The sequence below is a fragment of the Strigops habroptila genome, chromosome W, assembly GCF_004027225.2.
Source record: "Strigops habroptila isolate Jane chromosome W, bStrHab1.2.pri, whole genome shotgun sequence".
NCBI classification, from domain to species: Eukaryota; Metazoa; Chordata; class Aves; order Psittaciformes; family Psittacidae; genus Strigops; species Strigops habroptila.
This window is the reverse complement of record NC_044301.2, coordinates 30862137-30934225: the sequence shown is the minus strand read 5'-3', so window position 1 is coordinate 30934225 and position 72089 is coordinate 30862137.

Genomic DNA, 72089 nt, shown 5'->3' with positions numbered 1-72089 from the left:
TATATACTGTATTCAAAGGATGCACCGAGTGGCTCCCTTTCTGAGAACAGAACCAGTGGGAAGTCAATCGGGTACCCATATGGCAAAAGGAAAGGTGGAAAGAAATATTGGATGTAGCCAAAAGAAAACCCATACAGGTAGGATGGGTAGCTGCCCATCAAAGGGGAGACCATCCAGCTTGCATCTTAAATAATCAGGTAGACTCCCTTACTCGGCTGGCTGCCCTAGCCAAGGAAAAAGAAAAAGAACGGGAGGAAGAAAAATGGGGACATTTAATAGAATGGCTACACGTAAAACATGGTGTATTAGATGGGTCTAACAATGAGGAACTGGTCTGTGGTGGCCCATCCCGATCGTCTAAAATGAGTGTGCGCAGCAAAGAGCCAACAAGGCCACTCCTCCTGGCGCGGGCTGGCCCCCTGCATCAGGATGAGTCTGCACTTTTTAACAGATAAAAGCCCAGGGTTCGGGAGAGACAGAGAGGCAGATCCAACTACCACCAAGGTCAACGTTACCTCCGCGGGGACACCTGCTAAAGCGATGCACCTCAGAGCTGGCCTCTTGGTCATTGGACAAGTGTGTGGGTTGGTAAGAATCTGTGCCTAACCTAGTTTTTGGTAATCTTTAGTTATCTCTCTCTAGCCTGTTACATCTCTGGATTTTTATAACTATTTTAGATTTTGTAATAAACTTTTTAGCAGTTTTGTGTGTGTGTGTGCATGGCTTACATTCTTCTCCACCCAGAATCCTTTAATCCCTGGAACACGTGGCCACTCTAGAGTAAAAGAACTATTAAGGGAAGCTGTGAGTAGAGGATGGCCTGTCACCCAAAGGGCCTGTGAGATACTCATCTCTGCCTGTGGTTTGTTCTGAACTAGGTTAGAAAAACACCCTCTGCAAGATCCTCCTCTTCATCTATGGGAGGGGAAAAAAACTTTAGGGTGTATGGCAAGTGGACTACATCAGACCTTTCTGAAAATTGGAAGGGAAACAATATGTATTAGTGGGTGTAGAAATACTTTCCGGATTAGTTCAGGCTAATGTAGTAGCACGGGCCACTGAAGAAAGTGCTGTAAAGGGATTAAGATTATGGTTCAGTGTTTTGCTGAAACCAAAATTGATACAATCAGGTAACAGTAGCCATTTTTCTGCAGGAGTAGTACAAGAATGGGAAAAAGCCAAAGGGATACAATGGGTATTCTACACCTCCTACAATTCACAGGCAAATGGAGTGGTAGAAAGAACCATTAGGCCTATAAGAAAAATGGAGAAATACTGTTTACGAGGGCCTGTAGTGACAGGACAAGTGGCAATGGTTTCAAACTGAAAGATGGTAGATCTAGATTGGATATAAGGAAGATTTTTTTTTTTTTATGATGAGGGTGGTAAGACACTGGAACAGGTTGCCCAGTGAAGTTATGAATGCCTTATCATTGGAAGTGTTCAAGGCCAGATCAGATGGGGCTCTGAGCAACCTGATCTAGTAAAAGATGTCCCTGCTCACAACAAGGGGTTGGAACTAGATGATCTTTAAAGGTCCCTTCCAACTCAAACCATTCTATGATTCTATGACAACAAAATATCATCACCAAAGGAGAAGTTAAACCCATGTTTAACTGAAGTTAAATCTTGGGCATAGGAGGTGATCTGGAGATGTTCTGACACTGCATTGCCTCAAGGAAAGATTAGTGACACCACCAAATACTGTGACTGCGTGAGGCCTTGGGCAAGCCACTCTGTCTCTGGGGCACTCCAGAATGGGCTGAGCCAGATCAGTACACCCAGACCAGAATAGGCCTACACTTAGAAAAGAACCTGCCAGCATTTAATGAGATTTCTGTAGATTTTTATCATTAATTCTCCAAGGCTGAATGTCTTGCAAATCTTAGCATGGATTGGACTCAGAGAGGAATAGTTCTTAGTTAGGGACTTTATCACACACACGAAACTCAATTTTGAACCTAAGGCAACTTGAAAAACCTTGGCCCATTCTTCTCTTCATTAGAATGATCTCAAAACTGTCTCTATCATGCCTCTTTTCCTTTAAAACCTTAATTATTCAGGTGGCTAAATATAATAAACAATGAGTTATTAAACATTGTTAAAACTGTTACATTTACTAAAATGATATAATTGAATGACTGATATTTGAGATACAGTTCTCTATATGCCATTCATTATATTACATTCAGAAAACCCAAATAAATATTAGTCTTGGAAATATCTCAGTAAAAAATCAAATACTAGCTGGTAGTTTACCACCCTGCTGACTCAGAGTCATTGAAGACACTGAGATAATACAAAGAAGTGGGAGGCACTGAAGCGTTCATTTCTTGGCAAAACATCCAACCTAGCATCTTCCCCAAACCTACCAAGAAGGAAGAAACTCCCTCAAAAGGCAAATTTTTATTTAATCTGCCTGCTCTCTGTCATTTGGTTTAGTGCGAGGTGTCCCTGCCCATGGCAGGGGGGTTGGAACTAGATGATCTTAAGGTCCTTTCTAACCCTAACTATTCTATGATTCTATGATTTGAGAAAATGTACTGGATTAGTCAAATTACCAGCGTGACCTTTTATGACAGTGTGGTGGGTTGACCTGGCTGGCAGTCAAGTGCCCACCAGGCTGCTCTATCACTCCCCTTCCTCAACAGGACAGGGGCAGAAAATATGATGAAGAAGATCATGGATTGAGATAAGGACAGGGAGATCATTCACCAATTTCTGTCAGACACAACAGACTCGATTTGGGGAAATGAATTTAATTTATTGTCAATTAAACAGAGTAGGACAATAAGAAATAAAAGCAAGTGGAAAAACACCTTCCTCCCACCCCTCCCTTCTTCCCAGGCTCAACTTCACTCCTGACTTCTCTAACTCCTCCCCTCAAGCAGCACAGGGGGATGGGAAATGGGGGTTGTGGTCAGTTCATAACAATCTGTCTCTGCCACTTCCTCCTCCTCACGCTGTTACCCTGCTCCAGCATGGGGTCCCATCCACAGGAGAGAGTCATTCACAGACTTCTCCAACGTGGGTCATGCTCAGTATATAAACTGGAGGGAGTTAGCCAGAAGGGGCTGATTGCTGCTTGGGGACGAGCTCGGCATCGGTCAGCAGGTGGTGAGCAATTGTATTGTGCATCATTTATGTTTCCTGAATTTGACTTCTCCTTCTATCTTCCCCCCCCCCTTATTATTATTATTGTTGTTGTTGCTGCAGAGGGCTCTAGATAGATTGGAGCATTGGGAAATCATCAATGCCATGAAATCTAACAAGTCCAGAGGAGGGCCACAAGGATGATAAGGGGGCTGGAGAACCTCCTTATGAAGACAGGCTAAGAAAGTTGGGGCTGTTCAGCCCGGAGAAGAGAAGGCTGCATGGAGACTTCATAGCAGCCTTCCAGTATCTGAATGGGGCCTATGAGGATGCTGGAGAGGGACTCTTCATCAGGGACTGTAGCGATAGGACAAGGGGGAATGGATTCAAACTTAAACAGGGGAAGTTCAGGTTAGATATAAGGAAGAAGTTCTTTACTGTGCGGGTGGTGAGGCACTGGAACAGGTTGCCCAAAGAAGTGGTGAATGCTCCATCCCTGGCGGTGTTCAAGGCCAGGTTGGACAGAGGCTTGGGCGACATGGTTTAGTGTGAGTCATCCCTGCCCATGTCAGGGGGGTTGGAACTAGATGATCTTAAGGTCCTTTCCAACCCTAACCATTCTATGATTAGATGAAGAACAAATGCCAGATTCTGCACTTAAGATGGAGTAACGCCGGGCACAAGCATAAATTGGGAGAGGAGAGGCTGGAGAGCAGCCCTGCAGAAAGGGATCTGGGGGTGCTGGTAGACAGCAGGCTCAATATAAGTCAGCAGTGTGCCCTGGCCACCAAGAGGGCAAACTGCATCCTAGGGTGCATCAAACACAGCATAACCAGCCGGTCAAAAGAGGTCACTATAACTGAAGAACCCCTGGACATATTCATGCAAAATGTTCTTTTTCCCCCTTCTCAGAGATAGACAAACTTCAAACTCAGGTATAAAATTTAAAGCCTTAAATAGTATTTAAACTTGGCAAGCTAAGGTGAGTTCACTTTTCCTGTCACCCAAGGCGCTCAAAAAATACCTGAGCACAGTTCCTGAGCCTGAGTTCATATGAGGGGCAGTACCACTTAGAGACTTCATTAGATACCAGTCTGAATTCTTCTGTCCCATCTCCCATTTCAGATGCATGCACCCAAGCATATGCACAGTCATGGTGACACACATCTCAGTCCCCTGATGTGTACCACACTCCTCAGTGTACAAGACACCAAAATGACACCACTATGGGGAGACGGGAGCAGGACTGATCCTTTCTCTGTCCCACCAACTTTTGGGACATCTTACATTCCCTGATAAACTTCCTCAGCAGTGAAAAACTGCTGCCCATGTGAGGTGGTATGCGTCTGTAGGCTCTGGGAGTGGAAAGGAGGCAAGCTGTGCTTAGGTAAGTGAGTGGTGGAAGAATAAGGAGCAAAATCCTTCCAAGGAATGGGTTCTACTGCCCAGGAAGATCAAAATTATTGGGAAGCAGGAAATTAATAAGGGAAGAAAGTAAGAGAAAGTGAGGTCTTTCACAGACTCCCAAACCAATGATATCGTGTCTAAGATTTAATCATAATATATGGTGATAGACTGATTCTTCATGAGTTACGAATTATTAATGTATAATCATTCCCTAATGGTGTTTCATTTCTCATCTCCAGCCCTTTTCTTTCCCAGTTCTCACCAATGTCATGACTGCCCTCCCCAAGTTCCTGTTTGCCCCTTCTGTTCCTGGCATTTAGTTGTCTTACACACTTACAGCAGGGCTACTGCTTGGCAGATAAAAAAAAAAAAGGGGGGGCTGAGCTGCCATGCTTGTTCTTGGATGACCTAGGTTTGCACCTTTTGAGCACATTCTCATGTTTCCATCATTTACCAATTTACAGGATGCTGTAGACTACAAATCCCATGCAAATAGATTCTAGAATTCAGCTTCAAGCAAAAACTAAGAGCAGTGGACAATTAGGGCTATCAGAAAGAATGAAAATCACTACCGATCACATTTTTTTTATGGAGATATTGAGGATAGGGATATGGAAAAGGCATCAGAAGGGATGGAGGGAGCGTTATTATTTCTTATATTTAAGGGAGAACTATGAGTTTAGCTAAATCATCTGCAAGAGAAATGCTACACTGCTCACTCATTAGCATCAATGTGTTGCATGATCACACTCCACTGTATATGGGTGGTGAGCGATTGTGTTGTGCATCACATAGGTTGTGGGGGGGGGTGAGCTTTGATACTCCCTCTCTCTATTTCCTATTTCACATTTCCTATTTCCTATTTCCTATTGTTATTATTGTCATTTTTATTATTGTTGTTGTTATTATTATTATTATATGCATCTGTTGTGGTTTAAGCCCAGCCGGTAACTCAGAACCACACAGCTGCCTGCTCAGTCTCCCCCCCCTTCCCTCCCCCACTCCCAGATGGATGGGGAGGAGAATAGAAAGAATGTAAATCCCATGGGTTGAGATAAGAACAGTCCAGTAACTAAGGTATAATACAAAACTACTACTACCACCACCAATAATAATAATGATAAGGGAATAACAAGGGGAGAAAATATAAAACTAAACAGGGAAAAGGAAAAGAAAACAATAAAAAGAAGTGATGCACAATGCAATTGCTCACCACCCGCCGACCGATACCCAGCCCTACCTGAGCAGCGGTCTGGGCCTTCCTGGTAACTCCCCCCAGTTTACATACTGGGCATGACACACTGTGGTATGGAATACCCCTTTGGCTAGTTTGGGTCAGGTGTCCCATCTCTGCTTCCTCCCAGCTTCCTGTGCCCCTCCTCACTGGCAGAGCATGGACTGAAAAGTCCTTGATCGGAATAAGCATTACTTAGCAACAACTAAAAAGATCGGTGTGTTACCAGCATTGTTCTCAGGCTAAAGTCAAAAAGAGAGCACTGCGCCAGCTACAAAGGAGAAATATAGCTGCTACAGCTGAACCCAGGACAGTATCCAGCCCTTATTCCATACAATTCACATCATGCTCAGATCCCATATTTTTCAATATACCATGGCTTTTTGTCTCATATATATATACATATACACACAAAGAGAGAAATATCATTCCTTAGTCAATGGACCAATCCTATAAAGTTTGCTGAATTCATTCAGTCCATGATGTCAGGCTCCATGTCTTGGAACAGTCTTTCAGGGCAGGAGGGACAGCATGTAGCGTTGGGTCATTGGCTGCTGACACCACCGTTGAACTCGTCTGGTCACTGCTGAGCTTGTCTGGTTTCCTCAAAGTTCATTCTTTGTTGTGGTGATGATCGGAGGGAAGTTAGGGTTAGTCATTAGTGACCTGAGGACAGTTCTGCTGCTGCTGCTGGCTTTTCCATGACTTTATTCTCTGCTGATGATCATGACAGGACATCTCTTCTTTTCAAAGCCGAGGCTGGTGCATGGTAGGGGATGTGATATACCCACTCAATGCCATGCTCTTTGGCCCAAGTGTCTATAAGTTTATTCCGGAAATGAGCCCCACTGTCTGACTCAATTCTCTCTGGGGTGCCGTGTCGCCACAAGACTTGTTTGTTTGTTTTGTAGTTGCTTCCACCATGGTAAGCACATGGTGCTTGCCTTGGCGGATCGGTGGGAGTGTGATATAGTCAATATGCCAGGCCTCCCCATACTTGTACTTCAGTCATTGTCCTCCATACCAGAAAGGCTTTAACCGCCTGGCTTGCTTAATTGCAGCACATTTCACATTCATGAATAACCTGGGCAGTAGTGTCCATTGTCAAGTCCACCCCTCAGTCATGAGCCCATCCATATGTTGCATCTCTGCCTTGATGGCTGGAGGTGTCATGGGCCCACCGGGCTAAAAATAATTCACCCTTATGTTGCCAATCTAAGTCCATCTGAGCCACTTCAATCTTAGCAGCTTGATCCACTTGCTGGTTATTCTGGTGTTCCTCAGTGGCCCGACCCTTGGGTACATGAGCATCTACATGGCATACCTTCACCACCAGGTTCTGCACCCGGGCAGCGATATCTTGCCACAATGCAGCAGCCCAGATGGGTTTACTTCTGTGTTGCCAGTTGCTCTGCTTCCATTGCTGCAACCACCCCCACAGGGCATTTGCCACCATCCATGAGTCAGTATAAAGTACTGGCCATTTTTCTCGTTCAGCAATGTCCAAGGCCGGCTGGATGGCTTTCACCTCTGCAAACTGACTCCATTCACCCTCTCCTTCAGCAGTTTCTGCAACTTGTCTCAGGGGACTCCACACAGCTGCCTTCCATCTCCGATGCTTTCCCACAATACAGCAGGACCCATCAGTAAACAAGGCATATTGCTTTTCACTGTCTGACAGTTCATTCTATGGTGGGGCCTCTTCAGCACGTATCACCTCCTCTTCTGGTGACGTTCCAAAGTCTTTGCCCTCTGGCCAGTCCATGATGACTTCTAGAATTCCTGGATGAATGTGCTACCAAAGGAATTGAGAAAATGCATTGGCAATATCACTTGTGGCATCCCACTTGGCTGCCTTTGACTCCAGTTCATATTGAAGTTCTAGCATGTCTGGTATGGCAGAACTCAATGGTGGTGTGACTTCGTTCAGGCCACGATAGTCTACTGTTAGTCTCCACTCTCCATTAGAATTTCATACTGGCCATATGGGGCTATTAAAGGGTGAGCGGGTCCTGCTGATCACTCCTTAGCTCTCCAGTCTACGGATCAGCTTATGGATGGGAATCAGGGAGTCTCGGTTAGCGCGATCTTGCTGCCGGTGCACTGTTGTGGTCACAATTGGCAGTTGTTGTTCTTCGACCTTCAGCAACCCCACAACAGAAGGATCCTCTGAGAGACCAGGCAAGGTGGACAGCTGCTTCATTTCCTCTGTCTCCAAGGCAGCGATACCAAAAGCCCATCTATACCCTTTTGGGTCTTTGAAGTACCCTCTCCTGAGATAGTCTAGGCCAAGGATGCATGGAGCCCCTGGACCAGTCACAATGGGGTGCTTTTGCCACTTCCTCCCAGTCAGGCTGATTTCAGCTTCCAGCACAGTTAACTGTTGGAATCCTCCTGTCACTCCAGAAATATAAATGGGTTTCACCCCTTGATACCTTGATGGCATCAGGGTACACTGTGCACCGGTATCTACTAGAGCCTTATACTCCTGTGGGACTGATGTGCCAGGCCATCTGATCCACACAGTCCAGTAAACCCGATTATCCCTCTCCTCCACCTGGCTGGAGGCAGGGCCCCTCTAATAGTGATCATAAAATTCTCCACTTCTGTCTTGTAGAAAGGGATTAGTATTCCTTATCACAGGAGCGGGAGTAAAATCAGCTCTTCCACTCCATCTGGGAACCTGCTCACCAGAGACTGGAGCAGCAGCTTTCCTGGGAGGATCATCCTTGACCATTGTTCTCCTCTTCAGTTCACGCACCCGTTGCTCCAGAACTGAGGTAGGTTTTCCATCCCACTTTCTCATGTCTTCTCCGTGATCGCACAGGTAAAACCATAGGGTGGCACGTGGCGTGTACCTCCTGTATTTTCTTTCTCGAGCAGTAGGGCGCCTTCTGTTAATAGCTGAGACATGGGTTGATATGTGTGGGGAGCTGGATAGATCAGATAAATCGTCTCTCAATTGTTTGAACTCCTGGGACAGTTTTTCCACAGCTGAAATGATGGAAGGGGTGAGATTGTCTTCGAACTCTCGGAGTTGACAAGTCACTTCATTCACTGTTGGATGATACTCCAGGTCACTGATGCCAATGAGTGGGCATATGATGATGGCGCACTCCATGTAAGTTTCCACCACATGGGTCGTGTACATTCGACTTCATCTGGATCTACGGGTGCATTCCCAGCATCTGGCCTATGATAGATCATCTCTGGAATGGCTGATTCCCTCAGGGACTGGATGCCTCTCTCTATCGTGGTCCAGTTGGCTGAGCGACTCATAACATCGTCCTTGTAGGGAAACCTTTCCTTCACAGCTGCCAGGAGCCGCCTTCAAAGACTGAGGGCTCGCTTCTTTCTTGCAATCGCTTTGTCAATTCCTCCTTCCCTAGCAAGTGATCCCAGCTGCTTGGCTTCCCTACCTTCCAGTTCATGACCGTCGGCCCCAGTGTCCCAGCATCGGAGCAACCAGGTGATGATGTGCTCCCCTGGAAGACAGCTTGAATCTTTTCACATATTCTGCAGCTTTGTTGAGGTCTGGGATCGTGAAGTTACCTCTTCCTCTTCCTCTGATTCCTGTAGTAATAACTCTTGTTCAGATGGCGTCCCCTCTAGTACGCACATTGGGTCTTCATCTTTCTTCACTGCACAGGTTGCTCTTTGTGGCTGTCGTTTGCTTTTCCCCTTGCTTTTAGTGGCAACTGACACTGGCATGGATTGATCCTTTGGTTTAGGTGCCATGTCTGTGACCGTGGTTGGAGTGGCTGCATTGTCTGTTGTCGGGGTTGGTGTAGCTGCTGTGCTTGGAGGTTGAGTAGCTACGTTGCCTGTTGCTTTGCCATCAGATCCAGAGGCATCTTTTTCCAAAGATGCCCTGTAGGCATAGGTCAAGCCCCTGCACCTTGCCATGATTTGTCCCTCTCTCGTATTGCCAGAATGACAGCACACCTCGTTTAAGTGATATACTAGGTTTTCCGGATTTTGCACTTGTTCAGGGGTGAAGTTCCAAAGCACTGGAGGGGCCCACTGGCCTGGATACTTGCCCATACCGTCCCACACACCCTGCCACTCATGACTGTCCAGCCTCAGGGAAAATCTCTTGGTGGTCCTCTTATATCCTCATTTCACCCTAGACAAGACCCTGCTTAACTTTTGAGATCAGATGAAATAGGGTGTTCTTAAGGCCATGGGTAAAACACATGCTGTATATGTGCTGCCGCGCTGATCCCCAGCACAAGCAGCAGGCAGGTTTCAAGCGTATTCAAAGGCCATCCAAAACATTTAGAATTCTCAAATGCTGCTGTAAATAGCCTGATGGGGGAGCAGGGGGTGTGAGGGAATGTCTCCATCATAGCTTGACCCCCCGAGGAGGAAAAAAAGATGTGTAATTGCTAAAAAATCCCATTATATGCCTCCCAAAGTATAGAGGTGATGACCACGCTGAGAACGCATACCAGACCAGTTTCATGATCAATGAGTCTATTGTATTACGAGTCATTAACATGAAGTACAATAACCTTAGCCCAGGCTCCCCAGCTGATAAATGCTAAACCAGCAAATACTGGCTATAAGTAAGGTATGATGTGCTGAAACTCCGAGACCAAGTGCAACAACTCTGAGAGCAAATAAATCAACATTGTGACGAGTGACTATTAATCTGAAACAATGAATGCTCATCACAAATACGATTAGACACACTCTGGTCAGATCTGTCATTATCTCAACCCTTTGTGTCCCACGTTGGGTGCCACAAGGAGCTGTCATGGTTTAAGCCCAGCTGGTAACTCAGAACCACACAGCCTGTTCTCAGACTAATGTCAAAAACCCAGCACTTCACCAGCTACTAAGGAGGAGAAAAATGACTGCTACAGCTGAACCCAGGACAATTAATTATAATATTTGCATTCTAATTAAGCACACGCTTTCTTGCTGAGCAAGGGTCTCTGGTGCTCAGTGATAGTCTTCCTCACTGTGTTTACTGAATGACTTCAGTGCCTGTGCATGCTTGCAAGGTCCTAGTGCTGAATTTACAGTTGCTGTGTCCTTGCTTCTGTTTCCTTCCAGTCTTGCTCTACATTGGGCACTGCTCTGATATCTTGAAGGCTAGCATCCTTGGTCTTATTTACTGTCTCCTTAGTTGTTATCAGTCCCGTGATGTTCCCTCCCCCGTAAGCCAAACATTCCTTTCTCTCTACGTGTTAGCAAGTTAGAACAGTTTGCTGTATTCTACTATGTTAGTTTAAAGACGCACACACTGTTGTTAGTTTAAACCCACAATTTAAGCCTACAGTGTGATTTCAAAAGAGAGTGCTTTTCTTTCTCCCATAGATGCATAGAACTGCAAAGAACAATTCTTGACAATGAAGTGCAGTCTGACGCTCTGTATTGGGTTTTTACAGGAAGGTTTTGGCAGCGGGGGAGCTGCAGGGCTGAATTCTGACCTGCCATTGGACAAGGCTGAGCCAACCAGCAGCGGTGGGAGAGCCTCTGTGATAACATATTTAAGAAGGGGGAAAAACTGCTGTGCAAGAGCAGCCGAGAGAGGAATGAGAATATGTGAAACAACTCTGCAGACACCAAGGTCAGTGAAGAAGGAGGAGGAGGAGGTGCTCCAGGTGCCAGAGCAGAGATTCCCCTAGAGCCCATGGTGAAGACCATGGTGATACGGGTCGTCTCCCTGCAGCCCATGGAGGTTCATAGTAGAGCAGATATCTACCTGCAGCCCATGGAGGACTCCAGGCTGGAGCAGGTGTATGTGCCCAAAGGAAGCTGTGACCCCATGGAGAGAGGAGCAGGTTTGCTGGCAGGACTTGTGACCCTGTGGGGGACCCACACTGGAGCAGTCCATTCCTGAAGGACTGCACCCCATGAAAAGGACACATAGAAAGGACCCTCACTGCAACAGTTCATGAAGAACTGCATCCCATGGGAAGGGCTCATGTTGGAGAAGTTTGTGGAGGACTGTTTCCTGTGAGTGGGACCCCATGCTGGTGCAGGGGAAGAACATGAGGAGGAAGGAGCATCAGAGACAACGTGATGAACTGACCACAACTCCCATTCCCCATCCCCCTGCGCTGCTATGGGAGAGGAGTGGGGGTGTGTGTGTGTACGGAAATTGTGAGTGAAGTTGAGCCCAGGAAGAAGGGAGGGGTGGGGGGAAGGTGTTTTTTACATCTGTTTCAAATACAGTGAGTGATGTGATCCTTTTGGTGTTGTCTCATATTGCTAGGGATGCCTAATGCAGCAATAGATGTGCTTTATGCTGGATTTCACCTACTCACATTTTTTTTTTCTAATTCTGCTATTAAGATATCACCCATGGAACAACAAAAGAGATTTAGCCCTAATTTTTGCTTTCTCACTTTCTTTCTTTATAATCACTTGTACCATTATTCTTTCATTATCTATCGGAAAAAGATATTACAGTATTTATTGCAAATAAACACTCAATAGAAAAATACATCAGGTTACATTTGATACAGTATGTTGGTTTTTGCATCCACTTATCCTTACCTATAGTGTCCTTTTCAGTCACAGACTTTGTTTCCAGATGAAGATCAATGTCTTTTGGAATGGTTAGGGGCTTGTTTTCAACATGGCCATTATATTTTCTGTAAAAAACAAAACAAAAAGTAAAAAAATAAAATACACACAGGTACAGCAAATCTAACTTGTTTGCTATATAATAGCATTTCAAATTTAAGTAGTATGCAGACCATTTTTCCCCCACATACAAACGTTTTCATCCATCTAGGTAAAAGCATTAATTCAAGTTCAAATAAGCACATATCTTGAGAAATGACCAGGTATGTCAATAATTATTAGCTTTACCTTGCAAGCCTCTGAAATACTACTGTGGTTACACATATAGGTCTAAATGTCATCTATATGTTATGTCCCAAGTATGTGTTAGGACAGGATCTGGTGGGCACCATCTACTCCAACACACCAGTTTCTTCTGAAAGGAAGCTTCACTGTTCAGACAGGAAGGAAGCTATAGGGTGTGTTATGAAAATTCCCTTTCCTAACTATTATAGCAATCAGTCTTTATAGTATGAAAGTGTATTAACTTTCTTAATATATATATGTTAGTTTACATTGTACACTGTGATGTAATGAGGTATCAGAATTTTACTGGAGACTTTGGAATTGTTCATGCATAAGTAAAGCAAACTAAAGGACAGCCCCTTCCTGGAAACAAGGACTTTACTTCTTGGAAGCTTAGAGCTGTCCATGAAGGATAAAGGATACCCCTGGACAACCAAGATAGTGCCAGCATCCTAGCCCCTCTGACATGTCTTTGAAACCCTCTCAGCATCATCTGGCATCATAGATAGATAAGTAACTATAGCAAGACTGACTCCAGGGACGTCTGGATCAATAGATGAGCAACAAGAATGCTGCAGAAATATAGTCACTTTGCAAAGTTTTCCTATGATTAGTAATCGGTAGTGTGGGTGTTAGTGATTAGTCAAATTGTGTTGTACCTGAATGTTTGAAGGGTATAAGAACCCTGTGTAAAACTACATCCAGGGTGCCCCAATTTGGCTGGGACACTTCATGTATATGAATAAACATTTACCTTTATAATTCTATACTTTGCATCCTAGCGTCTCTCCTCAGTTGGCATGGGCCAGTTATGAATTTTTGTGACAGGTGTTCCCTCAGCCTTAACAGTTTATTGATATGACTACAGGTATGGTGCAGAACATATCCACCCTGCCATAGAAATACACTGAAGAAAATCAAAGCTAATTTGAGACTTTTCAGTTGAGGTCTAGGCCAGTAGACTAAAAGACAGCAGTGTTAAAGTCTTTGGATTGAAAGTAAGTAAATGACTGAGACATTCTTGGGAGTGTTAATTTATTGATCATTCACTGGAAATAACAAGCAGTAATCGATCTCAGAAGATAGCCAAAGTTTTTAGGAAAAAATAAATATCAAATTTTCAAAATAGCATTGGGTCCTTTTGTCACAATAGGGTGCCTAGCAAGTATGTCACCTGAGCTGGACTAACCTAGATCCTTGAAAGATCTATCCTACTAGATAGCAGACAAATTGAAGATAGTTTTCTAGTCTAAAAGGAAACATGTAAATATACCACACTTCTAAATTCATATCCTGCTTATGAAAATAAGCCTTCCAAAATGTATCACTGTATTAGTAATCCTAGAAACCTAATACAATTTAAAAAGTAACAACCTAGAATGCTCTCTTTGGGCAAAGCAACAAAGTATATTGTGATGCAGAGGCAGGGTTCAAAGCTGTGTTCCAGGCTTTAACCACTCCTGCACAGCATGACAGCAATATACAGAAGCTTCATAAAGAATCACACAAAGATCCATTTACTCCTATCATACTAGGTGGCTATTTGCTTATAGAAAGGAAAAGAGGCTTCCAGCATTAAGCAACTTGGGGATAACCTGAGCCAGGGATTGCAACCTCTGAAACCATCACTTTTAATAAGTGACATGAATTTGTTGAATACCTTTTTGAAGCAGTCTGAAATCTGTTGACCTTCAAAGTAACTTGTAGAAGCAAGTTCCACAATTTGTGTCCCAAATGAAAAAGTGCTTAAACCTACTCTAACTTAATTCAGTATTTCCTTACTTGGCAGTAAGTTTATTACTCCCTATCCACCTTCTTGCAAAGTGGATACATACCTCTAGCAAAACCATCCCTCGATCAGTTCCTAGACTAGTAAATCTTAGCCTACTCCTTATGTGGAAGCCTTACTTCTAGTCAGCATCGTTGGCCTTTACTAGTTCTACTAAACAGTCTTTGAAATATGGTACAAACAAAAGTCCGTCTTATAATATAGAATATGAAGTTAGATTATGTTTTCCAATTGGCATAATGCTTTTTCCAATGATCGTGTGAAGGTCAGCTTTCTTTTGACCCGTTCGGGGTTCATTTAGTCTGCATCAGAGGGGGCAATGGATTCCTGCGCATGTCGTTGGAGCTGAATTGGGGGGCAGGGGTCAGGGACTTTTTGTTACCCCTCTATATTCGTGGCCTGGCTGGCGATGTTCATACAGAGGTAGCCCGAAGGCTGACGATGGAAGATTTTGAAGGTTGCCACTAAACGTGCTTCTGAAGCGGAGCAGCCTGCTCCAGTTTCGGGCCCCCCTGCTTGGGGGATGATCCCATCATCCAGATCACTTATCAAGACATTGAACAGTGTTGGGCCCAGTATCGATCCCTGGGGGACCCCACTTGTGACAGGTCAACAGTTTGAAAAGCAGCTATTTACCACTACCCTCTGGGTGTGGCCTTTCAGCCAGTTCCCCACCCACCACACAGACCACTTGTCTAGACTGTAACGTGTATGGGAATCTGCATCAAAAGCCTTGGAGAAATCCAGATAGACAATGTCCACTGATCACCCTGCATCAACTGAGCAGGTTACTTTGTCATAGAAGGCAATCAAGTTTGTCTAGCACAATTTACCCTTGATGTATATGTGCTGCTTTTCCCAATCACATGCTTCCTTTGACTTGTGATAGTCCCCAGGAGGATTCACTCCATATCTTCCCAGGGACTGATGTAAGACTGATAGGCCTATAATTTCCTGGATCCACTTCTTAGCCCTTCTTGTACATGGGGGTCACATTAGCCTTCTTCCAGTCTTTTGGGATGTACTCCAGTGGCTGTCTAGGGTTTTTTTCCCAAGAACTCCCTTGAGCAGTTGGAGTATATGCATTTATTTCTTCAAAAGCAGCTGGAAAAAGCAAAGTCTGCTTACAGATAGTCATTGGTGACTAGCACTGGACTTCGTAGCTGGTGACTATGTTTGGTTGTCCGGTGAACATTTGTTCTGTGTCCCCTCCTCTTAAACTGGACCATCGTGTCCTGGTTTAAGCTGGGATAGAGTTAATTTTCTTCCTAGTAGCTGGTACAGTGCTGTTTTGGCTTTAGTCTGAGAATAATGTTGATAACACACTGATGTTTTAGTTGTTGCTAAGTAGCTCACTGGCAGAGCATGAGAGACTGAAAATTCCTTGATTAGGGTAAGCACTACTTACACAGCCCTACCATCTGCCATGGACTGATGTCCAATTTTTTTAATGGCGAAACTGGCCTTCAGAGGGATTTGGACTATTTTCTTCCCTTTCTCAAAAACTTCCTCTGCTGTATTGCCCCACATGATGGTATCACCAACGTATTGCAGGTGTTCTGGATGTTCCCTCTGTTCCAGTGCACTCTGGATCAGCCCATGGCAGATGGTAGGGCTGTGTTTCCACCCTGCCTTTGAAAATCCAGCCGAGCACAGGCAACCGGGGTGCCAGGAGGAGCTGCGCTTCAGTTCCAATCACTTCTGAAGCAGCTTGAACCCCTTCATAGGCTGCCAGTATCCCTTTTTCAGTTGGAATGTAGCTGGCCTCTGATCCTCTGTATCCCCGGCTCCAAAAGCCAAGGGTTCGACCTCGAGTCTCCCCTGGAGCTTTCTGCCAGAGGCTCCAGGTAGGACCATTCTCCCCAGCTGCGGTGTAAAGCACATTTTTCACATCTGGCCCGGCCCGGACTGGTCCAAGGGCTACTGCATGAACTCTCTTTTAGTTTGTTCAAAGGCTTGTTGTTGCTCAGGGCCCCATTTGAAATCATTCTTCTTCCGCGTCACGTGATAGAGAGGGCTTACAATCGAACTGTAATTTGGGATGTGCATTCTCCAGAACCCCACAACACCTAAGAAAGCTTGTGTTTCTTTCTTGTTAGTTGGTGGAGACATTGCTGTTATCTTGTTGATCACATCTGTGGGGATCTGGCGACATCCATCTTGCCACTTTATTCCCAAAACTTGAATCTCCTGTGCAGGTCCCTTGACCTTACTCCATTTTATGGCAAAACCAGCCATCAAAAGAATTTGGATTATTTTCCTCCCTTTCTCAGAAACTTCTTCTGCTGTATCACCCCACACGATGATGTCATCAATGTATTGCAGGTGTTCTGGAGCTTGCCCCTGTTCCAGGGCAGTCTGGATCAATCCATGGCAGATGGTAGGGCTGTGTTTCCACCCCTGGGGCAGTCGATCCCAAGTGTACTGGACACCCCTCCAAGTAAAAGCGAATTGTGGCCTGCACTCTGCTGCCAAAGGGATTGAGAAAAATGCATTGGCAATATCACTTGTGGCATCCCACTTGGCTGCCTTTGTCTCCAGCTCATATTGAAGTTCTAGCATGTCTGGCACAGCACCTCCTCCCAGTTTATGTACCAAGAATGACGTTCTGTGGCATGGAATATCCCTTTGTCTAGTTCAGGTCAGCTGTCCGGGTGTCCCAGTTTCAGCTGGGATAGAGTTTATTTTCTTCCTAGTATCATAGATTCATAGAATTTGAGAATGGTTAGGGTTGGAAAGGACCTTAAAAATCATGTAGTTCCAACCCCCCTGCCACAGGCAGGGACACATTCCACTACACAAGACTGCTCAAAGCCCCATCCAACCTGGCCTTGAACACTTACAGGGATGAGGCATCCAGAACTCCTCTGGGCAAACTGTTCCAGTGTCTCACCACACTCATAGTAAAGAATTTCTTCCTAATGTCTAATCTAAATCTCCCCTCTGTCAGTTTAAAAACATTCCTCCTTGTCCTATCGCTACATGCCCTTGAAAAATTCCCTCTCCAGATTTCTTGTATGCCCCCTTTAAGTACTGGAAGACTGCTATAAGGACTTCCTTGTCTTCTCCATGCTGAACAAGCCCAACTCCCTCAGCCTGTCTTTATAGGAGAGATGCTCCAGCCATCTGATCATCTTTGTGTCCCTCCTCTGGACTCGCTTGAGCAGGTCCATGTCCCTCTTGTATTGAGGGCCCCAGAACTGAATGCAGTACTCCAGGCAGGGTCTCACAAGAGTAGAGGGGAAAAATCACCTCCCTTCACCTGCTGGTCATGATCCTTTTGATGCAGACCTGCATACAGTTGGCTTTCTGGGCTGCAAGTGCACACTACCAACCAGCTCATGTTGAGGTTCTCATTAAGCAACACTGTCAAGTCCTTCTCCTCAGGGCTTCGATTTCTTACATAGTTTCCAGGAGGATCTGCTCCATGATCTTGCCAGGCACTGAGGTGGGACTTACTGGTCTGTAGTTCCCTGTGTCTTCCTGTCCTGGGTTCAGCTATAGCAGTCAATTTTCTCCTTCTTAGTAGCTGGTGCAGTGCTGTGGTCTTTAACTTTCAGCCTGGGAACAATGCTGATAACACTGATGTTTCTAGTTGTTGCTAAGTAATGTTTACTCCGACCAAGGACTTTCTCAGTCTCATGCTTTGCCTGGGAGGAGGGGAAGCCGGGAGGAAACAGAGACAGGACACCTGACCCAAACTAGCCAAAGGGGTATTCCATACCACAGCACGTCATGCCCAGTATTTAAACCGGGGGGAGTCACCCGGAAGGCCCAGATCACTGCTGGGGTCGGGCTGGGTATCGGTCGGTGGATGGTGAGCAATTGTATCCTCTCCCCTTGTTATTTCACTAATCATTATTAGCATTGGTGGTAGCAGTAGTGGTTTTGTATTATACCTTAGTTACTGGACTGTTCTTATCTCAACCCGTGGGAGTTAGATTCTTCTGATTCTCCTCCCTATCCCTCCGGGAGAGGGGGGAGGAAGAAGGGGGGGACCGCGCGAGCAGCTGCGTGGTTCTGAGTTACCGGCTGGGCTCAAACCATGACACTTCCTTTTTTCCTTTATGAAAAATGGGGCTTATATTCCCCCTTTTCCAGTCAGCAGGAATTTCAGTGGACTGCCATGACTTCTCAAACATGATAGTAGCTCATATGGTGCTGTGTTTCGACTTTAGTCTGGAATAATGTTGATAGCACACCAATGGTTTAGTCGTTGCTTATTAGTGCTTATCCTAATCAAGGACTTTTCAGTTTCTCATGCTCTGACTGTCAGAAGCAGCACAAGGAGTCAGGAGGGAGCAGAGACAGGACACCTGACCCAAAGCAGCAAAAGGGATATTCCATACCACAGCACGTCATGCTCAGTATATAAACTGGGGGGAGTTGGCCAGAAAGGGCCAATTGCTGCTCAGAGACAGGCTGGGCATTGGTCAGCAGGTGGTGAGCAGTTATATTGTGCATCACTTGTCTTTCTTGGGTTTTAATCCTCTCTCTCTTTTTATTTCCTATTATTATTATTAGAACTACTATTATTATAACTACAATTACATTTTATTTAAATTCATAAACTATTCTAGTATCAACCCATGGGCTTTTACCTTTTTTTTTTTTCCAAATTCTCTTCCCTATCCCACCAAGGGCAGTGGGGGAATGAGCGAGCAGCTCTGTGGTACTTAGTTGCCAGCTAGGTGTTCTTTTTGGTGCCCAACATGGGGCACGAAGGGTTGAGATAACAATGGATCCGACCAAAGCTTGTTAAAACAAATTTGTTGTAAGCATTCATTGTTTTGTTTTAATAGTCACTGGTCATGATGTTGATTTATTTGCTCATAGTCATTGTGCTTCTTCTCAGCCTGCCTGCCTTCCTTCCTTCCTTCCTTCCTTCCTTCCTTCCTTCCTTCCTTCCTTCCTTCCTTCCTTCCTTCCTTCCTTCCTTCCTTCCTTCCTTCCTTCCCTCCATCCCCCTCCCCTTGCCTTCCCTTCCCTTTCCTGAATAACCTTTGAATACTCTTGAAACAAACCTGGTCCTTTTGCTAGGAACCAGCACATTACTGAATATGGCTCAGGTCTTGTTTGATGTTAAACAACTATTTAAGAATACCACCCAGAGATCTGCCCTGAGTCTGGGTAGTTATGAGTGGAAGAGTGTATGGGCTACTATGTGCAAGTAGCTAGGACAGTGGGCACCTCCAATGCTTTGGAATTTCAGCCCTGAGCAAGTGAAGAATCCAGAAAAACTAGTAAAATATTCAGGAAAAGTATGCCCCTGGCAATTCCAGAGAGACACAAATCACTGCAACATGCCGGAGCCTGGCCCATGCCTACCGAATCCTGTTCAACACTAGTCAGTACCCTCAAGGGGAAAAGGACGTGTCTGGATCTGATGACAAAGCGACAGGAACTACAACTATTCCAACCCCAGTGACAGGTACTGCAGCTACTCCAGCCCTGGCGACAGGCACTGCAACTGAACCAAAGAACCAACCCATGTCATTATCAGTCACCCCTTGTAGGACTGATATGTAAAACAGATATTTGTCTCAACCATTGCTCTCCATGAACTTAGGATTGATACGTAAAGCAGGTATTTGTCTCAACCATTGCTCTCTGTGAGCTGTGAACCATAGCGAGTGTGGAGAGACTGTTTACCCCTCAGAAAGAGACTTTATTGCTCTCTGAAACAACTTGTGGATTCGGCTCTGTTGATTCAGCTGCTCGTCCTTGCACAGGGAGGAGGCTAGGATGTTTCAGTTCTGATAAGTGGACTGGAGTGTCCTTGCACAGGGAGGAGGCTGGGATGTTTCAGTTCTGACAAGCGGATGGGAACATCCTTGAAAAAACCAAAAAGCAGACGGGAGAGGCCTTGCAGGAACAAACCGTATATCCAGCAGATAAAAACCTGCTGAAACGTGTGATTCACAGATGCAGCCCATGGCTGGTCACAGTTGTTGCACAATGCTGGGGCAACGGCTATCTGATCGGCATCCGGACGCAATATGGTATAAAGGACCACACGACTGCTGGCTAGTTGGAAGACTTCTCCCACTGATCTGGATGATGGGATGTTGTGGTGGTAACTTAACTATTTGACTCTCTCTCTGCAAATCTGCTTCTATCCTTTTTTTTTTCCTACTCTTCCTCTTTTCCTTCTTCTCTTTTATTCTCTTTTATTTTATTTTACTTTTTACAATAGTTTTAGATAATAAATTGCATTATTTGGACATTTGACCTTGTTTGTGTCTTAATTTCACCCCGTGAGATCCGAATCCTGTTTGTACTGTCCACCAGGATGTGACACCCCTATACATAAGAACAAATAGACAGGAAAGTCGGCTTGTTTAATGAAGGAGGATGAAGCAGGGCCATTACAAGACCAAGAGGAAGGGACAGAACCAGAACAAGAGGTAACTTCTCAATCTCTGTACTTGACTGAGCTGTGGGATATGTGAAAAGATTTCTGAGCACACCATCACCTGGCCACTCTGATGCTGGGACAATGGGACCAACATTTTCAAATTAGAAGTTAGGGAAGCCAAGCAGATAGGATCAATTGCTAGGGAAGGGGACACTGAAAAGGGAATTGGGAGAGGAACACAATTCCTCAGCTTCTGGAGATGACTCCTGTTGACGCGGGAGTCACGGACAACGCTTAGACGACCAATGTGATCAAGCGATTGCCAAAGTTTATTGCCGATACATCTGACTATATAGTTACATTGTTCTGTTAGCTAAGCATCATACACCCGGATACAACGATTTCATTGGTCCTCCCAAAAAGTCTAACATGCTTACTTTGCTAAATATCGCGGTTTACTTGCTAAATATTGCGTATCTGTCGCCATCCTTAAAACCTTCTGCTTTTTGTAATTTCACGTCCTCTTCTTTCTTTCAGTGGAAAGTTTCAACACAACCGTTACTTCTTTACACATAGCGTTAGTTCCTTATACATAGCGTTAGCTCCTTATACATAGCTCTAGCTGCTCTTGCTAAGTCTTTGCGGTTTCTGCTCACACTTCCTTATGCATAGCTCTAGCTGCTCTTGCTAAGTAACCCTATAGTTGCCAAAAGGCCTAAGCTCTGCTTCAGGCAATAGTTCTGCCCATTGATCTGTGGCCTCTGCTCACCTCCATTACCGGCCTATCCACAGACTCCTATGAGCCATGAAGGAAAGGAATTCCTTCAAGGAAGATGTTATATGTCATCCGGACAAGTGGACCACAATGGAGACAGGTATCCAATACCTGAGGGGATGATTTATTATGACCCAAACAACACACAGTTACCCACAGACCTAGACAGAGTCCAGTGCACACGAATCATGTGGCAGAAATTGGTATGAAATGCGCCATCATTGTATGCCAACTAAATAATGAGTTGGAGAGAGAAAACACCACCGACAGTGGGTGAAGTGGTTCAACAGCTCTCAGAATATGAAGACAACATCTCTTCCTCCATCGTTTTGGCTGTGGAGAAAATGTCCTGGAAGTTTGTCCTGGGTTCAGCTGTAACAGTTATTTTTCTCTTTCTTAGTAGCTGGTGTAGTGCTGTGTTTTCAACTTTAGTCTGAGAACAGTGCTGATAACACACTGATGTTTTTAGTTGTTGCTAAGTAATGCTTATTCCGATCAAGGACTTTTCAGTCTCATGCTCTGCCAGGGAGGAGGGGCAGAAGAAGCCAGGAGGAAGCAGAGACAGGACACCAGACCCAAACTAGCCAAAGGGGTATTCCATACCACAGCACGTCATGCCCAGTATATAAACTGGGGGGAGTTACCCCGAAGGCGCAGATCACTGCTTGGGCCAGGCTGGGTATCAGTCGGTGGGTGGTGAAGCAATTGCAGTGTGCATCACTTGTGTCTATTGTTTTCTTTTCCTTTTCCCCTTTTAGTTTTATATTCACTCCCCTTGTTATTTCCCTTATCATTATTATTATTGGTGGTGGTAGTAGTAGTTTTGCATTGTACCTTAGTTACTGGACTGTTCTTATCTCAACCCGTGGGGTTTACATTCTTTTGATTCTTGTCCCCATCCCTCCAGGAGTGGGGGGGGAAGAAGGGGGGGAGTGAGCGAGTGGCTGCGTGGTTCTGAGTTACTGGCTGGGCTTAAACCATGACACATACATTACTTGCAGCCAGTATTTGCTGTTTTAACATTTGTCAGCTTTAGGGCCTGGGCTAAGGTTCTTGTTTCGCTGTCCTTCATGGTAATGACTTGTAATACAATAGACTCATTGATCATGAAACTGGGCTGGTATTCGTCCTCAGCGTTTTCATCACCTCTATACTATGGGAGGCATTTAATGGGAATTGTTAACAACTACACATCTTTTTTTTTCATTCCCTCAGGAGGGTCAACCTATGGAGGTGACATTCCCTCATACCCTCCGCTCCCCCACCAGGCTATTTACAGTAGAAGTAGATTCTGGGAATGTTAAAGATCTTGAATATCCTTTTAATGCCCTCGAAAGAAGCCTGCTCTTTTTGCTGGGAATCAGCATGTTGCTGCATATGGTCTCTATGTTTTGTCTACGGTGTGAACATCCTGAGAACACCAATCTTGTCCGATCTTGGAAGCTAAGCAGGGTCCAGCTAGGGTCTTCTCTAAGGTTAAACAACTATTTAAGAATACTACCAAGAGATTTTCCCCAGGGCTGGACAGTCATGAGTGGCAGGGTGTGTGGGATCATATGGGCAAGCACTCAAGCCAGTTGGCACCTCCAGTACTTTGGAATTTCACTCCTGAAGTAATGCAGAATCTGGAAAAAATAGCAGAACACTTAGACAAGGTGTGCTGTCATCCTGGTAATACCAGAGAGGGACAACTCGCTGCAACATGCTGGGGCTTGGCCTACGCTAACAGGTCCCTGTTCTGTAAGGAGCAGGAAAAAGATGTCTCTGGATCTGATGGCAAAGCAACAGACAATGCAGCTGTGCAAACCCCAAGCACAGCAGCTACACCAACTCCAGCGACAAGCACAGCAGCTATTCAAACCCCGACAACAGACACTGCAGCCACTCCAACTCCAGTAAAAGAAATTACAGCCACTCCAACTCCAGTAAAAGAAATTACAGCCACTCCAACACTGGTGACAGACACTGCAGCCACTCCAACCCCAGTCAAAGACACTGCAGCCACTCCAACTCCAGTGAAAGACACTGTAGCCACTCCAACCCCAGTCAAAGACACTGCAGCTGTTCCAACTCCAGTGGCAGCCACTGCAGCCACTTCAAACCCAGTGACAGACACTGTAGCCACTCCAAACCCAGTGACAGATACTGCAGCCACTCCAGTTCCAGTGAAAGACACTGCAGCCACTCCAAATCCAGTGACAGACACTGCAGCTGAACCAAAGGATCACACATATGATTTTAGTTGTTGCTAAGTAACGCTTACTCTGATCAAGGACTTTTCAGTCTCATGCTCTGCCAGGGAGGAGGGGCAGAAGAAGCCGGGAGGAAGCAGAGACAGGACACCTGACCCAAACTAGCCAAAGGGGTATTCCATACCACAGCACGTCATGCCCAGTATATAAACTGGGAGGAGTTACCCCGAAGGTGCAGATCACTGCTTGGGTCAGGCTGGGTATCGGTTGGTGGGTGGTGAAGCAATTGCAGTGTGCATCACTTGTGTCTATTGTTTTCTTTTCCTTTTCTCCTTTTAGTTTTATATTCTCTCCCCTTGTTATTTCCCTTATCATTATTATTATTGGTGGTGGTAGTAGTAGTTTTGTATTGTACCTTAGTTACTGGACTGTTCTTATCTCAACCTGTGGGGTTTACATTCTTTTGATTCTTGTCCCCATCCCTCCGGGAGTGGGGGGGGAAGAAGGGGGGGAGTGAGCGAGTGGCTGCATGGTTCTGAGTTACCGGCTGGGCTTAAACCACGACAAACCCACATTTTTTGAAATGGAAAAAAGTAAGACCCAGGGAACTACAGACCAGTCAGTCTCACCTCAGTGCCCAGCAAGATCATTGAACAGATCCTTCTGGAAACTGCTAAGGAACATGGAAAATAAGGAGGTGACTAATGACATTCAACATGGCTTCACTAAGGGCAAATCGTGCCTGACAAATTTGTTGTCCTTTTACATTTGGCCACAGCATTGGTGGAAAAGGGAAGAGCAACTGACGTCATCTACCTGGACTTGTGCAAGCATTTGACACTGTCCTGCACAACATCCTTGTCTCTAAATTGGAGAGGCATGGATTTGACAAATGGACCACTCGGTGGATAAGGAATTGGCTAGATGGTCACACTCAGAGAGTTGTGGTCAACAGCTCGATATCCAAGTGGAGATCAGTGACGAGTGGTGTCCCTCAGGGGTGGGTATTGGGACCAGCGCTCTTCAACATCTTTGTCAGTGACATGGATAGTGGGATTGAGTGCACCCTCAGCAAGTTTGCCTATGAAACCAAGCTGTGTGGTGCGGTCAACATGCTGGAGGGAAGGGATGACATCCAGAGGGACCTTGACAGGCTTGAGAGGCAGGCCAGCACAAACCTCAAAGTTAAACAAGGCTAAGTGCAAAGTACTGCACCTGGGTGGGGGCAATCTCAAGTACAAATACAGTCTGGGAGGAGAATGGATTGAGAGCAACCCTGAGGAGAAGGACTTGGGGGTGTTGGTTGGCAAGAATCTCAACATGAGCCAGCAGTGTGCGCTTGCAGCCCAGAAAGCCAACCATATCCTGGGCTGCATCAAAACAAGCGTGGCCAGCAGGTCGAAGGGAGGTGCTTTTGCTCCTCTACTCCGCTCTCATGAGACCCCACCTGTAGTACTGCATTTAGCTCTGGGGCTCCTAAGAAGGACATGGACCTGCTTGAGTGAGTCCGGAGGAGGGCCACAAAGATGATCAGAGGGCTGGAACACCTCTCCTATAAAGACAGGCTGAGAGAGTTGGGGTTGATTCTGCTGGAGAAGAGAAGGCTCCGGGGAGACCTTATAGCAGCCATGCACTACCTGAATGGGGCCTACAAGGAAGCTGGAGAGGTACTTCTTATAAGAGCAAGTAGCGATAGGACAAGGGGTAATGGCTTTAAACTGAAAGAGTGTGAATTTAGATCAGGTATGAGGAAGAGGTTCTTTACTGTGAGGGTGGTGAGGCACAGGATCAGGTTGCCCAGAGAAGTTGTGGATGCCCATGTCCCTGGAAGTGTTCATAGCCAAGTTGTATGCAGCTTTGAGCAACATGGTCTAGTGGCAAGTGTCCCTGCCTATGGCAGGGGTGTTGGAACTAGATTTGATCGCCATATTAATGAAGAATAAAATTTGGTGAAACCAGACAAGTGCAGCAGTAATGGAATCAGAAATGGCTTCAGCAAGCAACAATCCAACGCCACACACCATCTGTCCTGCCCTGAAAGACTGCTATGACAAATGGAGCCCAAGGTCATGGACTAAATGAATTCAATGAAATGTTATAGGGACAGTCCATAGACTAAGGGAATATCTGTGTGTATATATCAAAAGATGAGAAAGGTGATGGTGCATTGGGAAGTGCGGAACCTGGCATAACATAAATGGTATGGAATAAGGGGTGGATACTGTCCTGGTTTCAGCTGGGATAGAGTTATTTTTCTTACTGGTAGCTGGTACAGTGCTGTGTTTTAGCTTTAGTCTGAAAATAATGTTGTTGCTAAGTAGTCCTTATCCTAACTCAAGGACTTTTCAGTTTCCCATGTTCTGCCAGTGAGGAGGGGCACAAGAAGCCAGGAGGGTTCATAGCCAGGATAGCTGACCCAAATTAGCCAAAGGGATATTCCATACCATAGAATGTCATGCTCAGTATATAAACTGTGGGGAGTTGGCCGGAAGGGGCCAACCACTGCTCAAGGACTGGCTGGATATTGGTCAGCAGGTGGGGAACAGTTATATTGCGCATCACTTTATTGCGGTTTATTCGTCTCTCTATTTCCTGTTATTATTATTATATTTTACTTTATTTCAATTATTAAACTGTTCTTATGTCAACCCATGGGTTTTACTTTTTTTCCTATTCTCCTCCCTCTCCCCCTGGGAGAGTGCCTTTGTGGTCCTTCATTGCCTGCTGGAGTTAAACCATGCCACACCATTATCTGGGCCTGTATAAAATCCAGTTGCATTGCGTTCACACCTTCTACACGCTCTCACTATCCCCCCATTGTTCACATCACCCTGTTAAAACCTGTTCACCCAGATCTCTTCCAGTGGCAGCCTCTACCTCCACCTCCAGTTATAGTCCAGGGCCAGAGAGAATATCGCGTCTGGGCTATTTTGTATTCCAGGATATCTTTGGGTGCCCTGCAGGATTTGATTGATTGTGTGGGTCTTTTCCCAGAGGTACCTGTGCGCCTGTTATCCTGCTAAGTTTGGTCCACTGGAGCATGTGGGGGCACACCATGGGTGAAAGGGGGATATAGCATCATGTTTACATAGATATCTGTTCAAATAAGATTATTTTCTGTAAATATTAAGTCTTCAGCTGCTCTTGTGTTATTAGGAGAGCTAATAAAACTGGCTAGCAGGCAGAGCTCAGCCCCTCTGAGCAATTGTGTTTTCCTGTTTGAGGCTCATATTATTTAAACATGTAACTTAAAGTCATAATTATTTTGAATATGAATATTAGTTTTCAAATGCACAGTTATAAATTGTAGTACTATTAACTATTTTGCTTCAATATGTTACAGAAGAATAAAAGGGAATGGAGAGAAAGGAATAATACACACACCCCCAAAAAAACCCCACAAAACCAAAACAACAACAACAAAACAACCCAGGAACAACAAAAAACCCTACAAAACAACTGATGCACAGTACAGTTGCTCACTGCCTGCTGATCGATGCCCAGCTCATCCCCAAGCACCGACTGGCCCTAACTCCCCCCCAGTATATAAAAGGAGCATGACACTGTATAGTATGGAATAATACGGAATATAGTATGGAATTGACAGACTAAGAAAACTGAGGCTGTTCAGCCTGGAGAAGAGAAAGCTGTGTGGAGACACAGCTTCAGCAAGCATAGCAGCCTTCATAGCAGCCTTCATAGCAGCCTCATAGCAGCCTTCAGTATCTGAAGGGGGCCTATAAGGATGATGGAGAGGCACTCTTCACCAGGGACTGTAGAATCATAGAATCAACCAGATTGGAAAAGACCTTTAAGATCATCAAGTCCAACCTTTAACCCAGGACTGCCAAGTCCACCACTAAACCATGTCACTAAGGGCCTCATCTATACAGTTTTTGAACACTCCCAGGGATGGCGATTCCATCACTTTTCTGGTAAGCCTGTTCTAATACCCGATCACCCTTTTGGCAAAGAAATTTTTCCTAATATCCAGTCTAAACCTCCCCTGGCACAGCTTGAGGCATTACATCTTGTCCTATTGCTTGTTACTTGGGAGAAGAGACCAACCCCCACCTCACTACAACCTGCTTTCAGGTAGTTGTAGAGGGTGATAAGATCCCCCCTGAGCCTTCTCTTCTCCAGACTAAACAACCTCAGTTCCCTCAGCTGTTCCTCATAAGACCTGTGCTCCAGGCCTTTCACCAGCTTCCTTGCCCTTCTCTGGACCCACTCCAGCAACTGAATATCTCTCTTGTAATGAGGGGCCCAGAAGTGAACACAGTATTTGAGGTTCAGCCTCACCAGTGCTGAGTACAGGGGGACAATCGCTTCCCTAGCCCTTCTGGCCACACTATTTCTGATACAGGCCAGGATGCCGTTGGCCTTCTTGGCCATCTGGGCACGCTGCTGGCTCATGTTCAGCCAGCCATCAATCAGCACCCCCAGGTCCTTTTCCACTGAGCAGCTTTCCAGCTGCTCTTCCCCAAGCCTGTAGCGTCGCATGGGGTTGTTCTGGCCCATGTGCAGGACACGGCACTTTGCCTTGCTGAACCTCATACCATTGGCCACAGACTATCTATCCGGCCTGTCTAGATCCCTCTGCAGAGCCTTCCTATCCTCCAACAGATCAACACTCCCATCCAACTCAGTGTCATCTGCAAATTTACTGAGGGTGACCTCGATGTCCTGTCAAGGTCTGACTGGATAAAACCAGGTGGTTTTAGAAAAAAGATAGTACAAAAGAGGCCAAGAAATTAAAAGAGCAGTGGTTTAAACTATCTTTACAACCAACGGTTTCTGTGGACGTATTAATCTGATTTGTTTAGTTTGTCGGGAGAGGCAGTAGTTACAAATTGCATGTTTGTTACAACACTCTGAATTAGTTGAGTGAGACAAGGAATAATACAAGTTAAAAATAAAAACATAGCAAAGCCACATAACAAAATAAAATTTGTTTAACCCACGGGCGTTCAGGCAGCCAGGAAAAAGGGTCAAACTCCCATACTTTCCAGGTTTGAACAGCAACATGAACCAATTTTCAAATTCCAGATGTGATTTGTTTTACTATTTTATCATCAAACAACAATTAGAATCATTTAATTTGCCACAAGCTCCCCCTTCCACAGCTAGCAGGTACTTGAGAACCACGCTATGTTGAAATATTCCCTTCCTCATTTGTGTGGCCTGATCTGCTAACAGATCAAGGGCACAGGCTGTTTAGTTGGTAATGATTTCTAGGATAACCGAATAATGTGATTTAAGTTATAAATAGGTTCTCGAGCACCACTGATCAATTCGTTAGGGTTCCAGGTAGCCAGTCTGTAATAGTGTATAATTCGTTACAATGCTTTATCAGTGTATCCCAAGTGACCGAGCCACCCTGGGGTCCACTGATTTGTTTACAGATATTCAGTAGATTTCCTGGAACTAATTATAATATTTGCATTTTAATTACACATGCACTTCCTTGCTGGGTGGTGGTCTCGAGGGGTCTCTGGTGGTCCTCTATAGTCTTCCTCACTGTGTCTGCTGATTAACCTCTGTGCTTGCACATGTGCAAAAGACTCTTGTGAATTACTTAACAACTGTGTCCATGTTTTAGGTCAGTTTGTTCTGATTTGTTCCTTATCTTGAAGAACCAGCCCCATCTGGCTTCGTCGCTCCTTTCTTATCTTCAAAAGCTACCCTTGTTTCATACATACCCCAACGATGCACCGGCCCATCTTGCTCTCAACAGAGCGGTCTCAGTTTACAATCTAACATCTTGCTCTCAACAGAGTGGTTTTAATTTACAACTTAACATTTTAGCTTACAATTCCCTCCTTTGAGACTTACAGGATACACATATATCCTATAAGTCTCATAGTCCTAGGTTCAGCTATAGCAGTCATTTTTCTCCTTCTTAGTAGCTGGTGCAGTGCTGTGTTTTTTAACTTTCAGCCTGGGAACAATGCTGATAACACTGATGTTTTTAGTTGTTGCTAAGTAATGTTTATTCCAACCAAGGACTTTCTCAGTCTCATGCTTTGCCAGGGAGGAGGGGAAGCCGGGAGGAAACAGAGACAGGACACCTGACCCAAACTAGCCAAAGGGGTATTCCATACCACAGCACGTCATGCCCAGTATATAAACCGGGGGGAGTTACCCGGAAGGCCCAGATCACTGCTCGGGTCGGGCTGGGTGTCGGTCGGCGGGTGGTGAGCAATTGTATCCTCTCCCCTTGTTATTTCACTAATCATTATTAGCATTGGTGGTAGCAGTAGTGGTTTTGTATTATACCTACCTTAGTTGCGGGACTGCTCTTATCTCAACCCGTGGGAGTTACATTCTTTCGATTCTCCTCCCCATCCCTCAGGGAGCGGGGGGAGGAAGAAGGGGGGGAGTGAGCGAGCGGCTGTGTGGTTCTGAGTTACCGGCTAGGCTCAAACCATGACAGTTCTTTGTGGCGCCCAACGTGGGGCACGAAGGGTTGAGATAACAACAGATCTGACCTGAGTGTGTCTAATCATATTTGTGATAAGCATTCATTGTTACTACTTGTCACAATGGTGATTATTTGGCTCGCAGACTTGTTGCGCTTGATCTCAGAGTTTCAGCATGTTGTACCTTACTTACAGCCACTATTTGCTGTTTTAGTGTTTATCGGCTGGGGGGCCTGGGCTAAGGTTCTTGTTTCACTGTACTTCATGGTAATGACTTGTAATACAATAGACTCATTGATCATGAAACTGGTCTGGTTTGTGCTTCCAGCGTGGCCATCACCTCTATACTTTGGGAGGTATATAATGAAATATTTTAGCAATTGCATATCTTTTTTTTTCTCCTCGGGGGGTCAACCTAAGAAGGAGGCATTCTCTTTCACCCCCCGTTCCCCCACCAGCCTATTTGCAACAGCAGTTGAGAGTTCTGAAGGTTTTGGATGGCCTTTGAATACCCTTGAAACCTGCCTGCTGATTGTGCTGGGGATCAGCATGTTGGCAAACATACGGAGTGTTTTTTACCCACGGCCATCCCACCCTGGGAACATCCTAATTCGTTTAATCTTGAAAGTTAAGCAGTATCGGGTTCAAATCTGGTCTAGGGTTAGACGACGATATAGGAGGACCACCAAGAGATTTTCCCTGAGGCTGGACAGTTATGAGTGGCAGGGTGTGTGGGATAGTATGGGCAAGTACCTAGGCCAGTGGGCCCCTCCAGTGCTTTGGAACTTCACCACTGAACAAGTGCAACATCCGGAAAAACTAGTAAAACACTTAAACGAGGTGTGCTGTCGTTCTGTTTATACTAGAGAGGGACAAATCATGGCAACGTGCTGGGGCTTGGCCTATGCCTCCAGAGCCCTGCTCAACACTATCCAGCAACTTCAAAGGAAAAAAAACGTCGCTGGATCTGATGGCAAAGCAACAGACAACGCAGCTATGTCAACTACAAGCACAGGAGATACTCAAACCCAGACCACAACAGACAACACAGCTACTCCAAGTACAGCAGCTACATCAACCCCAGTGACAAGCACAACAGCTACTCAAACCCTGACAGCAACAGACAATGCGGCTACTCCAAGCACCACAGCCACACCAACCCCAGTGACAAGCATAGCAGCTACTCAAACCTGACAGCAATAAACAATGCAGCTGTTGGTGTTACTCAACTCCCAAGCACAACAGCTGTACCAACCCTGGCAATAGACATTGCAACCACTCCAATCCTAGTGGCAGACACTGCAGCCACTCCAACCACAGTGACAAACACTGCACCTAAACCAAATGGCCAGTTTGTGACAATGTCTGTTGCCCCTGTAAGCAAAAGTAAACGAGAGGCACAAAGAGCAACCTGCGAAGCAAAGAAAGATGAAGACCCAATGCCATTACTACACGGAACGGCATCTGAACAAGAGTTACTACTACGTGGGTCAGAGGAAGAGGAAGAAGAAGAAGAGGTCACTTCTCGACCCCGGACCTCAACCGAGCTGCGGAATATGCGAAAAGATTTCACCCATCTTCCAGGGGAGCACATTGTCACCTGGTTGCTCCGATGCTGGGACAATGGGGCCGACGGTCATGAACTAGAAGGTAGGGAAGCCGAGCAGCTGGGATCACTTGCTAGGGAAGGAGGAATTGACAAAGTAATTGCAAGAGAGAAGCGAGCCCTCAGTCTTTGGAGGCGGCTCCTGGCAGCTGTGAAGGAAAGGTTTCCCTACAAAGAAAGACGATATTAAGAATCGCCCAGCCAACTGGACCACGATAGAGAAAGGCATCCAGTCCCTGAGGGAATCAGCCATTATAGAGATGATCTATTGTAGGCCGGATGCCAGGAACACATCCGTAGATCCAGATGAAGTCGAATGTACACGACCCATGTGGCGGAAACTTACACGGAGTGCGCCATCATCATATGCCCACACATTGGCATCAAGGACCTGGAATGATGGAATATCACCAACAGTGGATTACCTGACTCGTCAACTCCGAGAGTTCGAAGACAATCTCACCCCTTCCATCATTTCAGCTGTGGAAAAACTGTCCCAGGAGTTCAAACAATTGAGAGACGATTTATCTGATCTATCCAGCTCTCCACGCATACCAACCCATGTCTCAGCTATTAACAGAAGGCGCCCTACTGCTCGAGAAAGAAAATATAGGAGGTACATGCCACGGGCCACCCTATGGTTTTACCTGCGGGATCACGGAGAAGACATGAGAAAGTGGGATGGAAAACCTACCTCAGTTCTGGAGCAACGGGTGCGTGAACTGAAGAGGAGAACTGAAGAGGATCAAGGATGATCCTCCCAGGAAAGCTGCTGCTCCAGTCTCTGGTGAGCAGTTTCCCAGATGGAGTGGAAGAGCTGATTTTACTCCCGCTCCCGTGATAAGGAATACTAATCCCTTTCTACAAGACAGAAGTGGAGAATTTTATGATCACTATTAGAGGGGTCCTGCCTCCAGCCAGGTGGAGGAGAGGGATAATCGGGTTTACTGGACTGTGTGGATCAGATGGCCTGGCACATCAGTCCCACAGAAGTATAAGGCTCTAGTAGATACCAGTGCACAGTGTACTCTGATGCCATCAAGGTATCAAGGGGGGAAACCCATTTCTATTTCTGGAGTGACAAGAGGATCCCAAGCGTTAACTATGCTGGAAGCTGAAATCAGTGCACCGGCGGCAATATCGCACCAACCGAGACTCCCTGATTCCCATCCTTAAGCTGATCCATAGACTGGAGAGCCAAGGAGTGATCAGCAGGATCCGCTCACCCTTTAATAGCCCCATATGGCCAGTGCAAAAGTCTAATGGAGAGTGGAGATTAACAGTAGACTATCGTGGCCTGAACGAAGTCACACCACCATTGAGTGCTGCCGTGCCGGACATGCTAGAACTTCAATATGAACTGGAGTCAAATGCAGCCAAGTGGTATGCCACAACTGACATTGCCAATGCATTTTTCTCAATCCCTTTGGCAGCAGAATGCAGGCCACAGTTTGCTTTCACTTGGAGGGGCGTCCAGTACACTTGGAACTGACTGCCCCAGGGGTGGAAACACAGCCCTACCATCTGCCATGGATTGATCCAGACTGCCCTGGAACAGGGGCAAGCTCCAGAACACCTGCAATACATTGATGACGTCATTGTGTGGAGCGATACAGCGGAAGAAGTTTCTGAGAAAGGGAGGAAAATAATCCAAATCCTACTGAAGGCCGGTTTTGCCATAAAACGGAGTAAGGTCAAGGGACCTGCACAGGAGGTTCAAGTTTTGGGAATAAAATGGCAAGATGGACGTCGCCAGATCCCCACAGACGTGATCAACAAGATAACAGCAATGTCTCCACCAACTAACAAGAAAGAAACACAAGCTTTCTTAGGTGTTGTGGGGTTCTGGAGAATGCACATCCCAAATTACAGTCTGATTGTAAGCCCTCTCTACCACGTGACCTGGAAGAAGAATGATTTCAAATGGGGCCCTGAGCAACAACAAGCCTTTGAACAAATTAAACGAGAAATAGTTCATGCAGTAGCCCTTGGACCAGTCCGGGCTGGGCCAGATGTGAAAAATGTGCTCTATACCGCAGTCGACCCCTCGGCTTTTGGAGTCAGGGATATAAAGGATCTGAGGCCAGCCACACTCCCACTGAGAAAGAGATACTGGCAGCCTATGAAGGGGTTCGAGCTGCTTCAGAAGTGATTGGAACTGAAGCACAGCTCCTCCTGGCACCCCGGTTGCCTGTGCTGGGCTGGATGTTCAAAGGCAGGGTCTCCTCTACACATCATGCAACCGATGCTACATGGAGTAAGTGGGCCGCACTAATTACACAAAGAGCTCGAATAGGAAATCCCAGTTGTCCAGGAATTCTAGAAATCATCATGGACTGGCCAGAGGGCAAAGATTTTGGGATGTCACCAGAAGAGAAGGTGACGCGTGCTGAAGAGGCCCCACCATAGAATGAACTGTCAGAGAGTGAAAAGCAATATGCCTTGTTTACTGATGGGTCCTGCTGTATTGTGGGAAAGCATCGGAGATGGAAGGCAGCTGTGTGGAGTCCCCTGAAACAAGTTGCAGAAACTGCTGAGGGAGAGGGTGAATGGAGTCAGTTTGCAGAGGTGAAAGCCATCCAGCTGGCCTTGGACATTGCTGAACGAGAAAAATGGCCAGTACTTTATACTGACTCATGGATGGTGGCAAATGCCCTGTGGGGGTGGTTGCAGCAATGGAAGCAGAGCAACTGGCAACGCAGAAGTAAACCCATCTGGGCTGCTGCATTGTGGCAAGATATCGCTGCTCGGGTGCAGAACCTGGTGGTGAAGGTACGCCACGTAGATGCTCATGTACCCAAGAGTCAGGCCACTGAGGAACACCGCAACAAGCAGCAAGTGGATAAAGCTGCTAAGATTGAAGTGGCTCAGATGGACTCAGATTGGCAACAGAAGGGTGAATTATTTTTAGCCTAGTGGGCCCATGACACCTCAGGCCATCAAGGCAGAGATGCAACATACAGATGGGCTCGTGATCGAGGGGTGGACTTAACGATGGATACTATTGCCCAGGTTATTCACGAATGTGAAACATGTGCTGCAATTAAGCAAGCCAAACGATTAAAGCCTCTCTGGTATGGAGGACGATGGCTGAAGTACAAGTATGGGGTGGCCTGGCAGGTTGCCTATATTACACTCCCACCAACCCGCCAAGGCAAGTGCTATGTGCTTACCATGGTGGAAGCAACCACCGGCTGGCTGGAAACTTGCGTTGTGTCCCACGCCACTGCCCGGAACACTATCCTAGGCCTTGAGAAACAAGTCTTGTGGCGACACGGCACCCCAGAGAGAATTGAGTCAGACAATGGGACTCATTTCTGGAACAACCTTATAGACACTTGGGCCAAAGAGCATGGCATTGAGTGGGTATATCACATCCCCTACCATGCACCAGCCTCTGGGAAAACTGAAGGGTACAATGGGCTGTTAAAAACTCCACTGAGAGCAATGGGTGGTGGGACTTTCAAACACTGGGATACACATTTACCAAAAGCCACCTGGTTGGTCAACACTAGGGGATCTGCCAACAGGGCTGGCCCAGCCCAATCAGAACTTTTACGTACTGTAGAGGGGGATAAAGTTCCTGTGGTGCACATAAAGAATTTGTTGGGGAAGACAGTCTGGGTTATTCCTGCTTCAGGTAAAGGCAAACCCACTCGTGGGGTTGCTTTTGCTCAGGGACCTGGATATACTTGGTGGGTAATGCAGGAAGATGGGGAAGTCCGATGTGTACCTCAAGGGGATGTGATTTTGGGGGAAAACAACCAATGAACTCAATTGTATGCTGTTGCCTGCTCTATAACACTTTCATAGCCCACCAGCTAGATATCTTCAGGTTGCCAGCAACTGACCCTGACTTCCCTGTGATCATCACCTCAACAAAGAATGAATTTTGAGGAAACCAGATGAGCTCAGCAGTGACCAGATGAGTTTGGCGGTGTCATCAGCAGGCAACAACCCAACACTACATACCATCCCTCCTGCCCTGAAAGACTATTACAAGAGATGGAGCCTGACATCATGGACTGGATGAATTCAGCAATTTTACAGGGATTGGTCCATGGACTAGGGAATGATATCTTTCTCTGTGTGTGGGTGTGGGTGTGTATATATATGTATATATGGGACAGGGGCGATGGTGTGTTGAGAGATGTGGGATCTGAGCATGACGTGAATGGTATGGAATAAGGGGTGGATACTGTCCTGGGTTCAGCTATAGCAGTCATTTTTCTCCTTCTTAGTAGCTGGTGCAGTGCTGTGTTTTTTAACTTTCAGCCTGGGAACAACGCTGATAACACTGATGTTTTTGGTTGTTGTTAAGTAATGTTTATTCCAACCAAGGACTTTCTCAGTCTCATGCTTTGCCTGGGAGGAGGGGAAGCCGGGAGGAAACAGAGACAGGACACCTGACCCAAACTAGCCAAAGGGGTATTCCATACCACAGCACGTCATGCCCAGTATTTAAACCGGGGGGAGTCACCCGGAAGGCCCAGATCACTGCTGGGGTCGGGCTGGGTATCGGTCGGCAGGTGGTGAGCAATTGTATCCTCTCCCCTTGTTATTTCACTAATCATTATTATCATTGGTGGTAGCAGTAGTGGTTTTGTATTATACCTTAGTTGTGGGACTGCTCTTATCTCAACCCGTGGGAGTTACATTCTTCCGATTCTCCTCTCCATCCCTCCGGGAGCGGGGGGAGGAAGAAGGGGGGGAGTGAGCGAGCGGCTGCGTGGTTCTTAGTTACCGGCTTGGCTCAAACCATGGCAACCTGGTATTTAGGTTATTCGCATACTTTAGACTGCTGGCTACTATTTGTCAGAACTACAAGACTGGGGGAAGAACTGTAGATGAACGAAGAATTCCAGATTATTTGCTTATGTCCTGGTTTGAGGTGTAACAGTTATTTTTCTTCCTAGCAGCTGGTGCAGTGCTGTGTTTTGGCTTTAGTCTGGAAATAATACTGATAACACGCCGATGTTTTAGTTGTCACTAAGGGGTATTCCATACCATGGCTCATCATGCCTGGTATATAAAGTATGGGGAGTTACCCAGAAGGATGGGATCGCTGCTCAGGTCAGGCTGGGTATCAGTCAGTGCGTGGTGAGCAATTGTATTGTCAAACCACGACAGCATCACTTGTGCTTTCTGAGCTCTCATTTCTTTTCTTGTTGTTTCCTATTATTATCATTATCATTGGCATTCTTTCTATTATCACTATATTTTACTTTATATCAATTATTAAACTGTTCTTATCTCAACCTGTGGGTTTTACATTCTTTTGATTCTCCTCCCCATACTGCCTCGGGGAGGGAATGGGGTGGTGAGCAAGTGACTGTGTGGTACTTAGCTAACAACTGGGTTTAAACCACTACATTCTTTTTTAGCACCCAATGTTGGCCATGAAGGGTTGAGACAACGACAGATCTAACCAAAGTGTGTCAAAACAAATTTGTTACAAATATTCATTGTTTTGGTTTAGTAGTCACTGGTCACAATGTTGATTCATTTGCTCTCAGAGTTGTGCTTGGTCTCAGAGTGGTGTTATGTCATATCTTGCTTGCAGTATGCATTCCCTGTTTTGGTGTTTATTGCCTTTGGGGCTTGGGCTAAGGTTCTTGTTTTAGTTTACTTTATAATAGTGGATTGTGATATGATAGAATTGCTGGTCATGAAACTAATCTGGTATGTGTTGTCAGCATTGCCATCACCTCTATACTTTGGGAGCTATTAATAATCATACCTCTTCCTTTTTCTCCTCAGAAAGCCAACCAATGGAGTAGATATTCCCTCACATCTCCCCCACCACACTATTTGCATCAGCATTTGAGAGTTTTGAAAGTTTTGAATAATCTTGTGGTGCTAAAACCAGCCCGTCCCTATTGCTAGGAATCAGTATGTTGTTGAATATGGTTCATATCTTGTTTAGGGTTAAACAGCTACCTGTGGCTAGTCCAACCCACATGAGAAGCACTGCACCTCAAAGGAGAAAAAGAAGGACACAAACTCCAGTGACAAGGAGTTTGGCTACTTCAACCCTGCAACATGCACTATAGGTACTCAAATCCCAACGGCATGAACTATGGCTACTCAAACCATGGCAACAACCACTGGAGCCACTTCAATCACTATAACAAGCACCATAACTACTCAAACTCTGATGACCAGTACCACAGCTACTCAAAGTCTGGCAACAGGCACCACAGTTATTTTCATCCCCATAGCAAGCACTGCAGCTGTTTTAATTCCTATGACCAGTACTGCAACTACTCAAACCCTGACAACAAGCAGGAAAACCACTCAGACCCCAGCAATGGGTGATATAACTGAACCAGAGAACCAACCTGTGTTGGTATCAGTTGCCCCTATATGCAAGAGGAACTAGAAACAGAAACCAACTCAGTGAGTGAAGGAAGATGAAGAAGGGACAATACCAGAACAAGAGGAATCATTACAAGAAACAGAGGAGGAGGCAGAACAAGAGGTAACTTCTTAATCCCTATCCTTGACTGAGCTGCAGGATATGCAAAAAGATTTCGGCCATCTTCCAGGTGAGCACATCATCACCTGGGTGCTCTGATGCTGGGACAATGGAGCTGACAGTTTTGAACTAGAGGGTAGGGAAGTCAAGCAGCTGGGATCACTTCCTAGGGAAGGGGGCATTGAAAAGGCGATTGGGAGAGGGACACAATTCCTTGGTTTCTGGAGGCAACTCCTATCAGCCATGAAGGAAAGGTATCTCTTCAAGGAAGATGTTATATATCGCCCAGGCAAGTGGACCAAAATAGAGAAAGGCCTTCAGTTCTTGAGGAAATTAGCTGTTCTAGAGATGATTTATCATAAGTTGGATGCCAAGGAGCCACACATAGATCCAGATGAAGTGAAATGTACATGACCCATGTGGCAGAAATTTACATGGAGTGTGCTACCATCATATGCCAAATCATTGGCAGGAATGACCTGGAGTGAGGCAGCACCACGAACAGTGGATGAAGTGAAACGTCAATTCCAGGAGTTTGAAGACAATCATCTCACCCCCTTCATCATTTCAGCTGTGGAAAAACTGTCCCAGGAGTTCCAGCAATTGAGAGACGATGTATCCAGCTCCCCACTTATACAGAACACATCTCAGCTATTAACAGTAAGCATCCTGTTGCACGAGAGGGAAGATATAGGAGGTACATGCCACGGGGCACCCTATAGTTTTACCTGCAGGATCATGGAGAATATATGAGAAAGTAGGATGGAGAAGCTACCTCAGTTCTGGAGGTACATGAATTGCAAAGAAAAAATGTGAATGGGGATCCTACCAGGAAAGCTGCTGCACCAGTTTCTGGTGAGCAGTTTCCCAGATGGAGATGATTTTACTCTGACTCCTATGAAAAAGAATTCTAATCCCTTTTTACAAGAAGTAAGTGAGGAATCTTATGATCGCTATTAGAGGGGCCCTGCCTCCAGCCAGGTGGAGGAGAGGGACAACCAGGTTTACTGGACTGTTTGGACCGGATGGCCTGGCACATCAGTCCCACAGGAGTATGAGGCTTTAGTGGACACTAGTGCACAGTGTACCCCGATGCCATCAAGCTATCAAGGGGTAAAAACCATTTATATTTCTGGAGTGACAGGAGGATCCCAAGAGTTGACTGTACTGGAGGCTGAAATCAGCCTGACTGGAAGGAGTGGCAAAAGCACCCCATTGTGACTGGTCCAGAGGCTCCATGCATCCTTGGCAGAGACTATCTCAGGAGAGGGTACTTCAAAGACCCAAAAGGGTATAGATGGGCTTTTGGTATTGCTGCCTTGGAAACAGAGGAAATGAAGCAGCTGTCCACCTTGCCCGGTCTCTCAGAGGATCCTTCTGTTGTGGGGTTGCTGAAGGTGAAAGAACAAGTGCCAATTGCGACCACAACAGTGCACCGGCGGCAATATTGCACCAACCTAGACTCCCTGATTCCCATCCATAAGCTGATCCATAGACTGGAGAGCCAAGGAGGGATCAGCAGGACCCGCTCACCCTTTAATAGCCCCATATGGCCAGTGCAAAAGTCTAATGGAGAGTGGAGACTAACAGTAGACTATCGTGGCCTGAACGAAGTCACACCACCATTGAGTTCTGCCATACCAGACATGCTAGAACTTCAATATGAACTGGAGTCAAAGGCAGCCAAGTGGGATGCCACAAGTGATATTGCCAATGCATTTTCCTCAATCCCTTTGGCAGCAGAATGTAGGCCACAGTTTGCTTTCACTTGGAGGGACATCCAGCACGCTTGGAACTGACTGCCCCAGGGGTGGAAACACAGCCCTACCATCTGCCATGGACTGATCCAGACTGCACTGGAACAGGGGCAAGCTCCAGAAAACCTGCAATACACTGATTACATCACTGTGTGAGGTTGGATCTAGATGATCTTCAGATCCTTTCCAACCCTAGCCATTCTATGATTCTATGATACAGTGGAAGAAGTTTTTGAGAAAGGGAAGAAAATAATCCAAATTCTTTTGAAGGCTGGTTTTTCCATAAAACAATGTAAGGTCAAGGGACCTGCATAGCAGATTCAGTTTTCGGAAATAAAATGGCAAGATGGACGTCACCAGATCCCCACAGACGTGATCAACAAGATAACAGCAGTGCCTCCACCAACTAACAAGAAAGAAACACAAGCTTTCTTAGGTGTTGTGGGGTTCTGGAGAATGCACATCCCAAATTACAGTCTGATTGTAAGCCCTCTCTACCACGTGACCCGGAAGAAGAATGATTTCAAATGGGGCCCTGAGCAACAACAAGCCTTTGAACAAATTAAAAGAGAGAGAGTTCATGCCCTTGGACCAGTCCGGGCCGGGCCAGATGTGAAAAATGTGCTTTACACCACAGCTGGGGAGAATGGTCCTACCTGGAGCCTCTGGCAGAAAGCTCCAGGGGAGACTCGAGGTCGAACCCTCAGCTTTTGGAGTCGGGGATACAGAGGATTCGAGGCCAGCTATACTCCCACTGAAAAAGAGATACTGGCAACCTATGAAGGGGTTCGAGCTGCTTCAGAAGTGATTGGAACTGAAGCACAGCTCCTCCTGGCACCCCGGTTGCCTGTGCTGGGCTGGATTTTCAGAGGCAGGGTGGAAACACAGCCCTACCATCTGCCATGGGCTGATCCAGAGTGCACTGGAACAGGGGGAAGATCCAGAACACCTGCAATACATTGGTGATACCATCATGTGGGGCAATACAGCAGAGGAAGTTTTTGAGAAAGGGAAGAAAATAGTCCAAATCCCTCTGAAGGCCGGTTTTGCCATTAAACAAAAACACTTACAGTCTCATTGTAAGGTCAAGATGTGAAAAATGTGCTCTGTACCACAGCTCGGGAGAATGGTCCTACATGGAGCCTCTATCAGAAAGCATCGGGGGAGACCCGAGGTAAACCCCTGGACTTTTGGAGTCGGGATCGTGGGACTTTGAAACATTGGGATACACATTTAGCAAAAGCCACCCAGTTAGTCAACACTAGAGGATATTCCAACTGGGCTGGCCCAGCCCAATCAAAACTTTAATGTATTGTACAGAAGGATACAGTTCCTCTGGTGCACATAAAGAATATGCTATGGAAAACAGTTGGGTTATTCCTGCTTCAGGCAAAGGCAAATGCATTCATGGGACTTTTTTTGCTCAAGGACCTTGGATGCGAATGTGATATGGCTCCGATATCTGTCACCTCATTGATAGCCAGGGTTGATTCAGTTGATCTGGCTGGCTAGGCGGGTGTCCCCTTCCTCCCTCACTGCTCCACATGCATCCCTCCCGAAGCTGCATGCTCGGTCAAAGAGGACAATTTTTTTCACAGCTACAGGTTGGGTGGAGAAGAGATTCAGAGCAGCTCTGCAGAGAAGGACTTGGGGGTGTTGGTTGATGAGAAGCTTAACATGAGCTGGTAGTGTGCGCTTGCAGCCCAGAAAGCCAACCGTATCCTGGGCTGCATCAAAAGATCCTGCCCCTCTATTCTGCTCTCGTGAGACCTCACTTGGAGTACTGCATACAGTTCCGGTGTCCTCAACATAAAAAGGACATGGAGCTGTTGGAGCAAGTCCAGAGGAGGGCCACAAGGATGATAAGGGGACTGGCGCACCTCCCGTATGAAGACAGGCTGAGAAAGTTGGGGCGTGGAGACCTCATAGCAGCCTTCCAGTACCTGAAGGGGGCCTACAAGGATGCTGGAGAGGGAGTCTTCATTAGGGACTGTAGTGGTAGGACAAGGGGTAATGGCTTCAAACTTAAACAGGGGAAGTTCAGGTTAGATATAAGGAAGAAGTTCTTTACAGTGAGGGTGGTGAGGCACTGGAATGGGTTGCCCAAGGAAGTTGTGAATGCTCCATCCCTGGCGGTGTTCAAGGCCAGGTTGGATGGAGTCTTGGGTGACATGGTTTAGTGCGAGGTGTCCCTGCCCATGTCAGGGGGTTTGGAACTAGATGATCTTAAGGTCCTTTCCAACCCTATCTATTCTATGATTCTATGATCCTATGATTCTATGGTACTTTGTGCTTAATGCAGGAAGATAGCAAGTATGGTGTGTACCTGTCTTGCTAACAGGCAGGGAACTCAACAAAATGACCACACACTAGCCATATAACAAGCACAGTTTATTAAACAAGCATATTAAAGCAAATAAGCACACTAAAGCAAACAAGCATGCTAACACGAATCAGGTATATATCTCTCTATATAGTAAATAAGCACAATGAAGTGAATCAGATATATTTATGTATGGCACAGAGGAAAATTAGCAATGCATCAAATCATTACTGCATAGAGAGAATAGCGATTAAAGAGAAATATATTGCAAATTACAACCAAATCATGATCCAGGCCCACACTTCAAGCTGGGAAGACCTGTTGCAGCCAATGCCAGGAGTCTCACGTAACTGGGAAAATTCCTACGTGGTGAGGCTTCAGATTCGGCTACAAGAGGGTCCTGCTTTAATACTCTTAGAAAAACAACCAGCTATATTTCAGATCTGCAATTGTTTACTTGTGGGGTGGTGCAGTTTCTTATGATCTCCCTGTTGTCCACACCAAGAGCATTGGCCAGACACCATGGTGCAGCCAAGTACAAAGGTCATAGGACAGCTGCACTCTCATGTTTTCCTGTGTCTTTCCAACAGTCACGATGAACATAAGCATATATACTCTACCGAATACACTTTGACAAGTCATGAGTGGGAATCAACTCTCAACTAGGTTCCCATACATTACAGTACCTCGAGCGGATTTAATTTGGGGTGAAAACAGTCAATGAATTCAATTGTATGTTGTTGACTGGTATGTAACACTTCTATGGCAGCTAAGTGCCCATCTCTGCCACTCCAGACTTTGAAAATAAAAATCAATGCTGTCATGACCATCAGTAGAGAATGAAGTCATGGAAAGCCAGCAGCAGCAGCAGCACCTAGAGTCTCCCAGTACTGTCCTCAGATCACCATCGACTGAACCTGACTTTCTTTCAATTAAACTGGATAAGCGCAGTGGTGATGAAATCAGCAGGCAACAATCCAACGCCATACACCATCTCTCCTGTCCTGCAGGGCTGTTATGACACATGAAGCCCAACATCATGGACTGAATGAACTCAACAAACTTTATAGGAGTGGTCCACGGACTAAGGAATGATATCTGTATATGTGTGTGTGTGTGTGTATGCATGCATCAAGAGACAGAAAAATTGATGGTATATTGGAAAGTGACACGGATTGGTCCTTTGGTTCAGCTGCAGTGCCTGCTACTGGGATTGGAGCTGCTGCAGTGTCTTTCACTGGGGTTGGAGTGGCTGCAGGGTCTGTTGTCGGGGTTGCAGTAGCTTCTGTGCTTATTGTCAGGCATGGAGTAGCCACAGTGTCTGTTGTTTTGCCATCAGATCCAGAGACATCCTTTTCCCCTTCAGGGTACTGGATAGTGTTGAGCAGGGCTCTGTAGGCATAGGCCAGGCCCCATCACGTTGCGGTGATTTGTACCTCTCTGTATTGCCAGGACGACAGCATACTTTTTCCAAATGTTTTACTAGTTTTTCTGGATTTTGCACTTGTTCACAGGTGAAGTTCCAAAGCACTGGAGGGGCCCACTGGCCTAGGTACTTGTCCATACTATCCCACACACCCTACCATTCATGACTGTCCAGCCTTGGGGAAGATCTCTTGGTGGTGTTCTTAGATAGTTGTTTAATGTTAAACAAGGCCTGAACCGTATGCAGCAACATGCTTGTTCCCAGCAAAAAGACCAAGTTGGTTTCAAGGGTATTCAAAGGATATTCAAAATCTTTAAAAGTCTCAAATGCTACTGTAAATAGCCTGATGGGGGAGGGGAAAGTGTGGGAGGATGTCTCCTCCATAGGTTGGCCCTCTGAGGGTGAAAAAAAAGAGGTGTAATTATTAATCATTCCCATTACATGGCTCTCAAAGTATAGAGGTGATCGCCACGCTGAGAATGCATACCAGATCAGTATCATGATCAGTAATTCTATCGTATCACAAGCCACTATGATAAGATAAAACAAAATCTTAGCCTAGGCCCCAAAGCCGATAAACACTAAAACAGCGAATGCTGGCTGCAAGTAAGGTGTGACAGAATGAAACTCTGAGACCAAGCGCAACAACTCCGAGAGCAAATAAATCAACATTGTGACCAGTAACTATTAATCCAATACAATGAATGCTTATAACAAATTTGGTTTGACACACTCTGGTCAGATCTGTCATTGTCTCAACCCTTCATGCCCCACATTGGGTGCCAAAAAGGACCATCATGGTTTAAACCCAGCCGGTAGCCAAGTACCATGCAGCTGTTCACTCACACACACCCCCTTCCCCCCGCTCTGGGCAGGATGGGGAGGAGAATCAAAAGAATGTAAACCCCATGGGTTGAGATAAGAACAGTTTAATAACTATAACTTAATAACTAAAGTGCAATATACTACTACTACTACTACTAATGATGATGATAAGGGAAAATGACAAGGGGAGAGAATATAAAACTAAAAGGGGAAAGAAAAAAAAGCCAAAAACAAGTGATGCACAATACAATTGCTCACCTCTGACCAATACCCAGCCCTACCTGAGCAGAGATCGGTCCCTTCCAGGTAACTCCCCCCAAGTTTCTATACTGGACATGATGTCCTGTGGTATGGAATCATAGAATCATAGAATCATAGAATCGTAAGGGTTGGAAAGGACCTTAAGATCATCTAGTTCCAACCCCCCTGCCATGGGCAGGGACACCTTGCCCTAAACCATGTGGCTCAAGGCTCTGTCCAACCTGGCCTTGAACACCGCCAGGGATGGAGCATCCACAACCTCCCTGGGAAACCCATTCCAGTGCTTCACCACCCTCACTGTAAAGAACTTCTTCCTTATATCTAACCTGAACTTCCCCTGTTTAAGTTTGAACCCATTACCCCTTGTCCTACCACTACAGTCCCTGATGAAGAGTCCCTCCCCAGCATCCTTGTAGACCCCCTTCAGATACTGGAAGGCTGCTATGAGGTCACCACGCAGCCTTCTCTTCTCCAGGCTGAACAGCCCCAACTTTCTCAGCCTGTCTTCATACGGGAGGTGCTCCAGCCCTCTTATCATCCTCGTGGCCCTCCTCTGGACTCACTCCAACAGCTCCATGTCCTTTTTATGTTGAGGACACCAGAACTGTACGCAGTACTCCAAGTGGGGTCTCACAAGAGCAGAGTAGAGGGGCAGGATCACCTCCTTCGACCTGCTGGTCACGCTTCTTTTGATGCAGCCCAGGATACGGTTGGCTTTCTGGGCTGCAAGCGCACACTGCTGGCTCATGTTAAGCTTCTCGTCAACCAACACCCCCAAGTCCTTCTCCGCAGGGCTGCTCTGAATCTCTTCTCTGCCCAGCCTGTAGCAGTGCCTGGGGTTGCCCCGACCCAGGTGTAGGACCTTGCACTTGGCTTGGTTAAACTTCATAAGGTTGGCATCGGCCCACCTCACAAGCGTGTCAAGGTCCCTCTGGATGGCATCCCTTCCTTCCAAGCATATCAACTGAACCACACAGCTTGGTGTCATCGGCAAACTTGCTGAGGGTGCACTCAATCCCACTGTCCATGTCACCGACAAAGATGTTGAACAGGACCGGTCCCAACACCGATCCCTGAGGGACACCACTCGTTACAGGTTTCCAACTGGACATTGAGCCATTTACCACAACTCTTCGCGTGCGGCCATCGAGCCAGTTTTTTATCCACCGAGTGGTCCATCTATCAAATTGATGTCTCTCCAATTTAGAGACAAGGATGTCATGTGGGACAGTGTCGAATGCTTTGCACGAGTCCAGGTAGATGACATCAACTGCTCTGCCGCTGTCCATCAGTTCCGTGGCTCCATCATAGAAGGCCACCAAATTGGTCAGGCAGGATTTCCCCTTAGTGAAGCCATGTTGGCTGTCACCAACCACCTCCTTGTTTTTCATGTGCCTTAGCATGTGCAACCTTATGAAGTTTAACCAAGCCAAGTGCAAGGTCCTACACCTGGGTCAGGGCAATCCCAGGCACTGCTACAGGTTGGGTAGAGAAGAGATTCAGAGCTGCCCTGCGGAGAAGGACTTGGGGGTGTTGGTTGACGAGAAGCTTAACATGAGCCGGCTTCAGTGTGCGCTTGCAGCCCAGAAAGCCAACCGTATCCTGGGCTGCATCAAAAGAAGCGTGACCAGCAGGTCAAAGGAGGTGATCCTGCCCCTCTACTCTGCTCTTGTGAGACCCCACTTGGAGTACTGCGTACGGTTCCAGTGTCCTCAACATAAAAAGGACATGGAGCTGTTGGAGCGAGTCCAGAGGAGGGCCTCGAGGATGCTGAGAGGGCTGGAGCACCTCCCGTATGAAGACAGGCTGAGAAAGTTGGGGCTGTTCAGCCTGGAGAAGAGAAGGCTGTGTGGAGACCTCATAGCAGCCTTCCAGTACCTGAAGGGGGCCTACAAGGATGCTGGGGAGGGACTCTTCATCAGGGACTGTAGTGGTAGGACAAGGGGTAATGGGTTCAAACTTAAACAGAGGAAGTTCAGGTTAGATATAAGGAAGAAGTTCTTTACAGTGAGGGTGGTGAAGCACTGGAATGGGTTGCCCAAGGAAGTTGTGAATGCTCCATCCCTGGCGGTGTTCAAGGCCAGGTTGGACAGAGCCTTGGGCGACATGGTTTAGCGTGAGGTGTCCCTGCCCATGGCAGGGGGGTTGGAACTAGATGATCTTAAGGTCCTTTCCAACCCTAACTATTCTATGATTCTATGATTCTATGATTATTTGTGGTAGCAGTAGTGGTTTTGTATTATACCTTAGTTACTGGGCTGTTCTTATCTCAACCCGTGGGAGTTACATTCTTTCGATTCTCCTCCCCGTCCCTCCGGGAGCAGGGGGAGGAAGAAGGGGGGGATTGAGCGAGCAGCTGCATGGTTCTGAGTTACCGGCTGGGCTTAAACCACGACAGGTAATTAAAAACCCAAGTATTTTTCTAAAACTTATGTCATAACTGGATTGATCTGAGTCTGTACATTAAGGAAAGGAGTTCAAGAATATTGTAGAATAAGTAAATTAGTGCAATAACTTCATACTGAGATGTAGATGACAAATATTTAGTCATACTGAAATCAAAATATAAAGAACCACCGCTTTTCTAAGTGCATGGGGTAACAAGCCAGCCTGATGCATTTCTGCCTTACGTAAACAAAAAAATGAGTATAAGCAGGATGGTAGCAAGTTAAACCTGAAGAATTCCCCTAAAAGTCATGTAAGCAGCCTCCATAAAATGTTAACAAGAAAAGTGTGAAGCTAGGAATTCATATTAGTCTTCATAGCATACTTTCCTTGAGGATTTCCACAGAATTCTGCAAAGAATTGCCAATTTAGAATTTTAGAATCCCAGACTGGTTTGGGTTGGAAGGGACCTTAAAGATCATCCAGTTCCAACCCCCCTGCCATGGGCAGGATCACCCTCCAGTAGACCGGGTTGCTCAAGGCCCCATCCAACCTGGCCTTGAACTCTTCCAGGGGTGGGGCAGCCACAACTTCTCTGGGCAACCTGTTCCAGTGTCTCACCACCCTCACAATGAAGAACTTCCTAAAATCTACTCTGAATCTCCCCTCTTTCAGTTTAAAGCCATTCCACCTTGTCCTGCCACTATATTCTCTTGTAAAATGTACCTCTCCAGATGTCTCGTAGGCCTCCTTTATGTACTGGAAGGCTGTTCCGGACACCTTATAAGGTGTCCCCTGAGCCTTCTCTTCTACAGGCTGAACAAGCCCAACTCTCTCAGCCTGTCTTCATAGCAGAGGTGCTCCAGACCTCTGATCATCTTCGTGGCCCTCCTGTAGACTCGCTCCAACAGGTCCAAGTCCCTCTTGTGTTGGGGGCCCCAGAGCTGAATGCAGTACTCCAAGTGGGGCCTCACAAGAGTGGAGTAGAGGGGGGAAATCCCCTCCCTCATCCTGTTGGCCACGCTCCTTTTGATTCAGCCCAGGATATGGTTGGCTTTCTGGGCTGCAAGTGCACGCTGCCGGCTCATGTTGAGCTTCTCATCAACCAGCACCCCCAAGTCCTTCTCCTCAGGGCTGCTCTCAATCCATTTTCTGCCCAGCCAGCATTTGTGCTTGGGATTGCCTTAACCCAGGTGCAGGACCTTGCGCTTGGCTTTGTTGAACTTCATGAGGTTTGCACTGGCCCACCTCTTGAGCCTGTTAAGGTCTCTCTGGATGGCATCCCTTCCCTCCAGGATGTCAACCTCACCACATGGCTTGGTTTTGTCGGCAAACTTGATGAGGGTGCACTCAATCCCGCTGTCCATGTTGCTGACAAAGATTTTAACCAGCGCCAGTTCCAATACCACCACTCGTCACCAATCTCTACTTGGACATCGCGTCACCCACCACAACTCTCTGAATGCAACCATCTTGCCAATTCCTTATCCACCGAGTGGTCCATCCGTCAAATCCATGTCTCTCCAGTTTAGAGACAAGCAAACCATTTGGGACAGTGTCAAAGGGGCAATGGGCACAAACTGAAAAACAGGAAGTTCCATCTGAATATGAGGAGGAAGAACCTCTCTAATTTGAGGGTGACAGAGCCCTGGAACAGTCTTCCCAGACAGGTTGTGGAGACTCCTTCTCTGGATATATTCAAAACCTGCCTGGACATGTTCCTTTGCAGCCTGCTCTAGGTGAACCTCCTTTGGTGGGGGGGGGGTGGACTAGATGATCTCCAGAGGTCCCTTCCAACGCCAAACATTCCATGATTCTGTGATTCTGTGAAAATCTATCTTTTGGCTCTGAAGGATTTGGGAATGATTCTGGTTATACAATAAAATCTGCTCCATGATCTTGCTGGACACAGATGAGACTGACGGGCCTGTAGTTCCCTGGGTCTTCCTTTTTTCCCTTTTTAAAAATGGGGGTTATATTTCCCCTTTTCCAGTCAGTAGGAACTTCACCAGACTGCCGCAACTTTTCAAATATGATATATAATGGCTTGGCAACTCTATCTGCCAGTTCATGAACTCTTGAAAAGAGACAAATGTGTTTTAGCTGATGTGTGGGCCTGTAGAGGTTGACAGAGGTTTCCGGGCATATGAAAACAACAAAAGATTCAAACAGTTGTTTTCACTATTAAGGCTTCTAATTTCTTGTCCAAAGTATATCCTTGATGTAAAGGTACTGAAAATATAGTGTCATTATATGTGTTTTTCACAGTGTTAATGTCATACATGTTTAATTATTTCAGAGGATGCACATAGGCAAAACGCTAAAGCAAAAATTTTGGTTGTCCCTATTGACTCAACATGCATCAGAAAAAAAAAACCCAACCCAAATCACAGCTGCAAACAATATTTCAGCCTATCCTCACTCAAATAGATCAGGACAGAATATCTTCTTTAAAAATGTGTTTATTAGGTTGTTGGTTTGGGTTTTTTTTTTTGGTAGTCCAGTTGTGAAAGACACTACAAATCCTCTACTACCACTGAATTTAACAGAAGTTACAATCTTGCATTCTTACATCTAGTGACATTGTACTGTTAATATACCTTGTTTAGAAGATGTTAGTACATACTAGACACACATTTATAATATCTTGCAGTGGCCTTCATATTCAAAAGTATGCATAGCAAAACTCAGTTTTACTGTAAATAAAATATCAACCTGCAAATTTTGATAATAGAGGGTATTTAAGGAACCGACACAAAAAGAAACCAAAAGCTATCCACACATTCAGTGGCTGGATTTTTTTTAAGCTGTATGAAAGTGATATGTATATATGGTCTATCCAAGCAGATCACACCATAAATCTATTTAAAACTATTGTTTTGCTCTATACTGAGTCATAAAAGCAAATTACCTTTTTTTTTTATATATATACAATGCTCTTAAATGTAATTATTTCTCTTCATTGGAGTTTAGAACTGACTCTTGATACTTGAGGCATGTTTGGCAGGAGGCCAAGGCAAATCAGAACAACCAACCAAAAGAAAATGCCAAATATAAGAAAATAACGACAACTTAATATGATTTAATACCAATAAAATTATTAAGGTTAGCGGAAACAATCCTTGATCTTTTCCTCTTCTAATAAATTCAAAATTATTTTATAACATTTTATAGCTATGGTAGCTCCCTCCAACAAGGACTATCCATCACAGCCTGGATGGAAATGCTAGGTTTTGTCCACATCATAGCAGCCAAACTCTTGAGCAACACCAGTGGCAGAAGATAGAGCATAATAAATGTATACACTTTACTGTCACTGGTTCAAGAACCCATCCCTGCATTTTTCTACTATTTTCTTTGTGGTGTTTTGTTGTTTTTTCTTTTCATTCACTCAATCGATCGATAGACAATGACTGATTCATCCCATGATTCATCTTTAGGTTCATGAATTGGAGGAAAACCATATTTATCCAAACCTATGGAAAAGACAATCATCTAACAGAAGACTGCCGAAAATGTTCAAACTGGATATAAAAGGTCACATGTACGTAGCATTTTCATGACTCTCTCAGGACCTGTCTAGATTTAGGCAGCTGTGTGCTGCAATGGCATTAGAGTTCCAGCCTCTAGATCGGGCCACATTTCAATGTAGGTTCCTTCCAGGGCAGTGAGGGCAGTGGAATAAAAAAAAAAAAAGGAAGCAATAGATATCAGCTTTCACTCTAATATGAGCTGCGATGTAGTGTATTAGGTCTGGCTGAGATGGAGTTAATTTTCCCCATAGAAGCCCTCAGAGTGCTGTGCTTTGTATTCGTAGCTAGAAAGGTGTTGATAACACACCAGTGTTTTGGCAACTGCTGAGCAGTTCTCCAAAGCATCACGGCTGTCTCTCCAGCATTCCCCCCTCACTAGGAGGCTACGAGTGGGCAAAATCATGGGAGAAAACCAAGCCAAGACAGATGACCCAAACTGACCAAATGGATATTCCATACCATATGACGTTTGCTCAGCAATAAAAGCTAAGAGAAAGGAGGAAGAATGGGGAGGAGGGCATTCATTATTTAAGATGTTTCTATTCCAGAGCAACCCTTAGGTGTACTGAAGCCCCGCTTCCCAGGAAGTGGCCAGACATAGTCTGCTGATTGGACTCCATCCAACCTGGCCTTGAACACTCCCAGGCATGGAGCATTCACCACTTCCTTGGGCAACCTGTTCCAGTGCATCACCACCCTCACAGTGAAGAACTTCCTTATATCTAACCTAAACTTCCCCTGCTTAAGTTTGAACCCACTACCCCTTGTCCTACCACTACAGTCCCTAATGAAAAGTCCCTCTCCAGCATCCTTGTAGGCCCCCTTCAGATACTGGAAGGCTGCTATGAGGTCTCCACGCAGCCTTCTCTTCTCCAGGCTGAACAGCCCCAACTTTCTCAGCCTGTCTTCATACAGGAGGCGCTTGAGCCCCTTATCATCCTCGAGGCCCTCCTCTGGACTTGCTTCAACAGCCCCATGTTCGTCTTATGTTGAGGACACCAGAACTGTATGCAGTACTCCAAGTGGGGTCTCACGAGAGCAGAGGGGCAGGATCACCTCCTTCGACCTGCTGGTCACACTTCTTTTGATGCAGCCCTGAATACAGTTGGCTTTCTGGGCTGCGAATGCACACTGCAGGCTCATGCTAAGTTTCTCATCAACCAGTCATGAGTGGCAGGGTGTTTGGGGCAGTATGGGCAAGTATCAAAGCCAGTGGGGCCCTCCAGTGCTTTGGAAGCATCGGAGATGGAAGGCAGCTGTGTGGAGTCCCCAGAGACAAGTTGCAGAAAGTGCTGAGGGAGAGGGTGAATGGAGTCAGTTTGCAGAGGTGAAAGCCATCCAGCTGGCCTTGGACATTGCTGAATGAGAAAAATGGCCAGTACTTTATACTGACTCATGGATGGTGGCCAATGCCCTGTGGGGGTGGTTACAGGAGTGGAAGCAGAGCAACTGGCAACGCAGAAGTAAACCCATCTGGGCTGCCGCACTGTGGCAAGATATCGCTGCCTGGGTGCAGAACCTGGTGGCAAGGGTACTCCATGTAGATGCTCATCTACCCAAGAGTCGGGCCGCTGAGGAACATCAGAACAACCGCCAGGTGGATCAAGCTGCTAAGGCTGAAGTGGCTCAGATGGACTTAGATTGGCAACAGAAGGGTGAATTACTTTTAGCCCCGTGGGCCCATGACACCTCAGGCCATCAAGGAAGAGATACAACATATAGATGGGCTCGTGATCGAGGGGTGGACTTGACAATGGACACTACTGCCCAGGTTATTCATGAATGTGAAACATGCTGCAATTAAGCAAGCCAAACGGTTAAAGCCTCTCTGGTATGGAGGACAATGGCTGAAGTGCAAGCGTGGGGAGGCCTGGCAGATTGCCTATATCACACTCCCACCGACCCGCCAAGGCAAGCGCCATGTGCTTACCATGGTGGAAGCAACCACCGGATGGCTGGAAACATATGCCGTACCCCACACCACTGCCCAGAACACTATCCTGGGCCTTTTGTGGCGACACAGCACCCCAGAGAGAATTGAGTCAGACAATGGGACTCATTTCCGGAACAACCTCATAGACACTTGGGCCAAAGAGCATGGCATTGAGTGGGTATATCACATCCCCTACCATGCACCAGCCTCTGGGAAAATTGAAGGGTACAATGGGCTGTTCAAAACTACCCTGAGAGCAATGGGTGGTGGGACTTTCAAACACTGGGATACACATTTACCAAAAGCCACCTGGTTGGTCAACAGTAGGGGATCTGCCAACAGGGCTGGCCCAGCCCAATCAGAACTTTTACGTACTGTAGAGGGGGATAAAGTTCCTGTGGTGCACATAAAGAATTTGTTGGGGAAGACAGTCTGGGTTATTCCTGCTTCAGGTAAAGGCAAACCCACTCGTGGGGTTGCTTTTGCTCAGGGACCTGGACATACTTGGTGGGTAATGTGGGAAGATGGGGAAGTCCAATGTGTACCTCAAGGGGATTTATTTCTGGGGGAAAACAGCCAATGAACTCAATTGTATGCTGTTGCCTGCTCTATAACACTTTGATAGCCCATTAGCTAGATGTCTTCAGGCCACCAGCAACTGACCCTGACTTCCCTCTGATCATCGCCTCAACAAAGAATGAATTTTGAGGAAACCAGATGAGCTCAGCAGTGACCAGACGAGTTTGGCGTTGTCATCAGCAGTCAACAACCCAACACTACACACTGTCCCTCCTGCCCTGAAAGACTGTTACAAGAGATGGAGCCTGACATCACGGACTAGGTGAATTCAGCAGCTTTATAGGGCTTGGTCCATGGGCTAAGGAATGATATCTCTCTCTTTGGGGGGGTGTGGGTGTGTGTATATATATATATATGAGACAAAAGCAATGGTATATTGAAAAATGTGGGATCTGAGCATGACGTGAACGGTATGGAGTAAGGGGTGGATACTGTCCTGGGTTCAGCTATAGCAGTCATTTTTCTCCTTGTTCCCAGGCTGAAAGTCAAAAACACAGCACTGCACCAGCTACTAAGGAGGAGAAAAAATGACTGCTACAGCTGAACCCAGGACACTGCCATACTATTGTAGCACTTACTTAGCATTCAAACAGCAAGTAAATCAGCTAGGGTTGTTTATGATCACAAAAGATCCGAATTTAAGGTATTTATTTCATCCTACAAATGATTTTTTAAAATTCTTTTATATTTTAAATAATAAATATTAGTTTATCATAATATGTTAAAATTTTTTCAAACACTGTCAGCGTCCGATTGGAGAAACCCCCAGTGTCGGACCCTGTTTCGTTCGTGATCCCAAGAGTGAAATTAAGACGCAAATGAGGTCAAGTACCGTAATCGATCAGTTGATTTATTACGAAAAGGCAATTATTATAAAAAGGGAAATTATTGTAATAAAGGGGATAGCAATAGGACAGATTGGAAAAAAGGATGGAAATTGTGATTAATAATATAAATAGTTTGCTTCAGCAAAAGCTTGCTTTATCTTTGTTTTTGCATTGTATTCTGCTTGAGCACAATTGTATAGGCGGACGGGAAGAATGTAAATTCCTGAAACTATGAAACAAACAGGAATAAGGGACTTGTGCGGCCGGATATAGGATGTATGGCAGTCATGCTTGATTGAATCAACATCGAATCTGGAAGCAACAGAACAAGGTATAAGATAAGGGCTTTAGGCACAGAGTTAAATAAATCAGAGGAGACTACTAGCCTTTATCAACTACCTCTTAAAAAACCCTCCTGGAAGAAAGAATGAAGATTACATCAGCCGTTGGGAGGTGGGATTCGTCTTCCTAAAAGTCCTATGAATATGCAAAAGGCTGGACTATAAGAAACTTTGACTCTGTACTCACAAGTGTGCATGCAGGATATGAAAGCATGCACCCAGCGCTGTAAATAAACCTTTGCTCCACCGACTTTGTCCCCAGTTAAATTTTTCTAAAGGTGAGCGCGTTTCTCACAATTTGGGGGCTCGTCTGGGATATTCGAAACCTCGCCTCGGCGGTGGGGAGATGATCACTGAAGGAAGGCACGCCCCGCTGATTTCAGCGGTCCTTTTGTTTTCCCTCCTTGCCGCTAGAGGATCGGCGGTGACGACCCCGGCAGGGGACTCGTGGACCAAAGGGGGGCAGTATTTCCGCAGCAGCCGATAATATCTGTGCACAGAACCTGGGTAAGAAAAGTGACTGTTAAGTACTATCCGGGCGGCTGGGATTACGGGGATTGAGAGTGTGTGCCTGAGACGCAGAATCCTCTGCGAAGCGAGTGTGGAGTCCTTCTAACCGCGGTTCCATCCCTCCGCAAGGAGGTCAGCCGGTGAAGGGATGAAGTGTAAGGAAACGGTTAATCGGAATCCCCGGGGAACATGGGAAATGGGACCAGTAACGGAGGTCCCGGGAAGAAAGGGGGACAGGGGAAACGCCTCCCAGACATACCTCCAGACAGTCCGTTAGGGAGGATGTTATTTGAATGGGGGCAGGAGGGTATGTCCTGCACCAGGGGAAAGGATAAAGCAAGGATGATACATTATTGCATGTTTGAATGGACGAAGGGACCCATCAGGCCGGATTCGTTATATTGGCCAAAGTAAGGGTCCTTTGAGGGGTGGATGTGTCAAGCCTTGAATTTATATGTTAATGTTAAGGAGCCATTTAGTCAGGAAGAAAGTGACTATGCGGCTTGTTGGAGGGGAGGCATTATGGTGTTTAAGGTAGGGGAACAACAAACTCAGGAAAAAGAAAAAGAACAAGAATGGGACCCTCTCGATTACATACCTCCCCCTTACAATCCTGTCGAATCTCCAGGATTAGAAAGAGAGGAAGAAAGGGAGAGGCCCACCGCGCTTCCAAAACAAGGGGGCCAGAGGCGAAGAAGGACCGAACCCGAGAGATTAACTGGGGACCTGGTCAATTATCCTACGGAAAGAGAAATGCGGGACACGGGGGAGACTTCGGGACTGGTTAGTCTGCACCCATTACGAGAAGTCCCGATGCCGGGTGCACCAAATGGGGTGGGATTTGTAAATGTACCCCTCACTAGTACAGAAGTAAGGGGATTTAAGAAGGAAATGAAGAAGTTATTAGAGGACCCTTTGGGTCTATCTGAGCAGCTGGATCAGTTTTTAGGGCCCAACATTTATACATGGGATGAGATGCAATCCATAATGGGAAGTTTATTTACTCCTGAAGAACGACAGATGATTCGAACTGCTGGGATGAGGATTTGGGAAGGAGAAAATCAGCAGGCTGGGATAGGGGGAGAACAGAAACTCCCCTCTGTAAGACCAAATTGGAACCAAAATGATACTGAGGGGAGAAGAAACATGTCTGATTGTCGGACATTGATTATAAGAGGAATTAAAGAAGCTGCCCCAAGGGGGCTGAATTTGGGCAAAGCTTTTGACAACAAACAGGGGAAAGAGGAGTCCCCAACGGAGTGGTTACGACGACTCCGCCGAAATATACAACAGTACTGAGGAATAGATCCTGAAAGTGAAGCAGGCCAGGAATTGTTAAAAGTTAACTTTGTTACTCATGCATGGCCAGATATTAAAAGGAAATTGGAAAAATTGGAGGATTGGCATGACCGAGGGTTGGATGAGTTGTTAAGAGAAGCTCAGAAGGTATATGTGAGGAGGGATGAAGAAAGGCAGAAGGCCAAAGCTAAGCTTATGGTAGCCACAGTACATCAAATGACTAAGTGTACGTCTGGAACACCCCGAGGGGTGAGATATGAATTGAAGAAAGGAAGGGAAAGTAAAGTTGAAGCCAGAAGAGGTAGAGGAAGGGTTGGTCAAACCAATTGGAAACCGGGAACGGAAGAAAGACAGAATAACCGTGGCAAATGTTATTACTGCGGGCAAGAGGGTCACTTCAAAAGGGAATGCTCACAGCGAGAAAGAGATTTGCAAGTGTTTACAGTCAGCCACCAAGAGGAATGTTGTGAGGAATAGGGGTGTCGGGGGCTCTACCTCCTGGGGTCTGGGAATCATGAAGAGCCCTTGATAAAGCTGCAATTAGGATCCCAGGGGGAAGAATTTATCTTTTTGGTCGATTCAGGGGCTGAAAGAACATGTATTACAGCCCTGCCATCAGGATGTAAGAAGGGACAAAAGACTACCACGGTGGTAGGGGCAAAAGGAGAAGGATTTAAAGTCCCGGTGACAGAAAAGGTAAAAATTTGGGGCAACGGGAAAGATACAGAAGCAGACATTTTACTAGTCCCACAGACAGGACTTAATTTACTTGGTAGGGACTTACAAGCCGAATTAAACATTGGAGTGGTTCCGGAGACGGGTAAGATAGTGGTAAAACTCTTTGAGTTAACTGAGGAAGATGAGGCAAAAATTCAACCCCAGGTATGGGTCAGAGAGGGGAACCAAGGAGGACTACAAATGGCACCAATTGAAATTAAAGAGAATAGCCGACCGGTAAAAGTGAAGCAATATCCTATATCAACGGAAGGAAGAAAAGGACTGAGACCTGTAATTGAGGCATTACTAAAGGATGGGTTATTAGAACCCTGCATGTCTCCGTATAATACTCCCATCTTGCCGGTCAAAAAGTCAGACGGGACGTACCGACTGGTTCAAGGTTTGCGGGAGATAAACAAAATGGTACAAGTACGCCACCCAGTAGTATCGAACCCATATACCTTATTAAGTAAAATTCCACATGAACATAGGTGGTTCAGTGTGATAGATCTAAAAGATGCCTTCTGGGCTTGCCCCTTAGCTGAGGACAGTAGGGATTTATTTGCTTTTGAATGGGAAGATCCAGATACTGGAAGGAAGCAGCAACTTCGATGGACCTCTCTTCCCCAGGGGTTGACAGAATCTCCTAATTTATTTGGACAGGCTTTAGAAGGGGTACTAGAGCATTTTATAGTTCCACCAGGAATAAAAATCCTCCAGTATGTAGATGATTTATTAGTCTCAGGTAAGAAGGAAGCTAACGTCAGAGAAGCATCCATACAACTGCTGAACTTTTTGGGGAACCAAGGACTGAGGGTATCAAAAACCAAGTTACAATTTGTACAAAAGGAAGTGAAATACCTGGGTCATTTAATTAGTGAGGGAAAGCGAAGAATCAATCCCGAACGGATCGCTGGAATTACATCTTTAACACTGCCAAGAACTAAAAGTGAGGCAGCTATTGGGGTTGCTAGGATATTGTCGATTATGGATTGATAAATATACCCAATTGGTCAAATTCCTGTATGAAAAACTGGTTGGGGAAGAGCCTATTCAGTGGCAAGAAAATGAGGAGGAGCAATTTGAAAATTTAAAACAGAAATTAATAACAGCTCCGGTTTTAACACTCCCCTCCTTGGAAAAACCGTTTCATCTCTTTGTGAATGTGGAAGGGGGAATTGCATACGGGGTATTGGCCCAGGAATGGGGGGGTCAGAAAAAGCCAATAGTTTACTTGTCGAAACTAATGGATCCAGTCTCGCGAGGGTGGCCTACTTGTGTGCAGGCTGCAGCAGCCACAGCAATATTAGTAGAGGAAAGTCGGAAATTGACTTTTGGAGGAGCTCTCATTGTATCTACCCCCCATACTGTCAGAACAATTCTGACCCAGAAGTCAGGTCGATGGTTAACCAACTCTCGAATCTTAAAATATGAGGCCATTTTAATGGAAAAAGATGACTTGGTGCTGGTAGTAGATAGATAAGAATCTAAAACCCCTCTCAGTTTTTGTATGGAAAAGAAGTAGAAGAGGAGCCAGAACATAATTGCCTGGGTTTAATAGACTATCAGACCAAGACTCGAGAGGATTTATTGGATAGTCCTCTCCCTTATGGGAAATCCCTGTTTGTGGATGGGTCTTCCAGGTGTGTGAATGGGAAAAGGTTTAGTGGATATGCTATAATTGATGGGCAAGAAACCACGGTGATAGAACGAGGACGTCTACCAGGGGATTGGTCTGCCCAAATATGCGAATTGTATGCTCTAAAAAGAGCCTTAGAACTTATCCAGGGGAAGGCAGGAACAATGCTGGTATCCACCACACATTGTTCAGAACTACTGGTGCCCACTACACCGTAATAATGACTGTAATCCATTATTCATGGTAGAATGCTACAATGCCCACGATGCTCGGAAAGATAAAGAGTGTGGTAAAACCCTGTGGATACGGGAAGGGGACAACATTTATTGCCCTCGGGACAGACTTTGGTCCAGTTGGGACAAGTGTGAGAGGCAAGTTAGACTAATAGGGGTACGCTGTGGAAAAGACGGGGAACTACGGTTCTAATAGCATATGGGACAGGAAATGCTAGGAAAATTCCACAGATATCTGTCGTAACACACCATCCATTTTTATGTACTCATTGTGAAGCCTGTCACGTAAGCGTGGTGACACGCTGAGGTACCTGTGGCTCTACAAGTATCCACAAAGGATTCACTGAACTACTTCTATAACTGGTGTAAAAGGAGTCCTGATTGTAGCAAATTGATAGGCAAGGTGGGATTTTGCCAAATTAAACAGGACGCTCCCCTAATCCCTGCAGCGAAGTTATATTAATAAGACAAGAGAGGGCAAGACCAGATTAGCCTCTTTACTCGCCACCAAGAAGATGCATTTCTCTGCTGTTGGTGGCAACCCAATAGGCATGAGAGGTGGGAGTATATGCTATACTGGACCTCAACTTGTCTCAATGATACTAGCTGCAGTATTGGTCATCCCTGTGATCCCTGATACTTGCCAAAAGTGCTACCAGACAATCCGGTATGGCCTCCAGCAACTCTATACCTTCACAGCGCACACCCACATAAACAAAGTCTGTTACGATCAAAAGAGTCTAGGGGTACGTCAATATGGAGGCCAAGAATACTGGGTTGGAGAAAATTTGGGAAAAGGAGGAATTAGGCAGGGGTTGAGTTGCCCCAGAGGGGAGCAATGGCTATGTTTTACTAAGGCGGGACACTGGGACATATCAGATGGAGGTGGAGTTCAAGACATGGTCAAAGAAGAAATCGTCAAAAATATAACTAGGCACTTGATAAAGCAAGGACAACAAAGAGAACATGATACCCACAATAACATATATATAGATTTAAGAAAAAGAATGAGTAAAGAACTAGGATTTCCCTCGGTAGGCCAAAATCTGTTTGTTAATTTAGCAACCAAAATAGCTAGGGAATTAAATGTAGCAAATTGCTGGATTTGTGGAGGGCCTTTAATGACGGAAGAATGGCCCTGGAGGGGTATAAGTCTAAGTGCATTTGATGTGATCAGGTGGAATCACACATTTACCGCCAGTGGAATAAGACGACCAGGGGGATGGGTTCTAAACTCTATTCTTATTGGTATAGAATGCCTAAGGCGAGAAGGACCGAGATTTCAGAGCCCAATGGGTAATACCCCTTGTAAGAGGATCTTGAGCACTAACTCAACTTTTCAAAAGTGGATACCAAGACCCCCGAAGCCATATTGGGCCAAATATAATGAGTCTAATAAAGATGGAACAAGTTGTGATTTAAATCCAAATATACAGTTATATAAGTGTACTAAAAGAAATATGAATCCCTTCTCTGGAATAAAAGCTATATCCAAATTTTGGAAACATATAGGGAGTATCAGAGAAGGGTTCTGGAAAGCACCAGATGGGTTATTTTGCATACGTGGCAGATGGGCATATCCTCAACTGCCAGCCGATTGGGAGGGAGCTGTGCTTTGGGGTTGATCCAGCCAGAATTCTTTCTTTTACCTCCAGAGGATGGAGATGGACTGGGTGTCCCTTTATATGAGAGCCTGAGACGGGAAAAGCGCTCTTTAGTGGGTGGATCCCAAAGGTGGGGAGAAGACGAGTGGCCCCCCCCAACGAATCATTGAAACTTATGGACCAGCCACTTGGGCACAAGATGGAAGCTGGGGCTATCGCACCCCTATCTATATGCTTAATTGTATTATAAGGCTACAGGCTGTGGTCGAGTTAATTACCAATCAGACAGCAGCTGGTTTGGAACTACTGGCCCATCAGCAGACTCAGATTAGAGCAGCTGTTTACCAAAATAGGTTAGCCTTAGATTATCTCCTTGCTGAAGAGGGAGGGGTGCGTGGAAAATTTAACATCTCTGACTGCTGCCTTAAGATAGACGATAATGGAGAAGCGGTATTAAACATAGCTACTAACATTCGCAAAATAGCCCATGTGCCAGTTCAAAAATGGAAATCAATGATAGATGCTAGTTGGTGGGATGGTATGCTTGGAGTTGCCTGGTGGAAGAAGTTAGGATTCTTTATGTTATGTGCTCTTGCTGGGCTATTGGTTTTGCCATGTTTAATACCCTGTTTTATAAGATTAATCTCTAGTGTTGTGGAAGGAATGCAGTTAACAGCTATGCCCATGAATTCGAAAATGGCCATGGCATCTGGAGCACAAAAGATAATGATTTTACAAAAACGAGACAACAACGAACTGGAAAAAGCTAGCCTAATACTAAACAAGCTTGAGAGACTTCAAAAGATTTGAAAAAAATATAATACATATAATACTTCAGCAAACTAATGGATAAAATAGAAAAGGGTGGTTTGTGATTAATAATATAAATAGTTTGCTTCAGCAAAAGCTTGCTTTATCTTTGTTTTGCATTGTATTCTGCTTGAGCACAATTGTATAGGCGGACGGTGTTAGCCGAGAGAAGAACACATAACCACTCTAAGGAGGTTATATGTGGTGCTTTATTTCGAGGCCCCGGGAACCAGGGGTACGCACCCAAATCTGGTTCCAAAGACCGTCGCAACGTGCTCACAATTTATCCTACTGAGATTTCACAATCTAATGTATATTCAACAGGTTACAACATTTTCTCATGCATATGTATTTTAAAATTGCTTCATCTCCTGATTACATCATCAGTCGTTTCTACGCTTGCGCAGCCCCCTTCTGGTGGTCGTCAGGATGAAGTAAGTAGTCTTCCTCAGATGAAGTAAGACGTCTTCCTCGCTATGTCCTTTTCACCTTTCAGAGTTCTGGATAAGTCCCAACGATCGTGCTTGCACCAGCACTCTTTTATCTCTCCTTGACTGGTACTGGTATGCAACTCTGCTTCTTATCTTAAAAGTTCTACTTTGAAGTACTCTGTAGAGTACTGTCTCTACCAGACCATCACCTTATAGGGATATCGCTTGGATAGTCTCGTACATCAATGTCCACATCCTAGTTACCAGACTTCTCTGTCTTAGTAACAAACTTAACAAAACACAAATCAACCAAATCAATAAGTCTAAATACTCTCTCTCTCTATATATATATAGATGATTGAAATCTAATCAAGCTGATCAAACGTTATGATTTCTAACATTTCCCCCCTTTGAAAATACTTCATCTTTTGCAAGTATTTTCACTCATGTAGTAGTTTCCTGATAGGTAGGAGGAGGAGTTATTGGGTGTCGTGGATATTCTCGAGTCACCGCTCCAATGATTTTATGTGTCCAGCTGGTATTCCGGGTTATTTCTCTTCGAATACAAAAATATACCAAATAGATTGCGAGGAACACAAGTAATAGAGTAAACACTGTCTCTATGAGGGAATGAATCCATCCAGTAAGGTGAATTCCCAATCCATCAAATAATGCTCCTACCCAATTTTGACTTATTTCTTCTTTTTCCTTTTCAGCTTCCTTTTCAATTTTCCCTAATTGAGCAATGTCATATTCTACATCTGCAGTTACGTTTGGTATATGTACACAGCAGTGATCGATTCTATCTTTGAGATATCCGCAAACACCATGTTCCTTTAACAGCAATGTGTCTAATGCCATTCTGTTTTGCAGAGTCATTTTGGTTGTTGCCTGTAATTGCAAATTTAGATCCCTAAAGCCTTTTTTAGTCACCTTGGCCAATCTCTCAGTTTGTCCAATTAAATTATAAATCACTTCCCTATTGCGATATGCAGCTATTTGAGCAAAAAGGGATTCAAGTGCCCATCCTACTTTCACTCCTGTCTCAGGCTCTTGCCAAGTGTCATCTATATTGTCAATGTCATCATCAATACTTCTCTTAGTTCGAATCTGCAACGTTTCTAGATTGCCCCTGAACGGGGAACGTTTCCAGATTGGACACAAAGTGGGGAGTCCTAAGGTAATTTCCCGCACTGGCCCTGTTATTGGAAGGTGGGTGGTCCAGGTACCATCACTGAGTGCCCAAACAAGATGTCCCATGCTATGTATCATCAAATATCTGCAGTTTATTCCATCAGCCGGGGCTTGTATCGTTTTTCCTCCAACTTTAAATCCTCGGCATGCACATCCTGCTTTTTAAAGCAATTCTAATTGGGGGCATTGCAATCTTTTCTGGATCAGTATCGCAATCTATTATCCTGGTGCAATTCCACCAAGGAACGTTTTTAACAGTATCTAACCAGGCTTTGTCCCATCCTATGTATGACAATATGTTTATATCTCCTGCTATGCTATATTTCTCTGTCCACCTGAGACACCAAGATGTATTTCCACCATACCGAAATTTTTGTGCAAAGCTCAGTGACCAAATTGTATCCCAACTTTCTCCCGAATTGTTCTTTACTTGACAATCCCAGGTTATTTCTTTTACCTGTGTTTTTGTTTTAATTTCTTCATCATATATACATTCACCTATTCCCGGTCCTTTCTGTGTGAATTGAAAATTTAATTGCTGTTCACACCATGACTTTGATACAGGACCCATAAGCCCTTTCCTGTCATATTCCGTTTTTGTTACATTCTTTATTATCCCTTTTCCTGACACTTAACTGTCTTGTTTCCTTCTGGAAATGGTATTGTTATTATTCCCCACTCAACTGGTTCTCCAGCTGCTTTTGGTATTGGGAGGCATGCCGTTATTCTACTCGTATTTTGCATTTTTGCAAAATCCTTGATTAATCCTATCATTAGGTTTTCCTCCGGATCACGTTGGGGTACTTGAATTATCTGGGGTGATTCGGTCGGTTTTATACCTCGTCTGACTCTAGTTTTAGTAATGTATATTATCTTCTCACCGTAATCTGCACTATTGTTTGTCTTGACCAGACAACGATATTTTCCTCGCATTTGTTCAGTCAGATTGGCTATCCTTAATTTAGTCTCTCCTTCAGTAAGATTTCGTGAACAGAACCTGTTCATTACTTTATTTCTAGATTGCCAATTTTCCTGCAACTCCTGCTCATGCCCTACTAATCCTTTGTCCCTGCTGTCGAAAATTATCTCAGGTGCTTCAAAATTTTCCGATTCCTTTTCCCAGATAACCCTTATTAGTTCTCCTCCCATTGGCATGGTAAACCTGCAAGACAGAGTGGCATTTTGTCCAACAACATACGTCACCACCTCCCTTTTCAATGAAACTTCTAAGGAACCAACAATTATTATAGGTAAGACTGACCAAATCACAATTAAAGTGCTATACATATAACACGACATCTTATCTGCATTTCAGTCTCAGCTTCGTAGGTCCTAAGGCTTCTGATTCCAATGTTTCGGGACTTTCTTCACTCTAGTGTAGTGAATCCAGGAGTCAATTCCTTCCACTTTTACAGTGGTGAAGGTAGTTAGCAGCACCAGGTACGGTCCATTCCACCGTTCCTTAAGTGGTTCCTCGCTCCAATCACGAACGTAGACCTGGTCTCCTGGCTCGATCTCGTGTACTGGAGACTCCAATGAGAGCGGTCGGTTCCAGATCAGGGCACTACGCAACCGGATCAAAGTTCTACTGAGAGATAACACGTAATTATGTACATCCTGAGTTCCTTTGATATGTACATGTGGGTTTGGCTGGGGAGCCTCATATGGCTTTCCAAACAGGATCTCATATGGGCTTACCATCATCCCACTTCTAGGCTTAATTCTGATCCTTAAAAGGGCTATTGGTAATGCCTGTGGCCATTTTATTTTAGCCTCCTGGCATATTTTGCTTATCTGTCTCTTAATTGTTTTGATTCATCTTTTCTACCTGTCCACTGGACTGTGGCCTCCATGGGGTATGAAGATTCCAGGATATTCCTAACAGTTTACTGACTTCCTGAACTATAGTTGCTGTAAAATGTGGTCCTCTATCTGATGATATACCCAACGGGACTCCGAATCTGGGGATGATTTCTTTCAACAACCATTTCACTGTTTCCTTAGCCTGATTGGTGCGACAGGGAGAGGCTTCTGGCCATCCAGAAAAAGTGTCAACCCCTACTAACAAGTATCGGTATCCCTGTGTCTTGGGTAATTCCACAAAATCAATTTGCCAATAGTCACCCGGCTCCATACCTACTCTGATATGTCCCATTTCTACTTTTCTTCTGACTACTGGATTGTTTTTCAAACAAATTTCACATTTAGACCCTATGGATTTTGCCATTGTTAACATCTGTGTAGAGATCATTCCTCGTTTTAAATATGTTACCAGTGCCTCTGCCCCCCAATGACATTTTTGATGTTCGGTTTGTAAAATTGTCCGCATGATGGCAGGTGGTACTACCACTTGTCCGGTAGTGGTTACATACCATCCTTCCGGTTCAATCGAGCCTTTACTAACTCAGCCAATTTAACATCTTCTTCTGAATATCTTGGTTTTTGGTTCATATAATTCTGTAATGGGCTTACCTTCGTTGGTACAGGGCCATAACAGTCTGTACCTGTCGTGCAATTCGTCTAGCCATCCGATCCGCAAATGTATTTCCTTCGGCTATCTTAGAATTTCCTCCTTGATGTGCTTTACAGTTCATGATAGCCACCTGTTCTGGTAATTGCACAGCAGTTATTAAATTCAGAATTTCCTCTTGATATTTTATATTTGTCCCTTGTGAGGACAGGAGCCCTCGTTCCTTCCATAGAGCTCCATGTATATGGACCACACCGAATGCATATTTTGAATCTGTCCATATATTTACCCGCTTTCCTTTGCTCAGTTCTAAAGCTCTGGTGAGAGCTATTATCTCTGCCCGTTGTGCTGAAGTCCCTGGGGGCAGAGCTTTTGCTTCTATTAAGGTGTTTTGTGTGGTTACTGCATACCCAGCATAACGGACCCCACCTTCCACAAAACTGCTTCCATCAGTAAAAAGTTCCTGATCAGGTTGCTCAAGTGGGGTATCCTTCAAATCGGCCCTCGTCGCATATGTATATTCAATCGTCTCCACACAATCGTGTTCTAATATGCCGTCCTCTGTATTTGTACCTAGAAAAGCTGCTGGGTTCAACAAGTTAGTTGTCTTTAGAGTCACATCATCTTGTTCAGTTAATACCTCCTGGTATTTCATCATCCGACTTGGGGATAGCCAGTACCCCCCTTTTTGTTCTAAAACAGTCATTACCATGTGTGGCACATATACATCAATATGTTTTCCTAAGGTCAATTTTCTTGCTTCTTGTATTAATGTCACTGTTGCTGCTACTGCTCGTAGGCACGATGGCCATCCAGCACTTACCGGATCCAGCTGTTTGGAGAAGTATCCCACTGGTCACTTCCAGCTTCCCAGTCTCTGCGTCAGGACTCCCAATGCCAATCTCTGTCTCTCATGCACAAACAGCTGGAAGTCCTTGGTCAAATCCGGTAATCCCAGGGTGGGTGCTTTTATTAGCGCTTCTTTAGCTCCTTAAAAGCTTCCTTTTGGGGCCCTTCCCAAACGAAGGTTTGAGATTTCTGTGCTCATATAAAGGTTTAGCTATCAGTCCATAGTCCGATATCCATAACCTGCACCAACCCGCCATTCCAAGGAATGTTCTCAGTTCATGTAAATTCCGAGGCTCTGGAATAGCACAAATTGCCTTTATACGATCAATTCCCAACCTCCGTTGTCCCTGGGAGATTTCACAGCCCAAATACATTACAGTAGTGCAGGCAATCTGGGCTTTCTCCCTCGAAACCTTATACCCATTTAGTCCCAATTGATTCAGGATCTCTATTGTTACTCGTATGCACAGTGATTCTTGTTCAGTCGCAATGAATATGTCATCTACATATTGCAATAAGAGATATTGTGTTCTTGGTACCTGAATTTTTCCTTGAGTTACCCAGAGTTCCAATTCTTTCGCCAGCTGGTTTCCAAAAAGCGTCGGGCTATTCTTGAATCCTTGTGGAAGTCTCGTCCAGGTTAACTGAGTCTTACGTCCATTGTGTGGGTTTTCCCATTCAAAGGCAAAGAGTTTCCTACTGCTTTGTCAAGGGGAATGCAGAAGAAAGCATCTTTCAAATCGATTACTGTAAACCATTTATATTTCTCTTTTACAGATGTCAACAATGTATATGGATTAGCCACTACCGGATAGATATCCTTTGTTATTTCATTTATTGCCCTTAAGTCCTGTACTAACCTGTATTCACCATTCGGTTTCTTTACTGGAAAAATTGGTGTATTATATTCTGATTCACATTCTTCTAAAATTCCAAATTTTAAAAATTTCTCAATCGTTTTCACTATCCCATATCGTGCCTCCAATTTTATGGGATATTGTTTTATCCGTACCTGTCTTGCCCCTTCTTTCAATTCCACTACTACCGGCTGAGCCATCTTTGATTTTCCCGGAATTTCTGTTTCCCAAACTGTGGGAATCACTGCTTCCTCTACTTCTCTAGGTATTCGGGCCTTTGGACTGTCCTTTAACACTAGTATCTGTCCGGATTGTGATTCCCGGTACCTGCATAATCAATTCCCCATTTTCAAAAATAATTTTAGCGTTTAATTTTGATAATAAATCTCGTCCCAACAGGGAAACAGGACAGTCCGGCATGTATAGAAACTCATGTATCAATTCCTTTCCCCCAAACCGTAATTCCAGGGGTCGCATGAATGGCCGCACCTCCTCTCTCCCTGTGGCCCCTATTACGGTGGTAGTCTTATCCCCTATTTTCCCATACAGGTCATTTAACACAGAATAAGTTGCACCAGTATCGACTAAAAATTGTGCCTCCTCCCCCCCCAGCCTTATTTTCACTAGTGGTTCACCCTTTTCCGATTCTAGTCAGCTCTGACTCCCATATTCTCCCAGAACCATGGCTTTTGCTACCTCGGATTCCCCGAAGGAGTATCCAGGTTGCGGGTTCTGTCTCAGTCTCTGAGGGCATTCATTTTTCCAATGCCCCTCCTGTTTACAATAGGCACATTGATTAATGCCTAATCTGCCTGATCCTGACCCTGGATTATTAAGTGTTCCAAATCCTCTTCCTCGCCCATGCATTATTCCTCTACCTCTACCCCTATTACCTAGGGTACCTTGTCCCCTGCCTTGTATTATAGCCAATAAATTTCGCTGCTGCCTCTGAGCACCGTCTCTTTCTCGGTATTATACACCTTCCAAGCTGTTTCCAGCAGCTTATCTAAATCACGTAACTCAGCACCCTCTAGTTTCTGCAATTTCTTCCTGATATCATCCTGAGATTGCCCTAAGAAAATTAGAGCCAGCTGAGCCTTAGCCTGTTCCGTTTCTACATCAAGATCCGTATATTTCCTGGCCACTTCTTTAAGTCGCTCCAAAACACGGACGGAGATTCTGTCCTTTCCTGTCTGACATTATATAACTTTGACCAATTTATTGTTCTTGGCATAGCGTTCTGTACCCCAACCACTATCCAATCTTGGTATCTCTTCAGACGACTCATCCCTACCACGGTATTATAATCCCACATAGGATCCTCCATAGGGAAATTCTGATCGACCGTCCGGTGACGATACCTGTCTAATATCCTCCCTGACTCGTTCTCGCGCTGTCCTTAGCACCATCTCCTTTTCTGTAGAATCCATCAGGGTATCTAGCAATACTTGTATATCATCCCAGTCAGGATTCTGGGTTTTCAAGATCATTTTTACCACCCTAAGCCACCTTACTTGGATTTTCTCAATAAGCCCCAGCAGATTGTTTCCAAAGCACCAAATCTCCCGGGGAAAAAGGAACTTTAACATACACAGGTCCCTCTGCTCCTACTCCCTGACGGAGCGGCGCCAATAATACACTGGACGTTTGAATCCTTGCCTCTTTACCCTGCATATCTCGCTGTCGGGTCCGATGTGAAACTGGGGTGACGGGATATTCCCGTTCTTTTCTACATTCACATCCTTTATCTACTTCTAGATTCTCGTCATCACTGTCATCCCTTACTTTCCTGCTTCTTAAAGCAGGTGGGGTTGACGGGGCTGGTGGGGCTATCAACAAATCAGAATCATCATCATCTTTCTGATGTTGCAAAACATTATTCACAGCCATGCATCCCATACATTTCTTCTCACCCACACAGCCTTTACATTGTTCACTCGATTTTGTACTAACAACCATTATTCCACACGCCTTTCTCCATTCATCATTGTCCCTTAACATAAAGAACAGTTCCACATATGGGACCTCGTCCCATTTCCTTCCCGTTTGCAAAATAACATTAATTGCATAATCGTATCATAGTCTAAAGTTCCATTCTCCGGCCAGCGGACTTGGTCCTCTAATTCATATTGCGTCCGCCACACATTACAGTAGTCAATTAATTTCCCTTTTTGCATCTCTTGTCCAAACCGTCCCTCCTTCCAATGACTCAAAATACACCCTAACGGCGACGACTTTGGTATCGGTGGCATTCTGAGCTTATTTAAATACAGACAAATACAGACAAATTAAATTACAAATATAAAAATATACCAAATAATTTACCAGACCAGACCACTGTTGCCAAACCTGCAGGGCTTTCGCCACTGTCTGACGGACGGCGCCTAGGCTTTCCTTGGAGCTCCGTAGCCCAACCACGCACAGCTTTCGCCGTGTCTAACGGGCAGGCTTTTACCAGACCAGGAAATGGTACCAATACCAAATAATAAAGCACCGTCTCTTACCAATGCCGTTGGTCCGTCGAGAGCACCGGAGGTCGGTCGCGGTCGATGGCTCCCCGAGAATCACTCGGTACCGGCTGGAGCTGGATCGATGCGCGAGCCGCCTCAGCAATGCCCGCGAGGTCCCATCTGGGTCGCCAAAACTGTTAGCCGAGAGAAGAACACATAACCACTCTAAGGAGGTTATATGTGGTGCTTTATTTCGAGGCCCCGGGAACCAGGGGTACGCACCCAAATCTGGTTCCAAAGACCGTCGCAACGTGCTCACAATTTATCCTACTGAGATTTCACAATCTAATGTATATTCAACAGGTTACAACATTTTCTCATGCATATGTATTTTAAAATTGCTTCATCTCCTGATTACATCATCAGTCGTTTCTACGCTTGCGCAGCCCCCTTCTGGTGGTCGTCAGGATGAAGTAAGTAGTCTTCCTCAGATGAAGTAAGACGTCTTCCTCGCTATGTCCTTTTCACCTTTCAGAGTTCTGGATAAGTCCCAACGATCGTGCTTGCACCAGCACTCTTTTATCTCTCCTTGACTGGTACTGGTATGCAACTCTGCTTCTTATCTTAAAAGTTCTACTTTGAAGTACTCTGTAGAGTACTGTCTCTACCAGACCATCACCTTATAGGGATATCGCTTGGATAGTCTCGTACATCAATGTCCACATCCTAGTTACCAGACTTCTCTGACTTAGTAGCGAACTTAACAAAACACAAATCACCAAATCAATAAGTCTAAATACTCTCTCTCTCTATATATAGATGATTGAAATCTAATCAAGCTGATCAAACGTTATGATTTCTAACAACGGGAAGAATGTAAATTCCTGAAACTATGAAACAAACAGGAATAAGGGACTTGTGCGGCCGGATATAGATGTATGGCAGTCATGCTTGATTGAATCAACATCGAATCTGGAAGCAACAGAACAAGGTATAAGATAAGGGCTTTAGGCACAGAGTTAAATAAATCAGAGGAGACTACTAGCCTTTATCAACTACCTCTTAAAAAAACCCTCCTGGAAGAAAGAATGAAGATTACATCAGCCGTTGGGAGGTGGGATTCGTCTTCCTAAAAGTCCTATGAATATGCAAAAGGCTGGACTATAAGAAACTTTGACTCTGTACTCACAAGTGTGCATGCAGGATATGAAAGCATGCACCCAGCGCTGTAAATAAACCTTTGCTCCACCGACTTTGTCCCCCAGTTAAATTTTTCTAAAGGTGAGCGCGTTTCTCACAGAAATGAAGCAAGAATTCAGGGTGCAGGGAGAGAGAGAGCCACCGCCGTGGATCCAGCAGTGTCCCAGGGATCCGGCGGCGGCGGAGGTGGTGGGAGTCCTTCAGGGTTCGTAGTCACTATTGGAGCAGAGTGTCCCCCCAAGAGTCCGTAGTAGTCGTCGGAGGTGGGTGTCCTCGTGGAGGTGTCCTTCTGGAGTTGTCCCTTGAAGGTACCCTTGGAGGTGTCCTGATGGAGTTGCCCTCATGGCGATGTCTCATGGAGGGTGTCCCTCAGGGTCCGTAGTAGTCATCGGTGGAGAAGTGTCCTCACGGAGGTGTCCTTCTGGAGTCATCCTCATGGCAATGGCTCTCTTCTGTGATTACCTTTTCCCCTTTTATAATGAGTTGGGGGGAGTACCTCTGTTCTTCATGTCACGTATTACACCTTCCTGGTGGACCAATTTCCCTGGTCTTGCAGCCAGCTCTTCAACTGCAGCAATTCTTGGGATAATGGGCAGCAATTCCTCACACCCAATCCTCGAGGTAATGGATGGAAGAGTCTTATCTCAGCTCTTTCCCACTTATCCCTCAGGCAATGGAGGGTGGAGTCCCCAGTTCAGCTCCTCACGCCCTTCTCCCAGGCAATGATATTGGAGTCTTATCTCAACTCCTCCCACCCATCTCTGAGACAATGGATTGGTGGAAATTCCATTCAGCTTCTCATACCAATCTTTGAGACAATGGACAGTGGAGTCTGATTTCAGATCAGTCTCTCACAAACACTAACAGCATTATAAAAATTAAAATATTTTTTTTTAAGTAAAAAAATTTTTTTCCAGAATGTATAATCGAGAATGAAGACAAACAATGCTTATTAAACTAAGTCAGGTTTTTTCATTTTTAATGCAAAAATTGTAGCCAGAAATAGACTTCTAAAACGGGAAATGTTTCTGATTTTGGCTTTTGGCGCTTCACTGAAATATACCATTTTCTTTCTGTCTACGCTATTCCAGGGCCAAACAGGAGTTGTATTTTCTCTCTGTAACATTCGGTAAAAGTTTTCAAGTTAGTTCCTAATTTCTGGAAGACTTGGTCTCAACAAAGAAATTGATCATGACCTATAATCATTTAAGTTGTTGTTTTCATGGTTAAAATTCAGCTGGTAACTAAGCACCAAGCAGCCGCTCACTCACTCTCCCCCTTCCCCCCTCCCCCCCAGGCAGGATGGGGAAGAGAACTGGAAGAATGTAAAACCTGCGAGTTGAGATAAGAACAGTTTTTAGTAAATGAAATAAAGTAAAATATAGTGATAATAGAAAGAATACCAACAATAATAATGCTGATACTAATAGGGAACAACAAAAAAAAGGAGAAATGAA